Consider the following 72,089-nt stretch of genomic DNA (forward strand, 5'->3'; position numbering starts at 1 on the left):
GGGAGTTGGCAAGGGACTCTACCTGCATTATGGGGCACTATTTTCGGATACCTTTTTTCATTTTCACCCCTTTTCTATGGATCTCCAAAAAGTTAACTCAGACTTTTTCTGAGTCTGGGTTCGGATACTTTTTTTCCTTTTCACCCCTTTCCTATGGATCTCCAAAAAGTTATCTCAGACTTTTTTCTGATTTCTCACTGATCGAATGGCAAACGCGACCCGCCATCGGAGGGACTCCGCCGGCCCGGCCTCGTGCCGGTGCTCTGACGGTCGGTTCCTCCGAACTGCGGGTTCTACTCTGATGGCCGGGAGGGTGTGCTGCGTGGGAAACCCGCGTGTCTCTTACTTCCCGGGCCGACCGATATGAAGCGTTTCCAAGACGAACCGTCTGACTCAGGGGTCCCACCACGGGTTCCGCAGCGGGGTGGAAGTTCCACCTCCCCACTTCGCCGCGGAGTGCCAGGCAAACATCTGTTTCTCTAATCCTCCACTGTTGCATAGCGGCCTTAGTCGGCTGCGGCATTCAGCAATTGGCCTTGGTCCGGGCACCAGTTCCCTCGGGGACCACGGCTCGGTGGCTTCACATGATATAGGGTCGACCCTACTTCATCACAGGCTACCTGTTCGATCCTGCGTAACAACCACATATGCTTGTCTGCAAAGAGGGAACTGCCTGGTCCCGCCCGGGTGTTCCTCTACGGCTAGTGTCCAGACGTCAGCTGCGGTATCAGCAAATTTGACCCACCATCGGAGGGCCTCCTCCCCGGGTCCACGTGCCGGTGCTTGGCGGTCGGTTCCTCCAAACTGCGGGTTCGACTCTGCTCCTGGAGTGGACAAAGATATGTGTATTTGACTGAGTGATGAAAATAAATGAAGAATGATATTTTACCGGACATGACGGAGCTCAGGAGTCTGCACTTTGAAGCTCCTTCAGCAGACAAAGATATGTGTATTTGCCTGAATGATGGAAATAAACAAAGAATGATATTTTACAGGACATGACGGAGATAGATGTATTTTCCAGGCTTTTTGGAAATAAACCAAATGTGATATTGCAGGGCATTAAGGAGCTCATTTACCCATGTGATGTTGTGCAGTACATTACTGAGCTCATTTAACAATATGGAGTACCAGGGGCACTAAGGGGCAGTAAGGTGTTACCCGGATGTCCTTATGTGTTTAGTCAGAGTGAGAGTACTTAAGTTTGGGTACACAGCTTTGCCAGGCGCACCCACCCGTGGAAAGACAAATATAACAAACAAGTTAAAGTGTGAACCTCTAGCGCAGGGGGGGGGTGCCGTGAAGAAGGCCGAATATGGATGCTGATGGGCGGACCGTAAAGCACCGCAAAATCCACCCCCCCTTTAGGGTTAACAGGGGCATGAGGTTCTGTAGGGTTGGATCATCTGGGTTTAGTCCGTGGGGGAGTGCTTAAGTCCGGGGGCCCGGGGACTCACGGTGTTCAAGGTTATGGAGGTGCCCATGTCAGGGACACATGCTGGAGGTCATTAGTCCGTCCTCTGGGGGTCTCGGAGGGGCCACAGAGAGGAGATGTCCCCGGTCTCTGTCCTGGATGTGTGAAATAAACAGAGTCCCCATTTCAGGGACACATGCTGGAGGTCTGTAGTCCGTCCTTTGGTGGTCTGTGAGGGGCTACAGAGAGGTGCTTGGAGAGCCAACGGAGAAGCGGAGAGAAGGGGCTCGAAAAAGCTCAACCCTTCGGCGCTTCGAGCCGAAGCCCCGGACACTTTTCCACTCCCCCGTTACAACTTACAACGGAGAGGGGAATCCAAGCCTCCCCTTCTCCGTCCAAAAAATTCATTCATCAATTTCAGACTACTGTCTGCACGAAATCGGAAACCCGGTTTTTGTGAGGACTCAGAAAAAAAACGGGTGTCTGATTTCATGGAGGAATGTACACTGGCTCGGATACATTTTTTGCCTGGAGACCCCCCAGCCTGGTTCTTACCAAACTTTAAGTTTGCAAACTGGTCTCTGGAGGAATGTAAGGGGAGTTGGCAGGGGACTCTACCCGCATTATGAGGCACTATTTTCGGATACATTTTCTCACTTTCACCCCTTTTCTATGGATCTCCAAAAAGTGAACTCAGAGTTTTTCTGACTGTGGAGGAATGCGAGGGGAGTTTGAGGGGACTCTACCCGCATTATGAGACACTATTGTCGGATACATTTTCTCACTTTCACCCCTTTTCTATGGATGCATTGAAATACATTGCCTGGAGGATAGGACCGAGAGATGACAGACTCTCTGGCCGCCTCACAAGTCACTATTGTCGGACACTTTCTTTGCTTTACCCCGGTTCTATCACTCTTTCCTCCTTTGACCATAAAACATGTTTCCTGCTGGCGTACTGCCTGGTTCCGGGGTACCCCAAACCCTCTCATGGTCGGGGCACCATGCATTGATGCATCGGACCCAATGTTGCCATCACCAGCCCCGCGTTGGTGCGGAGGTGGGACCATTTAACCCGGTGGTAACCCAAGTCCTCCCTTGGTCCGTGTACCATGCATTGAAGCATCGGACCCATGGTTGCAATCACCGGTTACGCTAACGCATAGAAACAGAAAATAATTGTGTCTGTTTGATTAAGGATGTTGTCCGAATGCCCGGTGTGCAGACTCTTCTATCTGGCTTTGAACAAGCACCTTAAGCACAAACATGCAGTGCGGAACCTGGAGGAAAGAGGCATCATTCTTAAAATGGCCAGTGGCAGAATAAATGTTCAGACCAAACCCTGTCCCATCACAGGGTGTTCGTATGCTGGGAAGAGACTAGACCGTCATGTAACTTATGAACACCCCGAGTTCTCCCGAGATGAGGCCCATCAGGTCATGGCAAGGCTGAAGCATAGTGTGGCCCTGCAGTTGCTCCATGACCTCCGAGAGACTAATCCCATCATTGGAATGGCTACATCATTGGATATAGACAATGAGGAGGAATACCCGGTGCACCCTCCACCCTTCTCCCCACATACCGAGTGTGACGAAGAGGACTGCAGGCAGGTGAGGCTGGAAAATATGGCATTGGGTTCTCAGAAGGATGCCCTCATTGATGAGGTGAAGACCCTGCGCTCCAGGCTGAAAAAGGGGCTAAAACCCAGGAAGCAGAGTGGCACTGCTGCTGTGCTTGAGGAAGAGGAAGAATGTATACGATTTAAGGGCCTGGCAATCTCAAGTACCCCCGGCATGAACACAGTAGCCTCCGGCAGCAATACCCCTCTCAAGACCCTGGTGAAGACTGTCATGTGGTCCCCAGAAGCCTCCGGTAATGAAACCCCTCTCAAGGCCCCGGCCAAGACTGTCATGCGGTCCCCAGAAGCCTCCGGTAATGAAACCCCTCTCAAGGCCCCGGCCAAGACTGTCATGCGGTCCCCAGAAGCCTCCGGCAGCAATACCCCTCTCAAGACCCCGGCCAAGACTGTCATGCGGTCCGCAGAAGCCTCCGGTAGTGAGACCCCTCTGAAGGCCCCGGTCAAGACTGTCATGCGGTCCCCAGAAGCCTCCGGCAGCAATACCCCTCTCAAGACCCCGGCCAAGACTGTCATGCGGTCCGCAGAAGCCTCCGGTAGTGAGACCCCTGTATGCCAGAAGACGTGTGCGTCTGTCTACAATAAGCTGAAAGCTAATCTGGCTAAGGAATGGCCCTCTCCCCCAAATCACTGGTCCACTGGGAAGGGACGGGGGAATACCATGCGTGAAATCACGTTGCCTAAAAGACGTACATTCAGACATACAGAGGTCATTGTGAGGGTGTCGCACCGACAGTAAAACGGAAAGAGAATTGTCTGTCCAAGGTCAGCCGGATAAAGAACTTCCTTGTATTCATGGCCCATGGTGTTAAGCGGCTTTCAGACTGGCTGTTTCTAAAAGACACGAAGAGGCTCGGGTGGCTGGAGCGAGTATATTTCAAAGTCGGGCCGGGCAGTAATAATAATAATAAATGGGATTTATATAGCGCTTTTCTAGACCCAAAGACGCTTTACATTATGAGTAAGGTCGACCAACAAAACAAGAACAAAAACACAAACAAAAACAGAAAAGCAGTTAGGAGGATGTTGGTTCAGAGGGGGGAGGGGCGGGTTTAAGGATAAGCAGAGTTGAAGATGTGGGTTTTGAGACGGGACTGGAACAGGGTGAGGGAATCAGACTCAAGGAGGTCTTGGGGGAGGGAGTTCCAGAGCTTCGGGGCTGCCACAGAGAAGGCTCTGTCCCCGAAGCTCCGGAGTTTGGCCTTGGGGATTGAAAGCAAACCGGCTGAGGTGGATCTGAGGGACCGGGGTGGTTGGTAGAGGATGAGGAGGTCAGTGAGATAGTGGGGGGCCAGATGGTGGAGGGCTTTATAGGTGAGGACCAGGAGTTTATAGTGAATGCGGTGTGAGACGGGGAGCCAGTGGAGTTCTTTGAGGACCGGGGTGATGTGATGCCATGATTTGGTGTGGGTGAGGAGTCTGGCGGCTGCGTTCTGGACACGCTGGAGTCTGTTGAGGGATGTTGTGCTGATGCCGAAGAGGAGTGAGTTGCAATAGTCAAGGCGGGAGGAGATGAAGGCGTGAATGAGTCGCTCAGCTGCGGGGCGGGTGAGAGAGGGACGGAGTTTGGCGATATTGTGGAGGTGGAAAAATGAGGTTTTTACAACTTGGCGGATGTGGGGGTCGAGGGAGAGGGTGGGGTCGAATATCGCGCCAAGGTTGCGTGCCTGGATTGAGGGGGAAACAGGGGTGCCATCGATGGTGAGTGTCAGGTTGGGGGTTTTGCCGAGGGTGGATTTGGAGCCGATGAGGAGGAGTTCAGTTTTATTGCTGTTGAGTTTGAGGAAGTTGTGTTACATCCAGGATTTTATTGCAGTCAGACAGGATTCGATGTGTGTGAGAGGGGGGTTGTGGGGGGATTTGGTGCTGAGGTAGATCTGTGTGTCGTCAGCATAGCAGTGAAAGTCCAGGTTGTGATGGCGGAGAATCTGACCAAGGGGGAGGATGTAGATGATGAAGAGGAGGGGGCCGAGTACTGAACCTTGGGGAACACCTTGGGTGACTGAAGCTGTGGTAGAGGAGTGATTGTTGAGGGAGATGAAGTGGGATCTGTCGGAGAGGTAGGACTGGAGCCACCTGAGTGCAGTACCTTCGCTGCACTCAGGTCAAGGAGGATGAGGTGATGAGTGCCGTTTCTGTGCTGTGGTGAGGACAAAAACCAGACTAAAGGGGTTCAAAAAGGTCATTTTTTTGGAGATGGCGGTGGAGTTGTTTGGAGATGATGCATTCTATTGTTTTTGAGAGAAAGGGGAGGTTGGAGATGGGGCGGTAATTACTGAGGGAGGAGGGATCCAGACCGGGTTTCTTGAGGATGGGAGTGACAGCAGCAGTTTTGAAGGCAGAGGGAACGGTTCCTTGGGACAGGGAGGAGTTGAAAAGGTTGACAAGGTAGGGGCAGAGGACGGGGAGGCAGGACTTCAGAAGAGAGGTGGGTAGAGGGTCAAGCGAGCAGGTTGTGGGTTTGGAGGAGCTGATCAGTTGGAGTATTTCAGGGGGGGTAACCAGAGTGAACTGGGAGAGAATGCCGTGGGGAGGAGGGCTCGGGAGGTCAAGGGAGATGGAGGGAGGAATTGTGGCGGTGGATGTTGGGGGAGATGTTTGTGTGTCAGATGCAGCGGATAGGGAGTGATTAATGGCAGTGATTTTGTCAGAGAAAAACTGGAGGAATTAACTGCATAGAGTGGAAGTGGAGGAAAAGAGGGTGGCAACCCGGGGTTTGAGGAGCTTGTTGGCGGTGAAGAAGAGGGTCCTGGGGTTACGGGAGGGGTCGATGAAGATGGTGGAGAGGTAAGCAGATTTTGCGGCAGTGAGGGCGTCTCTGTAGGTAGTGAGATGGAGTTTGTAGGATTCATGGTGAACTGTGAGGGATGATTTCATGGTTAGGCGTTCAAGCTGGCGGCCGGTTTGCTTCAGTTTACGGAGTGCAGGGGTGAACCAGGGTGAGGAGGTTTTAAAAGTGACATTTTTCCTTTTGAGGGGGGCCAAGCTATTGAGGGAGGCGAGTAGGGTTGAATTAAGGTGGTTGAGTTGATCATCGGGTGAGCTGAGGTTCGAGTCCAGGGGGAGAGTAGAGGATAGCAGGTCGGAGAGGTGCTGGGGATCGACAGAGCGTAAATTACGGAAAGTGATGTTCCTGTATGGGGGGGGTGGCGGACGGGGGAGGCGGTGGTGAACTGTATGAGTTTGTGGTCAGAGAGGAGAAAGGGGAAGGGGTGGAGGCCGAGTACTGTGAGGTTGGTGGAGCAGACAGGGTCAAGGATGTGTCCTTTATCATGAGTGGGGAAGGTGACATGTTGTGTAAATGAGAAATTGTCCAGAAGGGAGGAAAATTCAGAAGCGTGTTTGCAGGTGGTGGAGTCCATGTGGATGTTAAGGTCGCCGAGGAGTAACAGACGTGGGGAGAGGGATGAAGCAATGGTTAGGAGTTCAGTGAGATCAGAAAGGAAGGAGGGGTGTGGTTTAGGGGGGCGGTAAATGAGGATAACTGTCAGTGAGGGAGGGGTTTTGATGGCGAGAAATTCGAAGGATGGTACTGAGGGGAGGGTGAGTTCTGTAGTCCGGATGTTCTGGTTGTAGATGACAGCCAGCCCACCACCACGGCGTGAGGGGCGGGGTTTAGTGATGTAATTAAAACCAGGGGGGGATGTTTGATTGAGCGAGAAGAAGTCATTGGGTTGTTGCCAGGTTTCAGTGGGCAGTCACAATATTGCTGTTGTTCGTGAAGAATGTGAACCATTTCCTGAGGTACTTGTCTGAGTCAAAGCTCCGGGGGTGCAGGCTCACCCAGTCTGATATGACCCACATCATCAGAGAGGTGACAGCCAACATGAACAACTTGAAAAAGTCTGTCACTGTCCACCAGTTTAAGGTGAAGAGGAACAAGCTGGATCGTCTGCCGAGCCAGGCGGAGCTTCTCGCCGCCATGGCGGCCGCTGAGAAGCGCATCCCTGATCTCCTTGACCTGATGGCTAGCAATCCGACCTCAATCACCCAGTACCTGCTATATGGCTATCTAACCCTCCATTGGAGCCTCCTGTATGGCCACCGTCCGGGTGTGTACGCAAACATGACCAACACGGAGGTCTTTGAGGCGGACAGAAGGGGCACTGCTGAGGGCTACATTATCCACGTGCAGGATCACAAGACTGCCAAGACATGGGGAGCGTGTATGTAATTACATTACAAATACTGACTTGAGCCCCTCCACTGTATGGGTTAGCCCTACCATAGATTACCCAACACAAATACTCTGGCGCCGCCACTGTTTGCGTTCTACAATGACAGAGAAGAGCCTGTCAAGTTTGGCTGCACTCAGCATTGAATCAAAACGCACCATGCTTTAAATCGTTTCTGAGGCGTTTTGCTGATCAAGATGGTAATCGCCATATTCAGCTGTTATAGGCATGCCAACTTGATGCTCTGCTCACGGATGACTCGATGAGCATAAAAAACTGTTAAGATGATGACCTTACGTGTGTATAATACTTTTCTTCTTTGAGGGGTTCTGCCCCCAAAAAACTGTTTCAAGTCCTGAGAAAGTCAAATAAGACGGTGTGTAAAACTTCACTGCCCAGCCAAAAAAAAGTAACCACTTTGATTTAACTAGGCCAGTAGGTTAGGACTTTCCACTGGATAATAACTGCAGTACTGCATGTATATGTTTTAGCTGAATACACGTTTTTTAACCCTAATTGATGCAGTTAGTCACTTCTTTAATGTTTGTTCTTTCTGATGTAAAGTCAAGGTTGTAACTGTTTGCAATAAAGTTGTGGGGCGCTGAACTGTTCTTTTGATTAATGATAGTAATTACTTGTCTTTCAAATTTGAAGGAGGGTGAGCAAGCATCTTGAGGAACATTCATCATTAACTCCTCCAAAAAATATAGTTTATTTAATAATAACACTGAATATGTGAATCATAACAGTGATTGACAGCTGATAGGAATGATATGATTGTTAATATTATCATATTCATACAGACACACATCGATGAGACAGTTAATTAATGTACTTATTGCAGCAGTCTGCATAGATTTGGTTCCCCTGCTGGTCTAAGAGTGAAACCAACTCATTCAGTTAAAATTCACTACATTATGTCTGCCACCTTATATATTTATATGTATGGCTTTACTGATGTGCCACAATAATGTCACCTTATGTTATTAAGTTAAAAATTAAAGTTAAAATATCAATATTGTGGCTTTCCAAGTTAACATTGATTGATATGACTGCGATTAAATCAGCATATACTTCTGCCAGGGGATGCCACCCCTCAAATTCTCCTGCCACCCTCTTGCCACCCCATGAATATTTTTCTAGATCCGCCCCTGCTCTAGAGAGGCCTAGAATACATGTACTACACAGGCAAACAAATACATCGTAACAGTCAAAGCTTAATTGTATTCTAGTATTAAGTGAGGCAGTTTTAGGCTGCAGCACTTCCAGATGGATGAAGACAAATGTAAGTTTGGCGACAGCAGTTCAGGGGGAATTCTCATGTGACAATGGACTGAACAACTTCAAGTAATAAAAACAAGAGCAACAGGGCAGATGACAAAGTGTTTCTGTGACCCTATTACATTTTACATTTCCTAATTTGTCAGGTGCTTTTGTCCAAAGTGAAGTACAAATTAGGCGCACTCCAAGCCATGGCAGAATCAGAAAAAGGCTTAAATAATAAGTGCCACAAGGTTGCAGGTGCTTGAAAGAGGTTCAAGCTTGCATGCACATCATCCATTGCTATGAAAAATAGAAAGAGACATTGATAAAGATGCAAAGAGTATAACATGGGAAAACGTGCACAATCAAATTCCAGAATTACATTTTATGTTGTTTTGGGCACAAAGTAAATAACAAGTGAGCTGAGGTACTATCATGAATTAAAGTGATATTCACTGTTGATTGTTTCTGTTGACACTTTTCCACCCCGCAGCCTTTTTTCAGCTGCTTTGTACTACAGAACGTGAAATGCCTATTGTGTTTCCACTTTTTGCAGGTAAGCAGAAACATTTGCTGTTGTAGGCAAAGTTGATATGTGTATAAGTGGGTTTTGTAGATTTGAAGTTTAGCCATGTGGACTCTAGGGAGGGACGCCATAGGCCCAGGTCAACCAAACCTGAACCAGAGGTCTGGTGGGATTCAGTGTCTTGCTCAAGGGCACCTAGAAATAAAACTCAAATCCTGCTCACATTTTTCACAAGCTACCTCTGCATATTTAATTTAGTTTGTTTGTTTTAGTTAATTATGCCCGATCACATTTTTTCCATATAAGCATAGTTTTACTTGAACAGGTGGAGAATTTGTTACAGTTAATTTGCATCATTTGTCAAATCATTGAGGAGAAGCAAAGGCAAATTAGGACACACCAAATGTATGAGCACGAGTATAAGAATACGCAGGCATTTCAGCACTGTGATTTGTTAACTTATATCGAACAGGAGAGGAGCATATGGTGCCTCGAAGCATCTGTTCCAATGGACCTTTTGTTGATATACTGCCAACACTTTAGTCTTCACTTAAAATGTAATTAAAAGGTAGATTGTAAGGCATTTACCTCTTGCAGCATTATGCACTTCTCTATTGTGTTTCTATATGCTCACCACTGAAACTTTTGCGAAATACACATACACATAATTTCCTCAGCTGAATAAAGTGGTGCTTAAACCTGGAAATTACTTAGCATTTTACCAATTCATGTCAACGTCATGTCAACGCTTTGTAAAATGTGTTTTTGGTGATAAAGCCTGAAATAAAGTCTCTGGTTAAAACAAGTTTACGACATATTCATGTTTTGTTCTGCGACATAAATTACATCAGTAAATACTCCACTTCTTTATGTCGTAAAAATTGAGATTGCTAATAAGTGGCTAGATAAACTATTAAACGTTTTCACACCAACATGAGTCTGCCTTTAGCTTAGCAGTGGTGACGCGCAGCCGTGCTTCAGTTATGTAGTTCATTTATAGCATTACGCTTTTTATCTCTGCCAATTGCATTTAGCCTTAAAAAAATCACTGAGTGGTCTACTGTATATGTATGGAGGCCACAAAGCTTATTTTCTGCAATATACCGAAAAACCAATGAAGAAATCCCATCGCTTTTTGTCAAGGGAGCCCTTGCGATGCTAGCTTCCGGGTCGGCCTACAAAAATATATCATCACTGCAACACAATCATTTGGTTAAACTTGCAAAGATGAGGCAAAACAGCATCAGACAGAGAAACACTTAACGGTTAGAAACTCAGCTAACTCAGGATGTGAATCATGTTTACCGAAACAAAGCACAAGTCTCACAAGAAGCGTCTAAATTATCCCTGAGCGAAAAAATGCTAACGCACTTTGCACAGAACTCAAGGTAAAAATACCCTTATTACTTATCGTAACTGCACATACAAGATATCTGATTAAAGCTGAGATTCCACAGATTATACAGGTATTGGTATCATCACTGAGCGATCAGAATCTGCGACAGGGGAAGCAAACACAGACATCACAACACGTAGCTTCACGGAGCATTCACGGGACATCTCTTACCTTGGCTGTTGGTTTCTGATCAGGGTTAAGGATCCGGATGAATCAGGACTCACCATCTCTAGACCCACCTGCTACGTTTAAATCAGCTGTTTGGGAACATTTCAGGTTCCCTGTGGACTACAATAACGATGGAGTGTGAGTGGTGGATCGGACGAGGAGTCGGTTTTGTTCGATAGCGGTGCGGTATGCTAATGGAAACACACGCCAAACATGCTAAATCATATTAGAAGACATCACCCAGATTTGCCAATCACCGGAGCCCGGCAAAAGACAACAGCAGTTCAACAGCTTATCCCCGCTGTTTTTAAGAAGCCAATAGACAAGAAAGCCGAGAGACCAAAATAAATAATGGAAGCTATAGAGAACCGCAGTGACGCGTCCAAAAACCCGGAAGTAAGTTAGCATTTTTAGCACTTCCGGTTCCTTCCTCAAAAAGCAATGCATTTTTTCCATAGGGTTTTGAAAAATAGCTCGAAATATGGTCTGTAGTTGACACAAATGTAAGAGATAAATCACGTTTTGTTCTACGACATTAAATACATTAGCAGTGACCCCACTGGTGATTTTGAAGAGTTTACGTGTCTGAAAAACGATGGTTGTTAACGAGTGGCTGAATAGGACTACAGAAATTGTCGAGGCCGTTGTACGTCATTACGCCGAACACGTAAACACTCCAGCTAAGTTTGTTTTCCCCTGTGCTCTGCTTGAAAGCAAGTACATGCCTATCTTTACTATCTGTATATCTATATCTGACCATTAGAATCTGTATTTTTGAAATTGTCGTTTTTAACACCGTAGTTTTACAAATGATAGAATAATTAATTACCAGTGTTTTCCAATTTTACTCGGCAGTTCATTTCGTTAGCTAACGTTAGCTAAAGCTAGCGCTACTAGTTACCTACGCAATGGTTTGTTGCTTTACTCCGGGTTGCAGCCACAGGTCTTCGCATGAAACATGCTTGTTCTATCGTTTCCCGGCCAATGTTTTCCAAAGGAGAGTCTGGATTCGTGTCATGACGTAAGCTGACGTTACATTTTTGTCCATGTCACGGTGAAATGTAAATGATGGGTAGTGACTTTATCGCCGTTTTAGAGATGGCGCTGCTGAAAAGACCGCAACATAAGTAAAGATAATGAATACATCCTATTAAAACCTGTGTGGCTTATATGATAAGTCTAATTAGTACAAGCAGCATAACGTTTCACCATGTAACTAAAGATTGTAGTCAGGGAAATCAGTTTGACATATTGAACTAATAACAAATCCCCTCTGGCTGGCAGAGAACTCTCTGCTCCATAGCTTCTCTTGGATGTAAAATCACATGTACATTTTACATTTATATTCAATTTAATATCCCATCCCTCACATACTTTTGTATATATAATAACTTATATTTTCTTTTTCTTGTTATGCTGCTCTGCAACACAAACATTTCCCAAATTGGGATCAATACAGTAATATCTTATCTTAATTAATTAAGAAATATAACTATTATAATTAGTGTAGCAGCTGACGCCTATTTTCAATATGGATTAATCTACCATTTATTTCTTTAGTTCAATTTTCATCTATAAAAATGTCAAAATAGTGAAAATGTTCACGAGACTTATCAAAGTGCAAGGTTATATCTTTAGATGTTTTGTTTTAGCCTATGTACTGTATGTCTTAATGCTCTTATATGTGACGGGGTGACTTCCATGAAACTAATATTTTATATCTTCACAACAGACGAGCTGACAGGAAACCTAACACTCTAACAACCACAACATTGCAACATCCTCCACTGAATGCATACGTTTGGCTTCTTCCACTGACAGGGGCTGTCAGTGCAGCTGAAATTGTGGATGGCAAAGATGGCTCATGCAGCCGCATGACTGCATTTCCATTCTCCATGTGGGCATTCAAATTTTGTGGAGAGAATTCCCTCTTCTCCTGTAGATACCTGTGGTGGCGGGATTGTTTTATTATTTAAAATATATTTACATTTGTAATGCCTTCCCAATTATCCCTTTAATTGTTTATAGCCTAATGTATGTTTATTTCATGGATATTTGTGTTTTCTGGTGTGTAATATTTGTAATCTTGGGGCCTCTTCTCTTTAACGTCTACATGCTACCACTGGCTCAGATAATGAAGAACAACAAAATAAGTTACCATAGCTATGCGGATGACACACAAATTTACGTAACCATTTCACCAGGAGACTATGCTCCAATTCAAACACTGAGTAAGTGCATTGAACAAATTAATGACTGGATGTGTCAGAACTTTCTCCAATTAAACAAAGATAAAACTGAGGTAATGGTTTTTGGAGCCAAGGCAGGACGTTTAAAAGTTAGCGCTGAGCTTCAGTCTGCAATGTTCAAAACAACAGATAAAGCCAGAAATCTAGGTGTAGTCATGGACTCTGACCTGAGTTTCAACAGTCACATTAAAACAGTTACTAAATCAGCTTACTATCACCTAAAGAACATATCTAGGATTAAAAGACTAATGTCACAGCAGGATTTGGAAAAACTTGTCCATGCTTTTATCTTCAGTAGACTGGACTACTGCAATGGTGTCTTCATAGGTCCCACTAAAAAATCTATTAGAAAGCTTTAGCTGATTCAGAACGCCGCTGCTCGAGTCCTCACTGACACTAAGAAAGTGGATCACATCACTCCTGTTCTGAAGTCTTTACACTGGCTTCCTGTATGTCAAAGAATAGATTTCAAAATACTGCTGCTGTTTATAAAGCTTTGAATGGTTTAGGCCCAAAATACATCTCTGACCTCCTGCTAAATGATGAACCATCCAGATCTCTCAGGTCTTCAGGGACTGGTCAGCTTTCTGTCCCCAGAGTCAGAACTAAACATGGAGAAGCAGCGTTCAGTTATTATGCTCCAAATATCTGGAACAAACTCCCAGAAACCTGCAGGTCCGCTGCAACTCTTACTACTTTTAAATCCAGGCTGAAGACTTTTCTTTTTGTCGCCGCTTTTAATTGAACTATTCATATCTTAGACTGCACTGTAACTTTTATCCATGTGTTTTTTCTTTTAATGTTTATTTTATTAGCTTTTCTTTTTAATGACTGATTTTAAATGCCATTTTCTTAATGTCTTTCATTTTTTGTAAAGCACTTTGAATTGCCTTGTGTTGAAAAGTGCTATATAAATAAACTTGCCTTGCCTAATAAGGATTTCATGTGACACATAAAATTGATTTGTTGATGGGAATGTATGTGAATAAATTAACTCTAGGTTAACGGTACTCTTGCTATCACTACTCACCGACACTATAAACCTTGTCCCTCATGCTAGGCCTGACAACACCGGTAAGCACACCTTCATCTAGGCTTCACTGTTTTACGTGTCCTGACTTGTAGTGGTTCTCTCCCATCTACACTCTTCTTGTCATCTTTGTAAAACGATATCAGACTGGTAATTGACACAGCCATGACTTCTAGTTAAATTCAGTGTGGCTAAAATGAAAAGCTTTGTTAAAATATGCAAGCGCGCGAAAGTCAAAGTCAGCTTCACTGTCAAAAATTCTACATGTGTTATACATCCAGAAATATCGAAATATCGTTTCCCACAGTGTGACATGTAAAGATAAAACAAAAAGGGTCTAGATAAACGTGTTATACATGAAACAAAACAAAAAGGGCCAAGATAACCGGGGTATACAGTTTAAAATGTTAATATATTTAAAGTAATCAAAGTGCAGTTTCAGTGCAAGTCAGTTGAAACGATCTTAAGTTGGCATGACGTTGAAGTCGTGCGACCCTGCTGCTGTACTGGCTTGTAGTTCGTTTATAGCATAACGTTAGCATTTTGCTTCTGGCGACTAGATTTATGATTCAAAAATTATAAAAGTAGGGTTGACATGTGGAGATTATCCGGCTGAACAAAACGTGATCCCTCTCTTAAATGTGTGTCAACCACAGACCTTATTTCGAGCTATTTTCCAAAATCCTATGGAGAAATTGCATTGGTTTTTGACAAAGGAACCGGAAGAAGTTTACTTCCAGGTTTTATGACGCGTCACTGCGGTTCTCTATTGGCATATATCAGTTGCTATGCGCCCTAGAAACACTTTCTTATGATTTATTTTGTAATATTTTCAAGACATTCTTTTTTGTTTTGCAGCTTGATGAAACCTTTTTGTTTGAAATCAGCCATTATAGATAATATGGCTACCTGAGTGTGTGTGGTACTGTTTGTGCTTTGTTTTTAACTTTGTACTACAGTTAATTATTCAAAATGTTAGAGTTCATTATTTGTAAACTGAAACTTGCACTACTGTAATAAATAAATAACAACCTGGAATTATGCATTTGGGACTTTTTTTTGCTTTTTCTTGTTGTACCGAACCCGTACCGAACCGTGACCCCCACACCGAGGTACATACCAAACCGTGAATTCTGTGAACCGCTACACCCCTAAAAGTAACAGACACCGAATCAGCACTTTGATCTGTTTGATATTTGGAGCCAAACTCTTCAGAGACATGTTTTGTATATATCTCAGACCTATAATATATTGATGAAAAACAGTATAATAGGGGACCTTTAAAACTATATTATTTTCCATTGCAGGTGAGGAGCAGCAGTGTTACACAGGTTTGACCTGCGGATAGTCGCAGCAGCCGTCAGCTTCTGAAATATTCCCATGTTCCGGGTGTCTGCATGTTTCTTACAAGCTTAACTCTCTTCTGTTCCCTCCATCCGGAGAATGTGAACGACATGCCCGTCAGATGGGACATGGACTGGACCCCTTTTTCTACTCCGCTGGACAGAGTCATGTTGACAAGCCGCTGCAGAAAGGCAAAGGAGTGCCTGTCCTTTTGAGGTGCAGCGGACCTTGAAAGAACAACACAAACAAATTTGAGTGCGACAGCAAGGTCCCTCATGCAATTACTGAAGATGTAGCGTGCTCCTCATAATGATTCCAGACTGAAGAGTTTTCCTTCTTCATGGCGTCTTACTAAGGTTGGAAACACCAATCTGCTGCACCGTCAACTTGTCCGTACATACCTAATGAGACACAAGTGTAAATTAACAATGGCATTTTCAAATAAATACATGTCAATGATTCAGCATAGCCAGTTTGTGAGTGCGTTTGCATACGCTGTTCCAAACACCCAAGGCCAATAATCTTCTCAGCACACCATAAAAACCTAATATGTCTCCATAGATTTGCATATAATAACATTTGCATGCACTCAAATATTTATTCTTGCATGAGTAATGTTTTAAAAACGGTAATGAACCCTGGATTATTAATTATGCATTCTCTTGTGATGAATCAATCAGATATGACGGTTTACAAAAACATGTCATGAAATTGCTCTATGACAACTGTTAAAAAACCTCGGCTCATCAAAGATAATGTTACATTGATATTCACCTAAAGTGTGATCTATGGGAGGTTATAAAACATGGCAGTAAAGAAGACATAAAGATGTAAAAATCACAAGAATAGCGGTTGAATAATGCACATCATTCTACAGGTTTATTCGACATACACCAAGTAATTTCACACAGTGCTCAAGGCGAGGCCATTAAGGGTTGGGTTTGTTAACTAGTGATATCGACCTACCAACTTCACATGAGTTGTGGTGATGCTAAAGTAAGCTCAATAGTGCCAGGTCAATAGAAAGACATTGGTTTTCAACACCACACCATGGACACTTTAGGATTTACTGACCTGTTTGCATGTGGAATGGAGCCTGTGGAGAATGTTTCAATTACAAAATCTGTGTCCTGTCCACACCCTCTCAGCTGTTTGGATCAAAACACCAACTTGGGAAATTGAATATGGTGCCATTCGAGAAATTCAGCCTATTTTCTGGCCTGTCGAATTCCGAACTGTTGGCGCTGATAGCCCAATAAGAAAAAAAAGACAAACCCTGCAGACAGAGGATAGATACTGAGCCAGTTTTATTTAGTTTCCAACAAAGACGCTTCCATTGTTGTTGTTTCTTATTGTTCTGCAGAAACTGTGGAGTGTTTGTTTTTGATTAGGAATATTTAATGGCCTCTACACATTCAATTATCAGCAGCCTGCTCCACCAGTCGATAGTCATCCTCTCATTAATGGCCCAGAACTGATTACCAAGGACAGAGAGAGAAATGGGTGAAATGTTATTCATTCAAAGCACTAATTAAATCCTCCTAGGTGGGACTTTCAATCCCTATAGAAACTTTGCCAGCGCTTTACTAAGTACCACTTCTAGGAATTGTAAGCCTGAAAATAACTGAAGGTGAAAAACGTTCTATTTTCTCTTCTCTATGGACTATATGCTGCTTTTGACTGAGTTGAAATATCGTATCATTGTAAATTGGGTTCTGTTTATCACAGGTGTTTCTTTCATCTTCAGATATAAATTAGCACCTTGTCAGACTTCTGCCAAAACGTTCTATCAAAAGAAATTACCTGAATCATAGCCTTGTAGTGGAAAATATTCCGTGATGGATATCGGTGTCAAGTCAGAACCTTTGCCTGCTTCTTTGTTTCCTTTATTTTAACCCAGAATAGAGTATACTGAATGCCTGAAAAACATTTGTCTGATACATGCTGAGTGGAATTAATGAATCGGCTGCCAAAGAAACTGAAGGAAATTCTCTTGATGAAACACTTTCCTCATAGTATACTGAATCAAACACTAGCCTTCACTTCCCCATAGAGCACATCGTCAGTGCTGAGAGGGACCGTGCAGTTAAAGACTCTCAAAGGCTGAACTGGGCTCGCTGCCAAGCATCCATTGTTCCTGTCCTGGGCCTCGTGCTGTAGGCTCTTCCACCAACACTGGGAGGACAGGATTCACAAGGGTATGGGTTAAAAGTTTTTGTGTCAGAATTAATTGTGCTGGAAATTTCAGCCAGGAACATGGAGTGTTCCTTTTAGCTCAGTGCACATAGGCAGCATCAACTCATATATGGCAGGCATTTTTCCCTTATTCATTCCGTCTCAATTTAACAGATGCAAAATGTTTCTTTTGGATTAGTTAGACATATTGTATTCTGCTTTTACATTGCAGTCTTGTGCCAAATGTTCATTATATGCTTCGTTTTTTTGTAGAACGCTCTTGAAAAACAAAGGTACAAATAGGTTCACAATCACATAAGGCAATAATCAAAGCAAAAGGTTAACCCTATAGGTAGATAGAAGTCACTAAACTGTGACAAATTGAGTAAGAAAAAAGGTTAAAAAAAATTGAATACAAAAAAAAGAGCCATACTTCTAAGTAAACGCAAGACAATAATTGTTTTGTGTTTTTTAACAAATAATTTAAGGGTTTTTCTGCCTTCACCACAATGAACAATCTCAGAATAATGGCACATTGGTCAAACTTATTTCCCAAGACTGTCTTGAATTAGTTGCTTAAAGACATCGGCACATACTTGACTGGCGCTAGAAGTAAGCCACAGATAGATAGAGATTCTGAATGTATAGTCTATGTTTGCAAACAGAACACCATGCATTGCGTGCTACTCTCTTAAAAAAAATGTTAAAGAGTGTGGATAAAGGGCCCAAAATGTGAACCAGAGCCTCAAACACAGATTGATTTTGCAGTTGGACAATTGTTAGCTCTCATTGGCCTAACCTACCCTATCAACAACAGGACCATTAGCATTGGATTGATTTTGTTTGATCCTTCTTACAAAAATCTTGTTTACCACCTTTGCATTTACAGTCACCAAACTACATATAGGGCACATTTTCTCCTCGGCTAGCTCTGAACGTTGGCATTGGACGTTAATTGTGAGGTGTCCAAATTGGATGTCGTTCCCGGGGATACTGGAATGACATTGAAGCACACATCAAGGTCTGTGACTTCATAACTGGGGACATTGGAACTGGGCCTACATGTCTAGACTCAACGGCTGTGTTCCTGGGAAATCCTCAAATAGGAAGGGCTGTTCAAATCCACAATGAAGCCAAGTGGGTAGGCTTCAAATTAACTGCTCGCCGACTTCTAAAGAGGCCCATTTTGTTGGACACTGCAATATTTTACTCAGATGAATACCCATAACTCATAGCAATAGCGTTTAGGGAATGGAATACCATCAAGAAGAAAGACAAAGGTTAGTTTTAAGCCAACAAAGAAAGAATATTGAAAACACATTGCTCAATATGGACATATATTAATATAACGGCCTGTCCACCTACAAAAAACGACCATATAGGTCGATAGAGAGGCAAAGTCCCTCCCTTTCCGGGGGAGCTCCATGGGACCTTATTTCGGAAAAAGTATGTATTGAAGTCAATGGAGAGCAGGCCCGGACTGGCCATCGGGAAACCTCCCGGTGCTCCCGATGGCCAGTCCGGGCCTGCTAAGTCGTCTGCTGGCCTGAGGATTCTTTTTTTTATGTATGTATTGTGAACGCAATGCTGCGCAAATGTGGGTCTTACTCTGCCTCACAGAGGGTGACTGGCTGTCTACATGATGTGGCCTGCCGACATGGCCACTTTCATACAGATCATACACTAAAGCCCTCGATTGGTCTCTGTGTCATTCAAGCTCGGGAGGGTGTGTGTGTATGTGTGGCGCGAGCGAGAGAGGTAGAGCGCGCGCACCGGTTACGTGTATTGTTGCTGTTAGCATCTGGTGCTAGCTAGCTGCGCTAACGGATATAAGGAGCTGTTTCAACAACAAAGTGGCAACCCAGTCTCACAGCATTTCGTGTTCACCAACAGGATTTTTAATCTATTGATTCGTGTTCACCAACACGATTTTCCCCTTTTTTTCGTGTTGCACAGCACGATTTTAAAAGCAATGTATTTCTATTAGTAGTCTTTCCCCTTTTTTTTCGTGTTGCACAGCACGATTTTAAAAGCAATGTATTTATGTTGGTAGTCTCACGGCATTACGTGTTATAGGAAGACCGGAAGCTGTGTGGTTCATAAAAACATGTTCTCACTCAACATCAAGCCACGATTATTGCTTTTATTTAAAATCGTATCATTTCTGACTTTTGTTGCTGTCTGTGAGGAAAATAAATTGGGCTCATTTTTCCTTCTAATTTGTTATTCTTTTCAAAATAACACACTGTTATTTAGTCAACAATAACACACAATTATCCTTGTTTTTATTTATTTGTTTAATTCTATAATCTCGGGCCCTTTCTCATTTCTCCAACTCCCCTCCTCGACTCCTATCCTCGATACTTAGTCCCGCCCACAGGAGATGCGAGCCGAGGAGGGGAACCGAGGAGAGAGGAGGGGAAGCAGCAGGCGGTTAGAGAAATGAGAACTCCTCTCCTCTGCGCGGTCATATTAAAGCGACGTCCGTTAATTATGACGTGGCAACAGCTGCATCAGCTGTGAGTGTTTTGTTAGAGCGCTGTATTTTGTAATCTCTGTTAGATCAGCTGAACATTGTTCCCCCACATATTTACTTTTAATTCCATTTGCAAAAAGTATGACACAAATGTATGAGTATTTTCGACACATAGTAGCATCTCTTCTGTATTGGGCAGCACTAAAACATTATTATAAAAAGTACCCTACAAATAAAGGGAGACATATAGGAGGCTTATGTACGTTTCATATATTCACACATGCACACATACAAACACACAGAAAAACCCAATGACTGTCTATACACTATACTATAGGCTATGTTAACCTTTTTAAACTAGTATCTAAATGACATCATAAATCATCAACTCACACCTCTTTCACAAAACACCTGCAACGAATTTCTAATCCAAGTAATTAACGAATCATGAGGGACCTGACAGGCTATATAAGGTCCAGGCACACCTGTGATTTAAATCTCAACAACGAAAAACATATTCAGTGACCACATGAAACAAATTGAGTCATGAAACCCGCTGTAGCATGTGCCTTACGGCAGTGGCAAAAACTTCTGACCAACAACAGGAATCAGGAGAGACGCCGATCCCAGCGCTGGAAAGCGAGAATATGCGCAAAGCCATCCTGCTTCATCTTGAGGTATTTGAGTGTTCGATTACAATTGTTTTAAATAGTTGAAAAATAGCTGGCTTTTTACATTGGAATACAACAATGGATTAATTTGTTATGACAGAATATGTAGGTGCAGTTTAGTTTGATGGATAAAGGTATTGACCTGTACATTTTATTCTTCCTGCAGGTTCAACACCCACACTCATACAAAAGTTTGAACAGCAGTGTCCCGGTGCTGGAGCTGTACTTCGGAGATGGGTGCCTGCTGAAGGACTTCAGGATGAGCCGAGACTCCCTGGAGGCCTTGATGCGGTGTCTGGGGCCTGAGAGGAGACAGGCCTGGGGACACCACATGACTGTATTGACAACTGTGTACTGGCTGGCACACGGTTTGTCATACAGTGTGGTATCCCGGGCCTTTCAGGTACCCCTCTCCACGGTCCACAGACTGGTCCACCAGGGAGTGGAGGACATCGCTGCTCTCAGGCTGCTTGCTGGTCCAGAGCTGGAGGAGGTCGGGCAGGGCTTCCAGCAGTTGGCCGATAGCCCGGCCTTTAGTTCATGTGTGGGTGCCATTGATGGGTGCCACATTAGAATAAAGACCCCACCCGGACCCAGTGGCCAGGACTACATAAATCGGAAGCTCTTTCCTTCCATACAGCTGCAGGCTGTATGCGATGGGAAGGGTAAATTCCTACAAACATTCATAGGATTTCCGGGCTCAGTGCACGACACCCGTGTCCGAAAAAACAGTACCTTACACAAAGAGGCTCTGTACCCTCCACCAGGGTACTTTATTGTGGGAGATGGTGGCTATCCGTGCATTGTACACCCCATAACGATCGTAACCCCGTATCGGGAGCCACTACAGGGGAGGGTACAGAGCCGCTTCAACGGCTGCCATGCCAAAGCGCGCAGCATCATTGAGCACGCTTTTGGGATACTGAAGGGGCGATGGAGGTGCCTCCTGTCGTAGGCCTTGGAGGTGAACCACACCTTTGTCCCTGCTGTGGTAACTGCCACTGTGTACTGCACAATCTCAGCATTACCGCAGAAATGACTGAACTGTTGGAGGAGGAGGATGAGGAGGAGGAGGAGCAGCAGCAGCAGCAGCAGCAGCAGCAGGAGGGGGTAGAGAGGTCTCCACCTCGTCCTGTGAGGGGGGAGCGAGGTGGACAGGGCCGGAGAGACAGACTGGCAGACCAAATCTCGGCTCCTGACCACAACCCGCTCCAGCTGAACGACCACGATTATTGTTGAGAAGATTTTTATTTATGGCCAGTTTTTTTGTTACCCGTTTGTTTTCTTCACCGATGAAAAATGCATTTACTGGCCAGATGCATTACTCAGTTATTTTGTTCGTCCATTTATATGCCTTATTTCCAATTTCACCTTGCTCTAGTTTATTTAGAGCAAAGGACTTTAGACCCATATCTTTATTACAAATTGTATGTGAAATAGGCCATCACACAATCTCTTAAGAAAGTGTTAGAAAAATAAAAATAATGTAATGGTTTGACTGAACTTTAAAAGAAAGAAGAGACATGTGTTAGCAATTTTACTTATGTAGGGTTTGAGCTACATGCAGTAACTTGCCTCAATGTTAATGTATATATTATTTATAATAAAACATCCCTGATATTGCATTTGGATACTTTGCACACGGTTGGTTTATTCGCAGAATTATTTAAGGTGGAGATTTAAAAAGCGGAAATCAGTGGCCATGACTTTCTGTATGACTATAGACAGTTATGCCTTGGGTTGCAAAAATACTTTAAAAACATTGGCTTTTCAGTCAAGTCACAATCATAAAATGTATATTCAGCTTTGTATAAAATAAAGATCTCCTTGTATCTTCAGTAAAAGTGTTTGTTTTTGTATGTCTAATTTTAAAGAAGTCTTCATGCTTGATGTAACCCTTGTATGGTGTTCGGGTCTGTGGGACCCGTTTATTATTTTTCTAAAGAAAATTGATAATTTATTTTCTCTAACTCACTCAATGGCCTTGGCTCTGCATGTCTCCCTTGAAAAAGAGATCAATGATCTCAATGGGATTTCACCTGGATAAATAAAGGATTTGAATTGAATTTTCTGTGAAGAACAGACATCAGAACACATTTTCAGTGACCACCCACTGTACCCCCCCCCCTACACATTTATATTACATACAGGGTGTTCGGGTCCACCAGACCCACGAACACTGGCTGAATAACAGAAATATGAACACACAACACAAGAGTTAAGGTCAAACTTAAATATGTTTACTAAATGTTGTAACATATATAAATAAAGAATAAATGAACACATCCAAAGTACAGAAAAAAGAAGAGAAAAAAGACACTATTCCTTCCTAACTAGTTCCTCGAAGAGCTTGAGGAATTTGGCGGAGGCTTCCTCCAAGGCTTCCTGCTGGCGGTTGAAGCGGTCCTCCTCCTTGTCCCCTTCTGCCTCCAGGAACTGTAGCAAAGCGCTTTTTCTTTTTTTTCGGGGAGGGGGACCGGCAGAGGTGGATGGCTCAACACACTCCTGGCTGTCCGAGCCAGACTCTGTGGCCTCCTCATCCTCCACTGTGGCCTGGCTCTGGACAGCCTCAGTGGATGTTGAGCCACTGCCAGAAGCCACAGCAGCAGTGGCCGAGTCCATCAGGGATCAGGGTGGGAGGGTCGATGGATGGCCTCCCACCGATGGCCTCATGCATGGCCGTAAAATACGGATCTATTATGTTCCCAATCCAGGAAAATGTCACTCACTCCCAGGCTTTCTTGGCAGTGTGCCTTCGGCCAGTAAAAAGGTTATCGTACTCGACCCTCACTTTGATGAGGGTCAGTGTCTTGCTCTGTCCCTGTGAAAAGACAAAGTAAAAGGTGTAGCTTAAAACTGTTGGAAGATTTACAGACTGTAATGAGCGATGGATTCTAGTGTACAACATAGCCCAAACCAAATGATGGTGCTGAATGCTAAACAAACTTCTGGTTGATTTAACACTCTTACAACAAAATTAACGTTTGCACTTTTAAACATCATGGCATGCTGTAGCAGGATTGGGTGTAGTTAAAATGTGGATAAAAACATAAAGAATATCAGGTGAAATGTCAATAAGGAATGCGGTTAGAGGGCTCTAACTGCATACAGACGGGCGGAGTTGGATCGCGCATTTCACTTAAATAACTAATGCAACGTATCATTATCAACACTTACATTTGTGCATCACTCGCGCCATGGTTTTGAAATGATTCCAGCGGTGTGTCACGCCTATTTTATACCCAACGTTCCTGGAAATGCATCCGCCAAGGAGCCGCGAAGAACCGTGGAGGACCCATCAGTGTATCCTCGGTTATAGCTCCTCCAGAGAGTCTCCTGGGTCCTCGAAGTGCATTTAGAGAAATGAGATGTCCTTCAACATGGCGCGCTGAAATTCATTTCCGGGTCACTACCGGAGGACAGAAGAGTCGAGGAGTCGAGGAGGCTGATTTGACGAAATGAGAAAGGGCCTCGGGCTTTTTTGCCATCCTTCAGGAACTGAATTTCAAAATAAAAATAACCGGAAACAGACGTAGGCCTATAAGGGACATTTCGAGCATCATCGAGTTTAGGATGGCCGAAGACACTACACTACCCATAATCCCCAGCTATGGTTTAGGACTACAGTCCCCGTGATTAAACTTCAAGTCGGGATTGGATGTTGGAGTGGCAGTGCGCCAAGGTTACGGAATCGAAACTGGATCGAACGCCGCCCCCCCCCCCAACAATTAGAAGTTGCCAGTATTAAACACCAATTATTAACCAATTAAAATGAACCGATTAAACATCTCTCTGACACAGTTTAAACGCATTTCAAGTGGAAGAATTGTTCGTGTCTCCTCTTCGTTTCTCGGGAAGCTGGAAGCTGTATTATTTTCAAAAAATAAAAATATATATTTTCTTTTTTTAACCATAAAGGGTACTTTACACAACATTGAGTCAAACTTATCCTTGTTTTAATCCTTGTTTTATTTATGTTAAATTGTTGTTGTCGGTTAATTTTCCATTTTATTTATTTAGGTTTAAGATATCATTATTTTGTATTTATTATTATCATGTTAGATGTTTAAACTTTTCTGCATTTTATAAGGCAATATATACTTTTTTGTTTTTGTCCGTAGGCTACTTAGGTTATTAAAGAGTTATCGTGTCAAAATATAGGAAATGTATTAATATTTTATTGTATAATCGGTACAGGAAATTACATCATTCAGAGCACCACCTATTGGCCAAAGACGCTGCCACCGGCATTGCGATCCATCCTCTGACAAAGTAAGTTGGGTCACTAAAGTCTGATACACGTTTTGCTTAGATTTAATAATTGGGGCTTTTTTTAAGCCTTTACTCGCATGGTTCATCATACATACTGAACTGTTCTAAGTCTGAGAAATGCTTTCGCCATAATCAGCAAAGCAACATTAATGTGAAATTATTCTTGCGGGCGGCTAGCTAGCTAACTCACGTTCAACATAAGCTTAAACTAGTTTAGCTACATTTATATCAGCTCATAAGTGGTGTGTGAAAAATATTTGTCTTAATTACGGCTACAAACGTCGGTGTTAAAGTGTGAGTTATACGTTATCTTAATCGCTTTTGTTTTACACATGACAGTACTAACGCTGGCCGACATTTTAATATATGTTTGGGGGGGAGGGGCATAGTCCACGTCCATGTGCTTGTTACGCGTATGAAACAGGAAACACGTAAATGAACTCAGTCTGTCTAAAGTAGTTAAACCGTCACAATGTGCATTTAAAAAAACTAGTTTCACTACATAATTCACTTTTTCTGTTCTCTCCTGCAGCTCCCGTACCCACACCACAAACCCATACACTGATCTACACCATCATAAAACCAACGGCACTTTTAAGAGCCAAACTCAACCTATCTCTCTGTCTATCTACCTACCTTTCTTATAGTTATTGTCTCTATCTTTTTCTATCATTCATTATCTATTTCTTCATCTATCCATCTCAATCTTACAATCTGTCTCTCTATCTCTGTTTGTCTCATACAGCAGCTGTTGCATATCTGTTGTGGCTGGCTGGCTGGCTGGCTGGCTGGCTGGCTGGCAACAAAACACAACCCAGACCCCAATAATCCCACATCCAAAGAAGGGAAACGCATGGCTCTTGAGCTGAAGCATGAACACATCCTAGCTGAAGCTAAGGTTGGTGTTTTAACCCATATGACCTCATTCATTTCCCACTTGTATTTGGCACTATCTGTTATCCAAAAAATACTGAACAGGCCAAGAGTAACTGGATTTTAGATCAATGTATAGGGCCTTTGCAAAACGGTCCATCATTACAACATGGGGGGCAGAGGCTTACTAAATAAAGCTTGTTCAACTTGTTTTACTTCATTAGTTGTATATGGTAGGAAAAACTTGAAGCAAAAATGTTCTTCAAGTGAATGAATTTACTTTTATTTGTCCACTGTCATATGGTATCAGTTTATCAGCAACATCAACCTTACATGAGTTGTTACTTGGTCACAGAAAGCAGCTGAGGAGAGGAAACGGGCACGCTCTGTAGGAGATACTTTACAATCCCCTAAAAGGGGCTGTGTAGGACGTGGCAAGCCGAGAGGGAGGCGTGGAGGGCGACGCCAAGGCTCAGCTACAGGTTGAAACCCCAATTATTTTACATTTTTATGAATTTACTGAGTAAATTGTTGGAAAATCGAATTAAAACACAGTAATTGCTTGTTGAGGGTTTACAATAATTCCAATATATAAACGCATAGTGACACTACAGTCGGAGACATTCCCACTGTGGTGTCATAAGAACTATGCTTTATTTAATTTCACAAGCTTTTAAACAATAGGTAGATAATAAAAATCATCAGTTATCTGTTGTTAACCCTCTGTGTGATGTTTTACAGTCACATCCCCCCCGACTGAGGGCTTCCAGTCTTCCAGTGTGGAGGTTCTGCGTACTGAACCTTCAGCACAACACGAATTTGGTAAATCACAAAAATGGCTTTAAGTTTAAAACTAAAATCAATTTTTAAATAAATTGTGTTAGTGAGAGAAAATAACCTTATACACAACTGACAGTTCAGGACTCGAACGAGGAATGTAATTCAGTAAAGATATTGGCCAGTTCCATACTGAGCAAAGAAATGATCCTCGATTTTTAGTGTTCATCTTAAATATAGTCATTTACAGTTAAAGTTTCCCATTCTGTTCACAGAAAAGAATATGGAGAGACTCTCTGACATTCTTTCCTCATGTCCTCCTCCTGAGCCTCAAAGAAGCTCTGCCTCATCCTGGTCTTTTCGGCAGCAGAAAGCCTCAGAGCGCTGGAAAGAAGCGAGACCACACCACCTACAATGCCTTCTAGAAAAAGAGGCTGTTGGCCATCCCCTGTGTGGCCTCTGCCACGAGCCGGCTGTTATTCGGTGAGATAACATTTACCTTTATTTAAATTACTTTACCTAATTGTAATTTTTCAGTATTAATGCTCAGTGCCCTGCTATTTCAGCTAACATGCATGACTTTTGGGATCTTAGAAAACTGGATACCTAGAGAAAACCCACATGAAAATGAAAGTAATTCTAGGATATTAGAATAATTTTGTATTTCCTCCCAAGGTGTAGAGAGTGTCTCCCCGAGGAGTGGTTCTGTGGAGACTGTGATGTACTTCATCACAAGAACCAGCCACTCCACAACAGGGACAGTTTAATGAATGTTTTTTTTAAACCAATTAGTCCAACAACGTGTGTTGTTAGAGTGGAAGGTGGATATGACACCCATGACCAAGGTATGCTCTCTCAAACTTGCATTTTGATGTTCACATGTCTCTTCGGCCAGCATATAATGGTAATTAGTGCTTTTCTTTTTTTTTTGACAGCTTGCATATTGCCAACTGTGAAGGCACCCAACTGCTCCTGTAAAGGCACAAACTTCACTGTGGTACCAGGCAAATGAGTGATTTTAATTACCATCAATGGTAAACAAATATATATATATATATATATATATATATATATTTGGATTTCTATTGAATTGTTGTTATATGTTTACTGTTGTGGGCGGAGGCATTGTGCTTCCACTTGGAATAAAACCTTCATGTAATATCTGTTCATCTTTGACTATTTGTAGATGGAACTGTTGTAAAATGTGTCTTAATTATGTGTATTTACTTGTTCCAAGGGCGTTATGACTTGCATCTGCCACTATATGTCTGTCAAACTTGCCAGCAGCAGTGGACCCCCGACTTGAAAGTCCTCCTTAAGAGTGGATACTGGCCAGCTTCGGTCAGTATTTCCACACTTTACACCTTGGACCTCCTGAGCTCCTTTGAAGAGCTCAAGGTCATCTCTCCAGGATTCTCCAGACAGGCCTTTGCAAAGTTGCTGGAGCATCGCACAAAGTGTGGAGGAAGAGTAAGTGTAAATATTATTTACCATATTATACATTATAACATTTCCGTAAATAGACAAAATCACAGCAATATATGTAATTATCTTCCAATCTGGACCTGTCAACGGAGATGCACTGCAGCGGAGCTTTCTGGAGTTCTCCTATGCCTCATATGAGGAAGACCAGCTCTGCTGTGGTGCTCCTTTCATCTGCCCTGCCTGCACGCCGGAGATGTTGGCTGTTTCTGCCGATGGAAACAGGAAGCTGTATCGCTTTCGGCGAAGTGGAAGGTGCTGTTTTTACAATGTTGTTATTTAACTTTTTTGATTACTGTTTATATTTCATGGATATATTTGCTAATCTTTTTTTCCTCGGTTCTGATGGCAGCGCCTTTTTTAATGGGCTCTTTGTAGCAGAAGACAGCGCGGTGGCTGCATTTGTCGACAAAATACAGAGATCACTGAAAAATGCAAGTTTTTATTCGTCATTTTACCTTACAGATATATCACAAAAATAGCCATGTATATCCGACCCTGACTTTCTTAAAATTCAGCTACTTCTCCTTACCATCTAATCCAAAATCAGATAATTAGAACAAATGGTGTAGATCGTGATTCCATTGCTTTTAACTGATTTGTCATGATGTAATGTGTGTCTTAGACCCAGGGAAGAGGCACATGTGGGGACTCCCAGTGGACAGCAGCGAGGGAGACGTCAAGGAGGGCTTCGAAGCTGGATGAAGAAGGGATGGAGGTGGCGGTATGTCGCCATGGGTTTCTTTTGAAGGCCTTAAATATGTACAGGGGGGAGATATTCGCCTACCCCCTGTATCTTCAAAAGGAACTCATGCCAGCCAAAGCCAAGTTCTTCGCCATGGATGTGGCTTGCAAGTACTGGCCGTACATGGAGAAAGCTGCAAGTTTCCTTCCTGCTCTCCAGGAGCTGAGCACCATGAAGCCATTCCTCAGTGTAATGCATGCTCGAGCCCATGCTACCAAATGCGAGGTATGTGAAATATTTTTGTATCACGTACATTTATATTTTTTATATTTATAATACTGAAGTAGTAAATATCTAAGCTCTACTGTTTAGTATAGTAGTATGTAGCCTCTTTGCACAACAATTCCAGCAACCTTTTACCATCAGATTATATGGAGTGGGAAGAACCAGGAGGGAGCAGGGATGACCGCTGGGGAAGAGGTGGAGCAGGTCAACAGCTGCCTGTCCCGTTGTGCCCTGACAACAAAATACATATCCAAAGCAGGTGAGTGGAAGGTTTTTGCCCTATTATTGCATACTTTTTTAGATGACACATCATAACCTCATTATTGCTTTCAAAAGCACGACTGGACATGCTCACAGTGCATGCAATGGGATGGAACAGGAAAAAAGGTGACTCCCTTCATCAGGCACTTTCCACAAGATATGTGAAGGTGAGCCTCCTATTAAAGGTGTTGTTGTGTCCTTTGTCATTTGCACATGGCTTGTTGTTAATCATAGCAAGTTTTAATCTTGATAAATGTCCATCGTCTACTGTTTATCAGACTAGTAAGAGGCTCCTGGAAGAGACTGCAAGTCTTGAGAAACTCAAAACGGAGCTACATTGTGTCTCAGATGACATGGTGTCGACGTGGATTTCCGACGTGAAGGAATGGGCATCTGGTAAGCACGACGAGATAACACCAGCTACATATCATTGTCCATGACTGTTTGAATTTACAGATTTGATCCTAAAGAGCAGCCAATTTTAAGGCAATAAGGCTGATTTTTCATGCCACGTAATGGGACCCTCACTGGATTTCAGTAGACAGGGACATAATCTTCAAGCAATAGCAAGCCAACTATGTGTCCATGTTTATCTCTGATATGTTCCAGTTTCCATAGTTGTACCATCAATTTGTGTTAAAAGGTGTTAAATATGTTGTACAACTTTGTTTCTCAAAACCGTTACGTGTTGTGTAACAGTACATCTTACTGCCAATATTATTTCTACAGGAACATCAGAAACATCGGGTACTTCTGAAGACAACCTTCAAACCGCACTGCAGCAAAGCATTGAGGGGCTTTACCTAAGTGTGAGGCAGCGGAAGCAATCCCTTTACCGACAGAATGGTATAACAATATAATGTTTTAGGTTGCAGATTCAACCTACTGAATTATATATTTTTTTTGCACTTGCAAATATAGTTTGTCACATATCCCTATCCCACTACTTCATGTCTTTTTCAGACAGCAGCAAGCTCCGCCATCGACTTCGAAAGAAGCTTGCAGACGACAAAAAGCGCCTTAATCAGGAGGTACTGAAGTACAACCAGCTGGTACACGACTCTGCCAGAGGCATAGATGTTGCTGCGGTGGAGCATCATGTCCGCGCTGTGGCCGTGGGAAGTTCATGGCATGGGTCAGTTTTCAGATATTTCAAAATAATTAATTTGAAGTTCTGTTATATGAAGGTATACCTTGCTGAGTTATGCACATATCATGTAGAGTGTTAGAACGTTCATTTAGTTTAAGGGTATATCTTGAGTTTTCTTATTGTGTATACATTTGATTATTTTGAAAGTACATGTTTGGAGTTTTAAACATATTGTTATGTTATAATGAAAATGTTATTCATGTATATACATAACTGTGATTGGATTTTACCTAACTTTACAGCCAAGAAAAAGATACTTGATCAAGTCATACTTACACGGAGACTGCAAGAGGAGAAAGGCATCCTATTGTGGGAGATGGCGCAGCATTGCACATGGTTGCAGAACATGGCAGTTGCTCTAAAAAATAAGGTGGCTGAGGAAGGTAAGTTGAAAGCAAAACTTAACCTACCTTGTAAAGTATGAGTTTTAAAGGAAAAAAAGTCAGCCCAAATCTTTCTTGGTCACAGAAATTGGATGGAATATAATGGACTTTGCCCATTCGACCCGGCCATTTTACATAATGAAGTCCCTTGACAGTGACAATCATCTTTATATGTACATGGGAGAGAATACACTCCATTGAAGTGCTCTGGCCTCGCGAAGCAATCTTACTTTATAGTATGTCCATATAACAATATTTTGTGTATTTTCAGATGTAGATAAGGGGAATGGAGGACTTGGGTGCACCCTAAGAAGGAAGCATGCTGAGGTGTTGGAGAGGTTGCAGGTGGTACTGCAGCAGTACAAGACTGCTTTAGGTCCTGATGCTTGTTTCGTTCAACATGAAGAGGAAAGTCAAAGTGGCCTAAGCAGTCCAGACACCAGTGAAGATGAAGAAGGAAACATAATTTAGGTAATTTACTTATGAATTAATGTACAGTATCTTTGTTGATTTAGCCTCAACCTAGACTTGTTGCTGTTACTTTTGTATTCATTAATGCTAAACATACATTGTGTATTCAAAAACCTCAAATTTGGTTTCTGATCTGCCCCTCTTTTTTGTTTCTCTGTATTTCCCCAGATTGCTGCTGCTCTCAAGCACGAATATCCGCCAAGACTTGATGTGCTATTAGAAATGTAAATACTTTACTGACTTTATATTTAGAGATTGTATTCATACTCCTCAATGGAATATCACCCTTGAATATGTTCACCATATGACTTTTCCCTATGCCGCAGCATTAGGCCAAACATTTCACTTGTACACAACTTAAATTGTATTGAAGAAAATGCTCAGCGTCCCTGGAATGCATCCTGAGCAATGAACCATTCACTTGTTATCCTTTTTGAAACACTACAATGTAAATTCCTAAATCTCCAAGTATATCTTGCTGGTTACCATACAACTTGGTGAGCACATCATTGCAGGAGGTCTTTCCCTTTTTCTTTCCCTTTTTCCCCAGAACGGGATGCCTATGCATTATTATTTTCGATCTCTTATAGGATTTACCTGTCATTAACTTTATATGACTGCACCTGTTACACCGCAGGCCAATAACAGCTTTCCTCTAATTGTTCATTTTTGTTTCTTTTGCGTTACTTGCTTTAATTGCTTTGTCAGTTATATTTCCTTTTTGGTCTCCAGCGATTAACCTGATTGATTGAAGTACTTCAATCAACATGTACAATGCACAGTCTTTTAGGATGTATAATTAGGGACATTGAGATAAACAACAAATAGTTTATTTGGTGAATCACCTCATTGTTGTTCTCAAAACCAAATAATACATTGTTATAAATTGTTATATTTGATTTACACATAGAATGTACATGTTTAATATACATAGTTAAATCATAAAAAAATGGTCGTGTTGTATGATTTCTTAATACTGTATGTTATAACCGTTTGCATAACTTGATTTTATGTTCTGTTGTCCATGCTTTTCATGTTAGACTAACCCCAGCGCTCTAGAGTCAAGACATACACCCTTATGGTGGCCTTTTACTTGTATTGTGGTGAAACACATAAGTAAACCATTGCCAGAGAGGACCATTTTATTGTTTTAAAAACAATGTTATTGATGTGGTTGGTTGATGAATAAATATAAATTAAGCATACGTTTGTGGTACTTTTTGTTGTTTACATCACACTGCATTATAATGTGTTTGGAAATAAATTCATTTAAAAGTAACAATATGGGTTAGCACTTGAATATTTTTGTAAAGAGATGATCCTCATCCGGAACACTGGTTGTTGGTTTAAGATAAGATAGAACTTTATTGATCCCAATTTGGGAAATCTTTGCGTTGCAGCAGCATTAAAACACATGGCATTATACAATACAAATAAAAAGACAATAAATAAAGAAGAAAATATACATGTTGAATTTACAAATGAGCAATAACAAGATATGCAAGGTATTATATTTACATAACTATGTGACAGATGGAATATTAAATATTACACTGAATATGTCAAATGTACAGTGAAGAGAGAAACTATGGAGCAGAGAGTTCTCTTCCAGCCAAAGGTGATTTGTTGTACAGCTACACGTTCTCACTCCCAACCCGTCACATGTTGACGACGGACGGTCAGGGCCCCTCCCCGTCACCGACTTGCATAGAGCTCCCTGAACGTTGGTAATAGACACGTTGGGATCGCGGCGAAATGCTCTCCGCAGATCTATTCTCACCACGTTTATCAACCTTTTTCTTACTCAATATCAAGCCACACTTATTGTTTTTACTTCTTTATTTTATTTGAATAATGTAGGACTTTTGTTGCCGTCAGTTATGGGGAGAGTAGGGGCTCAGAATACTGAAATCTGTATTGTTTCATCGTTTTTTCCTTCTAATTTTGTATTATTTTCTCAACCACACACTGTTATTTACTCAACAACACATAAGTATCATTGTGTGTATTTATTTGTTTGATTAATAAACACAAGTTGGAGTCCGTCACGACCGAGGGTCGGAGCAGCTCATTTTTTTTTTAGAGAATTTTACACCCGGAAGTAAATATTCTCTCCGCTTCGCTTGACAAACCCATCCATGGACAAACCCCGATATTCCTCAAGGTCTGATTGGATGTTTGAGTGTGCGCCGAGGGTTACGTCGAGCTTCGAACAGCACTTTGAGATGGGATGGAACCACGGCAGACTGTCCAAAACTGGATTTGAACGGGTCCACCCCCTCCCCCACCCCGTCCCCAGAACTACAAATGTAGTAACTGTGTAGTAACTACACACTATAGAGCTCCTGCGGATGATGTCACATATGCTGGTCACGTGACGAGAAACGAAGGGGGCAGCCATTTTGGCAGTAATCGCGTCAGTAAATTCATTGGCAGGCACTGGCAGACTGTCGAGGATGGTGGATAACTGCTGTGCACCAGGTTGCACAAATAGGCGTGGGAAGAAGAAAGGTGTATCTTATTATCGCATTCCAAAAGACGCGGAGAGGAGGGAAAAGTGGATCGCAGCGATTAAAAGAGCCAGGAGCCGTCTGAACAAGACTGAAAGATGGGACCCCCCGGCCGTTTGCTTTCGCTTATGCAGTGATCACTTCATATCAGGTGGGTGAAGGAATACAGTACAATGCTACAAAAAGTTTTCAAAAAGCAAAAATACAAACTAGTTTCAGACGCACTGCAGTAGCTATCCAAGCTAATAAACAAACATGCTAACGTGACACTGCCGTAGCTAGACAAGCTAATAAACAAACAATGCTAACGTGACACTGTGACACAGCTCTATTGTGTGTTTCGCAACATGTTCTATGGCACGTCTCTGCTGGGAATTGTAGTTTTAAAAGACGTTTTCATATTTCCCATAATAAGAAGTTGCCAGTATTAAACTTTGTACATCCCTGGAGGTTTAGGGTATAGGAAACACTCACATTTAAAACATATCATTAATAAATGGGGGAAAATTGCTTGTGCCCATAATGGGCAGCATTAATATATAATAAAATAATAAATATAATATATATAATATAATATAAATAATAAAGCTCTTCATGTGTGTATATATACCCACATGCCAGCTAAGGTCAGAAGAGCTTTATTTAACAGCTCGTCTTATGTCTGTGACCCCTCCTGTTGTAAATTGATAAGCCTGAAACATGCACTTGTCAAGGTTCAGAGGCAAATTTTGCAAATCTGGCAGTAGCCATCGATCATCTTAAGATAAGATATACTTTATTGATCCCAAGTTGGAAACATTTGCGTTACATCAGAATGTGTAACAGTTGTAAATATGCAGTGGTGTTTATTTGTAAATCATTTAGTATAATCACACAAATTCTGTGTTTTATATTTAATAATTCTGTGTTCTTTATTTATTGAATGTTCAATACCTGACAAGGTCGGAGATGAACAACTTGGGTCGCAGGTTCCTCAACAGTGCATTATAAGACATCTATCAATATGTGTGTATACCTCCACCATTAAACTGTCATATTCTGCACATTTCTTATACTATCTACATACATCTTATAAGAGTATAATATTATGTATAATATCAGTTAAAATAAGTGCTTAAACATACAGTAGTTAACATTGCAGGAGAGCAATATATTAGTACTTTGTCAGGCTTAATATTTATACCCCCAAATCTTTTTTCTTATTCAAAATAAGACCTTAACCTAAAGTATTCTTTAATGTTTAAATAAAGCCTTATTAGTTTGTCTGTCTGTGTCTCCTATTAATATCTAATAATAAAAATAATAAATTTCAATAACGTGCTTTAACCACTAGGTGTCCCTTTCTATCAGCTGTGCACCGTTATGGTGTAAATATACCAATATACCGATTGGATCAAATATAAAAGTCAGCCGAATTAGTATTGATACTGCGAGGAGTTGACCGTCCGTCCGTACCATGTGACCGGTTGGGAGTGAGAACATGTTGTGTACAGAGTTATTTCAGTGGGCAGGAATGTTTTCCTGTATCGGTTCCTGTGACAGCGGAGCTGCAGCAGTCTGTTGGAGAAGGAGCTCCTGTCTGTCCAGGGGGGGGGGGTTATCTGTCTGTCCAGCTGCAGGTGGAGAGGATGGGTGGGGTTACCCATGATTGAACCAGAATACGTTTTTTTTGGCTTACACGCCTTTCATCGTAGTGGAAAATGTTGTCATATGCAATATGTTTGGATAGTTTCACCATTGAAATGCGTTTGATAACACTAGGTGCTCTAGTGCCAAAGTTGTGGCCCTAAAAAAATATGAACTATTCATTTGTATGGCATCCAGAGCTTCCACATTTTAGGGAATATGTTTTTTGATTTAAAATATCATCAATGTCATAAGCAGTGGTTACATTAAAACCCTCCTATTGTATTCGTTTGCCCCCCTTACTTTGGTGTTCGCGGTCAAATTTGACCGGTCCTGTTTTAACTGCTATTAAATTAACACAAAAAACCATGAATCATCACCAAATTTCATCAACATTGTATGTTGAGTTGGCACCTCAGCTCAAAACATACAAAAACACAGAAGAATAGAAAGTTAACCCATTGAAATGATATGAGAGCAGTGCTACAAACTACAATTCCCATTAGATACACGCCCAACAATCGTTACGAAGTACACAGAGCTGACATATTTGTAGTTCTTCCGGCGTGTGTGCGTGGACTCGTTCGACTTGTCTTGCGTTGACGGCCGTATAGGCTCCATTCCCTTTCAGAAATCCGTCAATCGGGCGCGATCCGAAACCAAACCCTGTGTTTAAAAAAATATAAAATACAAATTTGCACTTTTGCCTCCTTAGCAACGGCAGTATCGTTTGGGTGGCGATCTGAGTTTGGGTACCGTATCTGTGACATGACAAAGGGTCGCCGTGACAACGTGGTGATGAGATGTGGATAACTTTCCAGATAAAGACCATCCTAATACTCGAGTTGTGGTTTTCAATAAGTGAAAAAGAAAATTCAAAGTAATCACTACCATTTTAATATCTCAAGCATTTGTCCCCAAAAGCTTTCTAAATGTAGTAGCAAAACCAGTGATCCAGATCAGGATCATTTTAATTAGGCCTATAATTAAATGATATAATAATAATACATTTTATTTTTAGAGCACTTTTCTGAAACCCAAAGACGCTTTATATGCAAGCCTACCTCCAAAGCGTTATACTTCGGAAGTTAAACAAATTAGATAAGGCAGTGGATGGCAAAGTACCAGATTTCACACATGAATATGCTTAAAATAGGTTATGGTGTTCCTATCACTGACAATGAAAACATTTCAACTGTAATTTCCTAAAATGTCAAATGCATTTTGGTGGAGGTTTTCATCTTATTTCTAATAGAAACATATTAAATATGACACAAATGGAGCATATAAACAAGAGAACAAATGTCCAAAAACAAAACTGGTGTTCAAATAACAGATTTTATTTTTATGCATTATCCTGGAGAATTCTTCGGCTGCCAGGAATGAGCCCACTCCTTGCCACTTAAAACAGAATGGAATAATGTTAGTTACAGTTACTGGTTTCGTCTTTCCGAAAAGCATAAACCATGTGTGAAGCAAACATCTTATAACTCAATTTATATAAGTAAATGTTTCATTTACCATTTAGAAAAAGTGAATATAGAAATGAAAACAAATGTTCTAACAAACAATAAAAACAAACAAAAACACATACATTAACAACAATGAAGTTAAACAATAATTTGTTCCTACACTACTTCAGCTGCTTCAGAATAACAGCAGTGAAATATATAAGAGGACTGGTGGTAGATTTGGATGTTTTGCATTTGTTAAATATCATGTGTTTGTTCTCCAACATGAGACTACATCAGATGACATGAAGCCAAGTAACTGGAAGATATATACCATACTGGACAGGGCTCCCACTCCACCAACATTTCCGCTTTTCCCTATCAAGAGAAGAAAACAAATCTCTAATTTCGGAAAGACCAAACGCATATTAGCTATTTAGCAAACAATTGTGTTGGAAGTTTGTAAATCATAAAGCACACCCTATGCATTACTTTTATTCCCGTCTAACCTTTCTCATTCTTTCTTTTATTACACTCCTGATGGGGAAAGTTTATAGGCGAGTGTGGTAGGAGCAATCTGTGAACATCAAAGCAGGTTCCACATACAGTATTAGTCATATTAGAAATAAAAACTATGAACACTTAAGTAGCAACCAGACTTGCACGATGAAAAGTGACCACACTGTTATCACTGGTCAAAAGTTACTGTATACATCATTGTAATGGAACCAAGCTGCTCTAAGTCCTAACATGGGATGCTTGTTTGAATGGCCATACCACTGCTGAGCCTGAGATGACCAAAGAAAATACTGTACTGCTGCTTCCTTTACTGCCTAGCATTCTCATCACCACCTTATCAACTATGACTGTATGTATTTTAGTCTAATTAGACAATTAAAGCCCTTTGGATTTTTGGATAATGTATCAGTTATAGTTATTAGTCACAATATAGCATTGTTAACTCACTGAAGAAGCATCAATCACTGCGTTTACATGCACTTTGCTAAAGTACATGTCGATAGATTTATTAGAATACCAATCAATTCGACTCATGCAAATGTTTATAATCAGTCAAAATACTTAATACTGTTAATTAATATACCTGACTTTTTCTTTTTGAGTCTAGGACCAAGTACTGTGTCCCTCACGGACCCTGTCCTGACAGCTGTGGGTTGAACAAGAAATATTACTATATACATACAGTACACCAAGTTAAGCTTAAACTTAAGTTTCAAAATACATCCCACAAATGCAGCATCACATGATGCAATAGGTGTTAGGTACAGATATGTTTTTGTCATTGCGATTTAATTGAGGTTGATCTATGAAATCTAGGTGTTTTGTTGTCTTGCCTATAATTGACTCCATACTTTATGTGTAACGAATAGTTTAATAACATGTTGTGCTGTAACGTTAAATGAATTTAACTTTGATTCAAAAACCTAAGTTTATTCCCCGTATGTTCATTATGGGACAGTGTCGTATCTAAATGCAGTTCTTGAGTATAAAGTTTAAATATGCTGCATGACGTTGTTGCATGAGTTGCTTCGAAGTTTACACCTATGGTCAGGGATTGCTTTAGGTAGAACACAATATTAATGATATCAACCTCTCGTACAATATATGGGCATGAGCCAAATCATTTTGATGTTATCGACCTGCTGCCCTAACGTTACAATGTAAGACCCTTTCTGTGTGTAAAGTAATCACATAGGAATTTTATTTTGTGATTTATCAAATGTTAAGTAAGCCTGCTGTTGCTTTGCATTTTTGTGTGAAAAAGGTATAACCATATAGTAACCACATGTCTGTTCAGGAATGAAAGACTGTATTTTTCTAAACGTTTAATATTTATTTATATCCGAGGACCTAAGGATATACACATACCCAAGTATCCCATTTTCCTTTCATATTTATGAAGCTGTAGGTGAAATTGTTATTTAGATTAAGCTATTGTTGTTATTATTATTTACCTATTGGAACAATCATTATTCCCAAAAATGCAAGAAGTGCAATTAGGTGTTTTGAGATATTGTAGAAGCATGACTTGTCAACAAGTTACCTACAATAATCTTTTAGGAAAATATCGGAAAACACTCTTGACTTTTATAAATATAAAAGCTGCAAATCTCAGAGAACAAATGTCACTGTGTGTGCAGTGTGCTCTGCATGTGTGACCATTAAAGAGGGTTTCATCCCTCCGATTCTATCTATCTATTTTATTACCTGGTCCCTCCGTGGTGGCAGCCTGTCTCACATCATCCCGCTGCGGCTGCTCCTCCTGCCCCACCTCTATGATGGTGCACTGCTTCACGGGGGGGGGGGGGTCTTCAGCACCTCCACCTGCACGGTGCTTGTCTCTGGCACCTGGCTCTCTGTGGTCCCTGCCTCCTGCCAGTTGTTTTCTGGTTCAGATGGGTCACAGGGTGTGAGGTTCAGCGTGACTGTCTCTTCCTCAGGATCTTCCGCAACCCCCTGGCCAGTGGAGTCCTGTGTCCAACCTGTGCAAGTTAAACAAATGTTGGTCTTGACTTGCTTAAGACAAAGAGGTTAACTCATATATCTAGAAATAAGAAATACAGCGTGCTTAAGGTATGTTTCCAGACAGGGTCAAAAATATACTCGTCATGTCATAGGACTGTGTGCAATCAAAGTTAATAGCAGAGAAATTGTGGTATTTATCCAGTCAACCATTTATGGTTTTGCGATATTATTCTTCGATTTGTGTCTACATTCCATGAGATGTGACACATCAATTTGTCGGTAGACAACATATAGACATGTGCATGTATGTTCCCTTACATTATTTACATCCACACATTTTGTTCCGAATTTATTAGGGATGCACCGAATATTCGGCCGCTGAAAATTATCGGCCGAAAATGGTTAAAAAGGCTCTTTCGGTTTTTGGCCGAAAGGGTTTTAGCACCGAAAAAATATCACCGAATGTCAGGGAACAGGGTTACGTTGGTAAGCTAACGTGTTGTTATGATGACGTAATCAAAACGCGGCGACAAGCACGGTGCGCGACCATGCTCGCGGCTGGCTCACAGCCAACATGTCTGCCGCTTGGAGATATTTAAAAATATCAGAGAAAGAGGCGTGGATTGCGATTTGTAAAACGTTTTCAGCTGACATTTCTCGAAGGGGTGTAACTGCAAAGACTTTCACCACTTCGGGATTACTCCACCACTTGAAATCAAAACAGCCGGACAAATATCCGGAGTAAGATCAAATCACAAGCACTGACAGCGAGAGACTGTTCAGCGCTGCCTCTCATGTGCTTGATGAGAAGAGGAGCAGACTTATGGCTGATAAAGCAGAGAAGCTAATGGTCATTAAAAATAACCTCCCACTTTTCCTTCATAAGTAGACAAGGCTGGATTATCATAAGCTTATCTAGTTCTACATGTCTACTCTATACCCACTTTCCTGAACAATTTTCATTGTGAGTTATAATTCACCATCTCAGGTTATCATTAGGGGGAAATGACAGCAGCACAGTGTTCAATATATTGTACTTTCGGTATCTAAATTATACAATGTTGTTTACATTGCTCATGAGGACAGACCACCTTATTTGCAGATTCTTGAAATTGTAATTTAATTTATAATTGATTGTGGATTTTGTATCCAGTTTTCACTTTATGTATCTTTATACAATGTTTACTACTTTGCTTATGAGGACAGACAGCCTTGTTTAGATTCTTGAAATTGAATTGTAATTGAATTTGTAAATAGTTACATTCATGTGGATTTATCCAGTTTGCACATTTGTATGCATGCACTTATAGGTGCATTTGTTGTTGTTGAAGGCCTGGCTGTTACAGTCTTTATTTACACTATTTTGTTGCAGGCCTACTGGCCTAGATGTTTATGCACCTTGGCTTTGTTCTGAATGCACTTTGTTGTAGTTATCCTACAGAGAAAATGCACTTGACTTGGAATTAATGTACTGTATGCATTCAAAAGTGCTGAATAAATGTTTTTTGGACCCATAATAGTGATTATTATTTAAGTTAAGTTTTGCCATAATCATGTCTTTTTCCATAATCAGGTAGCTGAACAACATCGGGAAATTTTTTATAAATTATATATATATATATATTTCTATTAATCATTTTCGGCCTTTCGGCATTCGGTTTTCGGCCAACTGTTTCCTATTTTCGGTATCGGTTTCGGCCAAGAATTTCCCATTCGGTGCACCCCTAGAATTTATGAGACTGACGCAAACGTGTTTTACATAAGTGCAATCAAATAAGTAGCAAGTCGCTTTGGATAAAAACATAAATGTAATGTAAAGGGACCTCTGGATGCACTGGATAACTGCTTTTGTTTACAACCCGAGAAACATGACCTTAATACAGAACTGCCAAACTGAATATGTGGTCAACTGGGATCGTCTTCATGTATTGTGCTCTTACCATTAACCTCAAAATATTTCTCCCTTTTGGGCGTTGATAAAATAAACCTTTTAGGAACGGTTTGCTAAAAGGAAATTGCTTAAGGGATGGCTCAAGCCTAAACATACATTTCAGTCATCAAACCTAACTACCTTGACATTAACAACTTTACAACTTTCAATTTGTATACAATGAATGCGCAAGTGGTAGCACAATACCCCAAAATGGTTTTTCAAATTCACGTAAACTTGGCTAACTATTTCCTGATAAATAACAGTTAAATGTCTACAAGTCCCCTCTGCAGAGTAAGCCATGTCTCATTAAGCTACATACTCAGTGTTTAAAAATGTATTTATTGTATGTAGTTTGCTAAAATAATAAACAGTCGAACGTTGTCCATAACCCTAAGTATTTTGCAATTACTTTCAACTTTTGTAATACTTTGCAGCTAAAAATAGTGACAGTTAACAGGTAGAAAGGATGTGTGTTAGTTGTCTCACAAAAATATAGTTTACCAAACCCAAATAAATGGCTAGAATGACTGCTTTCTGTCTGTATCAAAGGATAGATACTGGATCAAGTTGTTGTCCCACAAGATTTAGATGGATTGAAAACAGTCGCTGTAAGTTGTTGTTAACTTAACTGACTTTATTAAATGAGTTGATCCAAACTCATTCCATATAACTGTGTTGGTTATAAGGAAATGTGAAGCTCTCCATTGATACAAACATTTTGTGTACACAATACTGTGAAGATATAGTGCAAGCATCTCACCTTCACAAAGGTACTCATAAAAAGTGCCTATCTTGTCAAGGTAATCCTGGGCATAGGCGGTCAGTGTGCAGCGAGGGGTTAGGATTTCACATTTGACGTCCTTCGTCCTGGTCTCCTTGTCAAGAAGCAGCACTGGTTTAAAGCCAACGGCATGGAGTTTCTCAAGTTGTAATGACAAAATAATATATTTACTGTTTAAAGAAATGGAAAGGAAACAACAACAACAACTATATAACTACAACTATAACATTACTGATGACAGCATCTAGTTGTATGCCATTCATAAACCTAGATGCTGAGTTAAGCTTTTGCAGAATCATGTATTTACCAGGAAGGGTTACACAGTAGAAGCAGAAAATATTTTATTGACAAATACAAATAAATCAGTATCCTGAGTCCCAGTTCAAACCCTGATAATCTTAAAGTTAAAGTACAATAAGAAACAAATGTGGGACCACTCAACTATTAACAGTTAACACTTACAATGACTATTGCATAATTAAAAATGTAACACAATCCAAGCATAGCTTGACACTGTTGAAATTGAAATTGCCTGCTACGATGTAAAACGTTCCCGTATGTTGTGGCTGCAGTCGTAAGAGTAATATAGAGTAGTAACATACAATTATGTAGTCTTATTAAAGGTGGGGTAGGTAAGTATGAAAAACCGGCTCGAGATACACTTTTTGTTCTATTCCATGGAATGCTCTTAACATCCCGATAGCAATGAATATCTTAAGTGCTTTGACAAAAAATCCATAAAAAAATGTCATCTGTGGAAGCCGTAATACTGTAAAAAGCACGACCAATCATCTGAGCCGGCCCGGCTAAAGTAACTGGATGGCTTACCTGCCTGTCAGCCTTCCATCTGTGCACAAACTTATCTCGTGCCCTCATCGGTCATGTGTGTGTTCGTGTGTGTTAGAGGAGGGGCTCTGTAAGGAAGTGGCAGATTTTCTCCGGTTGTGTATTTTCAAATTCTAGCGATCTCGAGCCGGTTTGTCAAACTTACATACCCTACCTTTAAGGTCTAAAAGTGTGTACATAAGCAAGAATGGAACACAACATGGAAGTGAAGGAAGTGCTCTGTTTATTTAAATGTGTTTAAATTAAAATAGTGTCCCTTGGCTGTGAAAGTTAAGATAAGAGTAGTTTTAAAATTGAAAGAAAAGAGAATATTAAATAATACCTTTGCAATAATATCTATATTTGAAGTTGATATCAAAGTGTATATTGGTTAATAAGATACAAACATCTTTAAGAAATAAATGTATATAAAAACAACTTTCAACTTGATCCTGGCCCAATATATTGGCAAACAGTCAGGGTCCGTCTGTGTCAGTTCTTTGGTGTCAGCTTGGTGTGTCCGGGCCTTAACATACAGTAAAAAGTGTACATACCAAGACAATGGCTTCATCCTTCATGGAAGCAATGTTGTGGTTCTTCTTCCGCCCTGACACCCAACCCCCTCGCTTCTCATCAAACCTCTTGAGCTTCTTCTCAAGGCGCGGCTTTTTTGGCTGCTCCTTAAGGCAATGTACACAGATCTTCTTTGCACAAAATAAAATGTTCTGACAGAAGGGACATGTCTTTTTTGTAGACCCACCTGGCATGATTAACACGGGATTACAAACAAACAGACTGACAAACACAGGAAAGTAGAGAAGTACACAGCATAGATAGAAGGGTGAATAAAGAAATAGATGATAGATATAAGAGAGCTAGATAGGGAGATAGGGACATAGGTTGAGTTTGGCTCTTAAAAGTGCCGTTGGTTTTATGATGGTGTAGATCAGTGTATGGGTTTGTGGTGTGGGTACAGGAGCTGCAGGAGAGAACAGAAAAAGTGAATTATGTAGTGAAACTAGCTTTTTTAAATGCACATTGTGAAGGTTTAACTACTTTAGACAGACTTGAGTTCATTTACGTGTTTCCTGTTTCATACGCGTAACAAGCACATGGACGTGGACTATGCCCCTCCCCCCCAAACATATATTAAAATGTCGGCCAGCGTTAGTACTGTCATGTGTAAAACAAAAGCGATTAAGATAACGTATAACTCACACTTTAACACCGACGTATGTAGCCGTAATTAAGACAAATATTTTTCACACACCACTTATGAGCTGATATAAATGTAGCTAAACTAGTTTAAGCTTATGTTGAACGTGAGCTAGCTAGCTAGCCGCCCGCAAGAATAATTCACATTAATGTTGCTTTGCTGATTATGGTGAAAGCATTTCTCAGACTTAGAACAGTTCAGTATGTATGATGAACCATGCGAGTAAAGGCTTAAAAAAAATCCCCAATTATTAAATCTAAGCAAAAAATGTATCAGACTTTAGTGACCCGACTTACTTTGTCAGAGGATGGATCGCAATGCCGGTGGCAGCGTCTTTGGCCAATAGGTGGTGCTCTGAATGATGTAATTTCCTGTACCGATTATACAATAAAATATTAATAGATTTCCTATATTTTGACACGATAACTCTTTAATAACCTAAGTAGCATACGGAGAAAAACAAAAAAGTATATATTGCCTTATAAAATGCAGAAAAGTTTAAACATCTAACATGATAACAATAAATAAAAAATAATGATATCTTAAACCTAAATAAATAAAATGGAAAATTAACCGACAACAACAATTTAACATAAATAAAACAAGGATTAAAACAAGGATAAGTTTGACTCAATGTTGTGTAAAGTACCCTTTATGGTTAAAAAAAGAAAATATATATTTTTATTTTTTGAAAATAATACAGCTTCCAGCTTCCCGAGACACGAAGAGGAGACACGAACAATTCTTCCACTTGAAATGCTTTTAAACTGTGTCAGAGAGATGTTTAATCGGTTAATTTTAATTGGTTAATAATTGGTGTTTAATACTGGCAACTTCTAATTGTTGGGGGGGGGCGGCGTTCGATCCAGTTTTGATTCCGTAACCTTGGCGCACTGCCACTCCAACATCCAATCCCGACTTGAAGTTTAATCACGGGGACTGTAGTCCTAAACGATAGCTGGGGATTATGGGTAGTGTAGTGTCTTCGGCCATCCTAAACTCGATGATGCTCGAAATGTCCCTTATAGGCCTAGGTCTGTTTCCGGTTATTTTTATTTTGAAATTCAGTTCCTGAAGGATGGCAAAAAAGCCAGAGATTATAGAATTAAACAAATAAATAAAAACAAGGATAATTGTGTGTTATTGTTGACTAAATAACAGTGTGTTATTTTGAAAAGAATAACAAATTAGAAGGAAAAATGAGCCCCTTTTATTTTCCTCACAGACAGCAACAAAAGTCCGAAATGATACGATTTTAAATAAAAGCAATAATCGTGGCTTGATATTGAGTAAGAACATGTTTTTATGAACCACACAGCTTCCGGTCTTCCTATAACACGTAATGCCGTGAGACTACCAACAGAAATACATTGCTTTTAAAATCGTGCTGTGCAACACGAAAAAAAAGGAGAAAGACTACCAATTGAAATACATTGCTTTTAAAATCGTGCTGTGCAACACGAAAAAAAGGGGGAAATCGTGTTGGTGAACACGAATCAATAGATTAAAAATCGTGTTGGTGAACACGAATCAATAGATAAAAAATCGTGTTGGTGAACACGAAATGCCGTGAGACTGGGTTGAAGGTGGAGGAGAGTCCTCTCCTGTCAGACTGAGAGGCTGATAACTCAGCTCAGGTGAGGTAAAGGACTCTGAGTGTTTAGATAGTTAACTTAGTCTAAGTTATCTCAGTAGGTCTCAAACGGTTCGGTCTCCATTTATTTAAACACATATTTCCATTTGAGGAGGGAGTGAGATTAGTGAAATATGCATGAATAATTAAAAACAAATGTTAACTAGGTGAAAAAAGGTAAAATAAACTTTTAAAACTTATTGAGAGCTAAATCTAGTCTTTGCTTGTGCCTCAAAGAGGAACAGGGGGGAGAGGGGGGGGGAGACAGGTGAGGCTGGTTCAGGAGCCCAGACACACTCACAACTATAAATGAACCAAAAACAAATAAATAAACAAGTTCAAATGTTTTTAAATATTGGATATGGTATGTTATTGGTTATGGCCATGTTCTTATGATTTTATGATTATTGAAATGTTTACAGTTCTGTTTCATATGGGTGTTTCCATAGATCTAGTCTCTTTATTTTCCCCTCAAAGTGCACCAGATTGATGCATTTAACTACAACATTTAACAAACAAATCTTACCGGGGGTCAGTGTTGGGAAAGTTCACTTTCTACATGAACTAGTTCAGTTCACAGTTCACACATTTTAAAATGAACTAGTTCAGTTCATAGTTCATAATTCAAAATGTTTAACTAAAGTTCATGGTTTCAAAAATGAACTAATTTATAGTTTATAGTTATTTTTTCAATACGTTGCTGCGAGCTATTATTTGTCAAAATGATTGCCACAACCCATATAGAACCACAGACAGCAATCAGAATACTGGCATTTCTATAACGCTTTGCTGCCGCCCATTCAGTCCACACGAGTAGCAGCTGCAGCTTTCATCTCTACAGTATATTTTCAAAAACATGAGGAAAAACGTGCTGCTTGAATGGTCTTTATTAAGTATAATAATCTAAATATACTTAAAGTACCAAAACTGAAAGTTGTCATTGTGCAAACATATAACATATAAACATGTGCCGACATAACTCTGTACTAACACAACACGAGGTAGGAACCAGGCTGAGGTATGAAACTAAGTTTGTACCTCAAAGTTCAATATTCAAAGTGCAAAACATTTAAACATTAATTCTCTTTTCATTGAGTCAGTCGCATTCTTTTTTTTTCCTGACTTGATTGCCCAAAGAACAAAAAGTTATATAACTTGGGTGCAATATTCAGCCCAAATGAATGAGGTAAAAAAGGTAAAAAAATAGGTAAAAAAAACCCAATAACTTAAAGAGTCAGTCAGAGTCCAAGGCCCATGGACAGTACTGCTATTACTTTCTGTCCAGTGTGAGTGAAAATACTGAGTGAAGATCTGTCACCACTGGTTACAGTTCAAATAAATAACTAAAATAACTAAATCACAAATAATAATTTGTGAAAATAAAAAAAGAGTCCAAAAGTGTGCAGGGGCAAGGACATTGTTACTTTCTGCCCATCCTGAAAATGCCTTATCTGAATGAAGATCCTCTGTCACTGGTCAAAGTGGTCTGGTCTCTCCCTGGTGGATCTGCTGTTTCGGTCACAGTGGTCTGGTCAATCCCTGGTGGATCTGCTGTTTCTTGCTTCCTGTAAAAACAAAAACAAGATATGCTCTGACTGTTATTTTTATGCAGCTCACCTCTGCACACCAATATACTCATCTCCATTAGCAATACATTGTACTTCTATAGCCCAAAAAACAGGTCACAACAATAATATATATACCTTCAAATATTTTTGTTGGCATTCAAGATCAGCTGCTTCTCAAAGTTGTCATCTCCTAGCCGGTTTCTCCTGGGCCTGAATGAGATGAAAGAAGAAGAAGAAAGAAGAAGAAGAGAAGGCATTTTAACATCATGATTATTGTGGCAAACATTGTAACAGTAATCTGTATTAAAGGAATTGTGTACTGAGGCAAATGGCAATTACTGAAATAATTAGATTAGGAATATAATCACAGCTCATTCCTACCTGAATATTTGACCACAGATGCTGAAAAGCCTCTCTACCGGAGCGCTTGAGGGCAGTGCTTTGTTGTGTTTTATGAACAGCCTTTTGAGTTTTGGAAAACTGCATGTACTCATCAAACCCATCTGTACTAGGGCATCCAAATAAGTGTCCACTTCAGATTTTTGAGGAACCTGAGGGTTTCTGTTATATCTGAAGAATGAAGCTGCAGGATCTTTCTTGTTACTTTTGCGACTGGACTGGGTTTGACCTGAGTCTCTTGCATCCGAGTCGTCAGAGTTGGTTTGCAATTCTCTTTTCAGCATCAATCTGTACTGCACATGTTTCTCCTCATCTTGGACCCAGTCAAGCTTGAATCTTGGCACCAGTATAGCGGACAGTATGTGCTCCCTCTTCTCCAGAAGACCTGCCATTCTTGTGCTGGGTGACTGCAAGATGCTCTTTATGAGGGGACGGCATGTAATGAGACCCTCTGCAGCAGTGGGTTTTGTGCTCTCATCCAACAGGTCATTCATATGACATTGCAGTTGCACAATGGTTGGAGCCAGTTACCCAAGAAAGATGTTCTTCTCTGCTTGGAGGATGTTTAGTGCAAGGGCCAAAGGCCTCATCACATCCACAAACTTGTGTATGAAGTTGACTTCATCTCGTGAGAATCAACGAAAGCCAAACTCATCACTCACATCTTGCAGGAGCAGCTTGTCATGTAGGGGAGTGGCATCATTTGCAGAGGTGACACATTCATTTCTGCCTTGGTAGTTAGTGTTGCAATGCGAGACAGTCGCTCCATGGAAAGAAATACAGAGTTCCATCTTGTGTCATTTGGCACAACAAAGCTAATCCCAAGCTTTTCCTCCACAGTATCAGAAGCCTTTGAACTCCGCTTAACCTTGTTCCACAGAGCAGATCCTTTTGCAAAAACAGCCCTCGACATTGCTTTGTAGCATTTTTCAGTTACCTTTTCTGTATCTTTGGCCACTAGATTCAAGGTGTGAGCCATGCACCTTCTGTGAGGGGGGAGAGAGGGATGATCCAAATCTGACAGAGGCTCAGGCTCCATCTGGTCATCTTCATCTGAGCTCTCACTGGCGTCAGCAAAGGCTGCATCTGGTTCATTGGCATCTTTACTTTCAGTTTCATCAAAGTTGACCACTGTCTCTGGCTCTTCGGCATCAAAAGCCATGTCCATCCCAAAACAGTTGAATGCCTTTACAAAATTTGAAGCGTTGTCTGTTACTGTACACACAACCTTGCGGTGGATCTTGAATTCTTTGTTCACATCTGACAATACTTTTGCCAATACATCGTGTGTATGTGCTCCTTTAATCCGCCGGCATGCCAGTACTGCAGAGTGTCTCTCAGAAACATCAGTTTTGTTTAGCCAGTGTATAGTGATGCCTATAAAGGACTTATTCACAGCTGTCCAGCAATCTGCTGTTGTGCACACAGCATCGACGTCAGAGAGTACAGATTTAAGTTCACATATGTTTTCTTGAAATTGCTTGTTTAGCAGTGTCTGTACTCTTTTTCTTGATGGCACCTTTTTGGATGGCTGCAACCCTTTAATTAGGTTTATGAAAGCTGGCCTTTCCAATTTACTCAAAGGCTGCAGGTCTCCAGTGATATACTGCAAAACCAGGTTGTCTAGCTGCGGCTGGGAGACAGTGAAAACAGGGCCGCTCCTGTACGATGTTAATGGGATTTGGGTGGTAGAGGATCTGTTTTGGCTCTCTTTTTTATTCGCCACTCGCACATACCTTGACAGGCTAGTCGTGTGCTTATTCTCAATGTGCCGTTTAAGGTTTGCTGTCGACGTCGTCGATGTACGTACTTGCTTTTTCAAACCGGGCGGACACAGTTTACAGGCAAACGTTAGATTTTTTCCGTCTGAGTCAGTACTGACTTTAACGTAAAACTATTTTAAATGCTCATACGCCGAAGCCGTAGAGTCTGACTCTGAGCGAGTGCTGCTGCAGCTGCTCTCGGCTTCGTCCATACTAATTCATTCATTCATTCAATGCTCGCCGGTTCCGCGGTTCCACATTGTTTGTTGTGAGGAGTCTGATGACGTATATTTTAGTGCGACAGCCAGGGGTGACAGGCGCGTACGCGTCACAGGCAGCTTGCTATTGCCAGATTGGGTGGTTTTCCGCATTATTTTGAAGCCTGTTTACGGTGTGTTTTAACTGGGTCTTCGGCTGAAAGGCATATGAAATCTGGCACACTTTTGAACGCCGTTATAATACAGTGCTGAGAATGAACGCACTTTTGAACGCCGTTATACAGCGCGGAGAATGAACGCGTTCTCAATTACGTTCATCTAGCGGAAATACTGTACGTCAAGTGTAGCACCTCTAGTGGTCGTTTAAGAAACAACATGCTCCCGTTGATAGAGTGGCGAAGTCCCTCCCCTTCCGGTGGACCTCCATGGGACCTTATATCGGAAAAACAATGTATAGAGCTCCTGCGGATGATGTCACATATGCTGGTCACGTGACGAGAAACGAAGGGGGCAGCCATTTTGGCAGTAATCGCGTCAGTAAATTCATTGGCAGGCACTGGCAGACTGTCGAGGATGGTGGATAACTGCTGTGCACCAGGTTGCACAAATAGGCGTGGGAAGAAGAAAGGTGTATCTTATTATCGCATTCCAAAAGACGCGGAGAGGAGGGAAAAGTGGATCGCAGCCATTAAAAGAGCCAGGAGCCGTCTGAACAAGACTGAAAGATGGGACCCCCCGGCCGTTTGCTTTCGCTTATGCAGTGATCACTTCATATCAGGTGGGTGAAGGAATACAGTACAATGCTACAAAAAGTTTTCAAAAAGCAAAAATACAAACTAGTTTCAGACGCACTGCAGTAGCTATCCAAGCTAATAAACAAACATGCTAACGTGACACTGCCGTAGCTAGACAAGCTAATAAACAAACAATGCTAACGTGACACTGCCTATCAAACTGGAATAATTTAATACTTACCCTTGCAGTGATGATGCCGAAGTTTTTGGATGTAAGACTCCACAGTTGAATGTTGTTTACGAAGCCGGACTGACACCATTTGTAAGCCTCCAAGCTTTTGTAAGCTCTGAGGGAGTCTCCTGAGTACACTGATGGAAAGCTTACAAGATAGCTGTGAATGTCCGCGTAGCGCAAGTCGGGTACATCGTCTTCAGAGCAGGAGGTTATGCTCTTGAAAAGCACACCGGTGCATTATATGGGTCGCTTATATTTAATCTTTCTAATTTTGTACTATAAAGCCGAATTTCACTTGAATTAAAATGAGATGTATACTCGCACGGTAGGAAAACGCTGGCGCCGGTCGTCATGTTTACTGCCAAAATGGTGGCTGATAACCAAAAGTCACGTGACCGCAGGAGCTCTATTGAAGTCAATGGGGAGAGAAAGATTATCTTTCGATCCCGTTAGAATTGTGCCACGAATTACACATGTTTGTCAATTTAAAAGATAATTTTGCAAGTCAAATTCTTTTAAATGTGTCGTAAAACTGTGAAGTTACACATTTCTTTGTGTGAAGTGCTCAATGAACTACAACTCTGGTCTTGCACACGTCACCAAGACCAAGATGGCCGTCACGTTGGTACATTCCACCTCTTTCTTTCAGAATGAGGCGAAAAGTATTAAAAGAGGTGAAAATCACTACAAGTCTGGGCATGTTGAGAGCTGTACATACGAAAAAGGGGAGTTAGTCGGTTCCGTAAGAGTCAGCATGCGGGACCGGCTTTACAAGGTTTCGGTGAGTAACACGAGTGTAATGTGTAACGTTAATGTCAGCTAGCTAACATTAGCTAACAAGGTACACTCTCGTGTTTTGTTTTAGTTGAGAACGAGCAAAAGGTACTATTACTGGTATGATAACAACCTGGTACAAAGCACACAGGCATCTTGTTAAAGTAAGTAAGTACAGTAAGTAAGTAAGTAAATGTATTTTTAGCTATCTGGAGGGAATACATCAGTTATGACAGCACTTACGCGACTCTGGGATTTGTAATCTTTCTAGTTGCGTATTTTTCATAGTCTTATATTTCAACAGTTTTAAGACAAACTTTGAATTTTTTGACATGGAAATTATTTTTTAAGATTGACAAACAACATATGTGTAATTCATGGCACAATTCAAACGGGATCAAAAGATACGTTTTCTCTCTCCATTGACTTCAATGTATTATTTTTTCGGAATAAGGTCCCATGATGCGGAAGTAAGTGGGCGTGACTTCGCCACTCGCAAACCTTCCGGAGGGTCGTTTATTCACAAATAACCCTCTCTGTAAAATCCTAAATTGTGGAATAGTTTGGCCATTAAAATGCTTTTTGATTAGATTTCTAGCGAGAAGTGTATACTGTACTTTTATAATCCACGTCCAGTCGAAATGTAGGATCTATAGTTTGATAGATATTATGAAGATGATTTGAGGTTTCGCCATAGAGAACGTGTATATGCGGCAGCTTCCATGTAAAGTTAGCGTCAACCCTCACGGGCTGAAAACAGTATTTCCGGTCTCCAAGGTTTCATAATAAAACCGGAAGTATTCCCCTCACTGTCAAATGATTACACAGTGATATCTGCATTACTCATCCACTAAAAAACATCAGTTTATCCTTGTTAATTAAACAATATTGATTGGTTTAAATTGTGTACAATGCTTTTGACCAAACAAATTTGGTCGTATGAGTTGGAGGACTATAGGCTGTGTTAATGATCATTTACAGGGGATGTTTTACAGATCAACCATTATCTGTCTCTTAAACCGTGTAAAGCAGCTGACCCTGAACTTATCTTCAATGTATTGCTCATTTCAGTACAGTAAAGAACTGTTCAGAGAAACACATGAGGTGGAAGAGGGTTGTCAACTCACGTTTGAATAACTGTAGATGGAAATAAAAAGAACAAGTTCATTTTTTAATGCTTATGAAGAAGCTTTTCATTCATAGAGAGAAGATTGTGCTCATCTTTGAAGAGGCCTCCCTTTAAGTATGTCTGAGTAATATTAGGCCATATCTGCTTATAGCAAAGGAGGCAAAGTATCGAGACATCATATTTATTCTTGTTGGAAAAAGTAGGTTTCCTTTGTGCCCTGGAATCTCCAAGGACTGAGTAAAGAAAGTGCCCATAATTAACACAAGCTAACGTTCATCCTACCAACTCCATTTTGTTCTGGTATGCTGTTTGGTATGGAGGAGCTGTTGTGACAGTAAACAGTCTTGCTACTCTATATGCCCCACTATCACTGACACTCAACGCTTCAAAATGTTCTGTCTTACGTATACAAGGCGACCGTGAACGCATCTTTCGCTAGTCTCTTCCCCATGGAGACGTGCCGCTTTGGATTTCCGTCAAGGCTGCTTTTAATGGGAGATGTTGTAATCACAGCCTGTAGGTCTACAGGCGTCTCTGGTTTAATCTTAGTCCCCAACTCTCCAGGCCCCCGGCTCTCTTATGTGTCAGCCCTGCTTTCATCAAAACTCAACATGGAGGAATACCTTCAAACCACTGAAATATGCAGGTGCACCCTGAAACCGACCAAAGAAGTCAGTTTTTGCCGGTTGAGTGGGTGACTTGGATGCCTTGAATTTCAACTGAGCGCAAGGGCAGCAACACACTGTGTTCCTCTTTGGTTTTCCCCTCCAACAGAGGGGGTAAAATGTGTGACAGGGTTTCACCGTCACCACCCAGAGAAGCTACAGTACAGTACCAAAGTATCTCTGGGTTGTTGTTTCACCCCCCTCCTGCTTTCTCTTCGGCTTCTGTCTATCTTTCAGCCTCCTTTGATGCGTTTCCATGAGAACTGTGAGACAGAGCAGGTAGGTGTTGTTGCCCCTGGTGTAGGAATAACCAAACAGACAGGGAGCAGCGCTGGAAGATTTTTGCTATCTGTATCTCTCCAGCCCAAGCACTGCAAGGCAAGGCTTACTTTCTGTACTCATGTGGCCTTGCGCAGATGGGTTCAGAACACACCTTTTACTATCACACACAAGAGTGAATTTAGCCTGGTTTGTTACAAAAAAAGCGTGAGGTTTAAGTGCCTGCTGTGTTGCAAGCACCCACAAGGGATTTGATATCTCTAGGGAATGTGTGAGACTTTAAAGAATCAGGCTGTTCCGTACAAGGTTAGACAGAGCTGCAGAGATCCCATTTGTGAGAGCCTGAGAGTCTCTCAATGCCATTTGGAGCCTTCTTGCACACCATGACAAATTGGAGTTGTGCAGCACTATTCATCTTCCAGCTGTGGCCAGGAGCCTGTGACACCTCAGTAGACAGAGGGAAATGAAAAGAGGGTGCAGCAGCCAATGGCGCCATACTTTATCTGCAGAGAGACTTGGCTTATCCTCCAGCTGTGTGGGCACTGGCTTTGAATGCAAACAATATGGCTGCAGAATGTAGGGCAGGGCAAGGAAAGAGGCTTGCACGGTTAAGTTGCGGTTACAAAAGCTGTCAACTGTCTCCGCAGAGGATTTAGAAGATGTGACGTTTAACTGAACAGCATTTTCCATATATAAATATGTGTTATTACAACTTGAGTCTTATGTTTGTAATTATTAAGTAATTGCTCAGATCTGGGAACATGTAGACATCGTGACAAGTTCATGAGCAAGAAACACAAGCTGTGGGTATAACAGTGTGGTTGTTAAGGGAAGATTATCTCAATGAAATTATTTCTATTTCCATTGTTTTTATAATGATTAATTGTACTCAAATGTCAAAGGTCGTTTTTGTATATTGAAACTGCCTTGCCTAAATCTATGCGTTAAGGGTAAGAAAATATACATCATTATGATTTAAGTTGTTGTAAAGAATGACATGTTTACACAAAAACATAAGCTACATGGCTAATTCCAGGGTTTTGAATTACACTTTGACTATGTTTTGGGCGTGGGAGGGGCACCGTAGATATGCGCCTACATGAGTGAGCCTATATAAGCAGTATTTTAAACATATACAATTTAAAATCATATAAACTAAAATTAGTATGCAATGTTAATTACAGTGAAAAAACGTTAAACAACGTTACTGCTAATATCTTTATACTTCAATTGCCAACGTCTTTTTTTTCCTACTATCTCCAAGGTCAAACATAATCTCAAGGGAAAATGTGTAATAAACCAGAATTACTCTTAAAAGTGGCTGTATTGAGCACAAATGACAATGCTTGTGTCATCGCTGTTCAAAAGTCACTCAGTATGCTAAAGTCACCTCTGTCGCACAGAAATTCAATTTAAGTATCCTTCAGCCAAAGACAAGCCCATATTTCCTCCACAGGGGGAGCGGCCAGCAGGTAGGCTCTCGCTCCTTCAGACTTCTGGTAACAAGAACAATTTATTGGCTACACTGAATCATTTCTCCAGTAAAAGTGTGAATTACAGGGAACTCTTTTGATGATCTTTCTGATTTTCCACAGCAATTTAAAAGCTATCTATCTATGTAAGAGCTGTGGAAATGATAGGCTGTAATTTAATCGGAGCTCCTGAAACTGCACTTATAGAGACCGACAGAGAGAGAGAGAGATATAGAGCAAAATCGCTTCATGTATAATTTTTTTTCCATGTGAATGAAGCCTGCCAAACCCATAACTCTAGTTTGTTGTAGTCAAATATTGATTTAATAAAATAAGGAAGGAGGGAACCTGCACTTTTCAACACCCAATAGACTCAGTATGCTAGCTCTGCACTGCAAAGCTAAAGCATGTGCACAAAACAGTGGAGAGAGAAAAGTTAAAGCAGTTTTGTAGCCTTAAAAGGTGGGATCACCCAAATAATAAAAAAACCATTATTTCCCTAATATGTTATCTAGCCACCGCCCCAATACAATTGAAGTCAGGGGATTATGCTCAGAGCATTGAAAAAAAAGAAGTTACATTTTAAAAATTGAACAGCAACATGGCTCTCCAGAGGCAGCGCTCTGGTTACTATGGATAATCCAGACCTCGTATGCAGTTTGAAAAGCGACAAGAAGCTCCAGACCAGTAGTTCCATTAAAGATACAAAATAAAAATAAAAGCTAACCTTCTTCCAAACAGGATATCGTAATTGTCACTCATATAATTTTTTTTTTATAACTACAGGATAAATTGATTATAAGCAACATTTTAGTTTCTGTATTATAGTTCTACTATCAACACATTTCTGTGGCTTAGTTGCCATGAGTAAAATATGTTTTAACAATGTCTGTCCAAGTAGCCTTATTAAAACATACTTTTCAGTTTGAACTGAAAATGAAGTTGTTACTGAAATATATGCATTGTGACAATTTTTATATTGAAAACTAAAAGACCATTTCAAAATGAATATGAATCGGCCTATGCATACTCTCTCTTCATCTGTGCTTTCAGGAGCTAACACGAACAAATGCTTGCGAGAAAGAAAAAAAAGGTTTCTTCTCCGTATTAACTTAAGTATGTTTTGTGGTTCAATCTATTATTGTATTTGTAGTTTATATATTACAATTGAATTAAACATGTTATATTTATTATTATTGCACAACCTCATTCTAAACATGCTAGCAGTCTCAGGGTAGAAAGCATGCTAGCTGGCTAACACCAGCAATCAAGCTAGCAGCTTAGCTTGTCTATGGTAATTCTAGTTATTTCCTTTGCGAGTCTCCCTCTGGAGTGATCGCTCTTCATTGATTTGAATAGTTTTTCAAATGACTTACCTCTGTGCACAAATTATGTATGTATTTCTTTAAAATAGGCTCCTCACACCTGTCAGGCTCCATACTAAAAAACAATTTTCTGTTGAATATGTATCTGCATTAGCAGCGTGGCTCTAGGGATGGCAGTGTTCCGGTTTGGGTGGACATACCCCCCTTTAAAAATATGGAATTTTAGATATCTTAAGGTGATGATAATGAAACAAACATATAAGTCCACCTCTAGCCCAGTGAAGTTATTTATTTATTTCCAGGCATGGAGTTAAACTGTAGTGTGGCAGCCAGCCAGGCATACAGCCACAGGAGGAAGTTTGTGTTTGCTTGTCAAGCAGTTGGAGGCAAAGTAATTCCACGGTCCTGGAACAGCAGTCTTGTCTCTGCAGCTTCCCCTCATGTCGTCTCGCTCTCAGCAGCGCCCATTAACATTTTATGGAGTAGCAGGCAATGCTAAAAAGGAAAACATTTAATTGGAATTTTCTCTGAAAGATTTGGCCATCCTGACATTTGCCATTCATGCTCATTTCACGTCCCTCATGAGCTCCTGCTCTATTGTTGCTGGAATCACAGCGCTGTGCACTTAAATGTCGAATGGCTGCTCCTTTTACTTTGCATAGTGATTATAATGACTCATCCTCTAACAGAGGAGCTAATCTTAGCATCCATTTAGCAAAGAAGTGTTCCACCATTATGACAAGTGACCCCTATTTATTTTCATGGAAACGACTGCTTCCTGCTGGAATCAGAGAATGGCCAGCAGGCACATCATACAAATACTGTCCAGAAAAGTGCTGTGCCTGCAGATTACAAAGAAGGCCTTGAACTGCATGAAATATTAAAGCATTACGACCAGATGAGGAAGTAAGCCACAAGATTATGCTGCTGTCTAGACACAGATGAGAGGATGGAAATTGCTAGTTGGGGACATGGCGACAAATGTCTGGCCTTCATTCCACATCTGAGGCGATGAAGGAACAGAAAGTGGACAATCCATTCACAGTTTGGGGAAATGATGAAAGAAAGCTGCCACAATGCAGAAATGCACTGTAGGCAGTAGAAGGGAAAAAAGTAATATTTCACTATAAGAAAATAAAAATAAATAGAAGATGGAAGTTTGTTTAAATAATAACATTCTAAAAAATGGTGATACATTATTCCCTATTATTATTTTATTTAAATAATTACATATAAAAATATAGTGATCTGAGAAATTAAAGTGAATGGAAATGAAAAAAAAAGAAGTGCAAAAATAGCCAGAGCAAGAGCAGCCAGGAGAAAAGAGAGTACATAAGTAAATCAGACACAATGAAAGGAGGCACAAAGAGCAGCGATGACAAAGGGAGAGAGACCACTCAGATCCGGGATAATCAAGCATGAAGCAGTTGTGCAAAATGTACAGCCGTAATTTGGAATCCCACAGCCCTGGCATCTGGATGAAGAGGGAGGCACAACAGATTCTCATTTGCCAGAAACAGTCCATGCTTGGTGGGCGTTTCTGTCACTGCTTCTCTCCCCCTCCTCTCTCTCCAGAGTGCTTATCCATCCTGCACAGCGCACAAATGAAACCTGCGTCACAGGACAGGCAGCATATCTCCACTATACCTGAGCAGCCAGCCTTGAAGACAACGCCGTGAGGGATCATTTCAATTGTGGAGGGCAAAAAAGGGAAATGTGAATTGATAGACTCAGCAGACAAAGACAAGGACGTTTTTTTCTTCCAAACCGCTGTTTTAGATTTTCTAACAATTTGTGACATCTTCATATCCACCTTATATGCAAATGTTCTCAAGGAGTTATTTTTTTACCAATTTCCAGGGGCAGCACATGTGTACGGGGTGGCCAGGGATAATACATATGCACTATATTACAGCCCCAAGAGAGCAGTTTTCATATGACCCAGACTTACTAGCAGCAGCCCTGTAGGGAGGAACCACAAGGCAGAGACCAAGGTGGCAATTTATTCTCCGATTTAATTTCCCAGAAGGGCAGTGGAGAAAGCAAAAAGGAATAAAGTCCATCCACTCTACATGTATTTACTAATGTAATTGGCTAATGAACTCTCTTGGCTGATGACATTTAGCTGCACTCCATCAAAATGATCCAAGCACATTTTCAGCCGCTTGCACAGGTCTACAGGTCATCTCGGGACATCCTGAAAGCTTTTCAGGTAAAATAGGATGAATGTATTCCTCCAGAGAGTTCTGCATCTGAGCTCTTCTTCCAGGTTGTGTGAGTAATTCCCAGAATACTAACAAAAGGAAGCATCCATGGAGGCACCTTTAGCTCTGGTTTTTCCGCAATCCAATCTGTAGAAAAACATTTGAAACTTCTAAAACTGCAACCTTTACCTTGTGATTGATTTCATGTACGTACAGTATGATAGAACCTTACGTTATTCTGTCTATAAACCTCCGTTATGTTAATAGTCTTGTATGCACAATGCTCATATAGAGGAAAAAGTTCAGAAAAATACAGTTCAAAGTAGACATGTTGAAACATCCTGAATCCTTTTCAGATCAAATGGGGAGAATGGATTCCTCTGGAGAGTTCTGCACGTTAGCTCTTCTTCCAGGTGGATATTCTCAGAATACTCACAAAAGGAGGCGTCCATGGAGGCCGCAATCCAATGTGCTGAAACCCAGCATTGAAAGTCTATAAAAGTCTGGACACCTTTGCCATTTGAAAGAGTTCAGGAACTTCTGGCAGAAGCTCAAGAACTCGATTGAATGAAAAAGGTTTAGGTCCTGCTCTCTCTTCACCTTGATAATCCGGGAAACAAAAATCTAACTTCACTTTTTTAGTGCTGAATGCAAAGAATGCCTTGAGATACTTAACATCTTTCAAGAATAAGGATCTGACCAGGTCTCCAGTTGAAGAGGCCAAGACCTCCATCATCAGCAAAAATCAATTACATTCTGTCTACATTATGTAGATTGTCCATTATGTTAATTGTCTTGTATGCATGACGGTTACATACAGACATGTAGGTCTAAAATAAAGGACAAGGGACGTTTTTTAATTAATCAGTAATTCGCCTAACCATACTTACATGGATGCAGACAGTTGTAGTTTCATCATAACACCAAAGGTATCTTTTCTTGCAATTGAAATGCGTTTTGGTTTTATGTCTGACTTTCCAGACACATTGACACAACAGAACAGAAATACAATAATCACTCCCTAATCTTTTTTTTTCTTTTTGTTTTACAGCTGTAAATTGAAAATACAATTATAAACATCTGAGCTACACAAGGCTTATTAATGTGTCAAGACAATTTTCTCTTGCAACCTGCAACAAGGTAATTTTTCACTGAGCTAATTTTCGCACTGGACAATACAATCATCAAACCCTTTCAGGTCTAATCCGGCTGAGTGTTTCATCGTGGCCCATTACTCCAATGACACTTTTCTCTTGTACTGCATGAACATAGGAGCCAGGTCATTTATAAAGTACAACAATCTGCACAGGGACAAATTTGGCTATCAATACGCTTAGAAAAACGAAACTAAAAAGCTGAACTAGGGGCAGGTTTCAGCCTCATTCAGTGATATTCATTTAAATTAACGGGCAAGTGGTGCATATTCACTTCACGGCTTTCAAACTCTGGTTACCCAGAAGAACAGCCTGCTGTTTAATTAGAAAGCTCTTGGCTGCATTGTGAGGCGGGGAAGAAGGAGGAGGAGGTGTAGCAGGCCCTGATTGAGCACTCTGTCTTTAAACCCATTTAGTAGACAAGAACAAACAGAGAAACCTTAAGGAGGAGGGGGAAGGAGAAACGCAGAGGCGGCGAGTGAGAAAGTATAGATGGTGCGATTTCATCACAATCCCAACACAGAGAAGATAAGAACACCTCCTATGTGTGCAGTATACTTCAGGTCATTCCACAGAAGCGGCAGTTGGCTTCCCCAGGTGGAAGGAAAACCTTTGGCACGCCAGCACATTGTCAAAGCTTGGCCTGAAGCTAGCTAAACAAGCTAAATATGTTGGCTGCACACTAGCTTGAGTTGCCCCGTGGATAACAAGCCCACTGATGGCACCAACGCCACCTACGGCCTTACTGGACAGAATCGAGTAAATGCCATAATGCTCCCGTGACGTCTTCCTATGGGAGGATCGGGCCACCACTGCATGCCCGCCTGTGGTTTCGCTGTGTAATGAAATATGTCTCCCTTGATGTATGGCTGCAGGAGAAGCCCAAATCGAAAATTAAATCACACTAACTTAATTTGTGGTTGGGGCAATCAAATTACTTGTTTTGGCTGCAGTGCTGACGATGAATTCATCTTTGTGACAAAGCTGTCACGGCAGCGTAAAGGGGGCGGAGGAGACATACTGTATAGTGTGTGTGTGCGCTGCGTTGGTGAAAAGAAGTTAGCAAGGGAATATGATGTCACTGCTGTTGTAGTGTTGGAATTGTTCCGGGGTGGCAGCCACCTTTAGCAGTTAATTTGCTGTCAGTGAAGAGCAAGAAGTTTTCATGTGCTTCATAATACCAAGTATAAAGCAACCAATGAACAGCTACAAATGTAAGCGGCTTACTCAGGCTTGGGTTGCCCTGTGGAGCAGTTTGGAGGCAAAGTGTCAGAAAGTGTCGGCATCTACAGTATGTGTTCATCCCTACTGCAGCTGAACAGCTTGACATCAGCGCCTCAAGACCTAAAGCTTCATTTGGCTAAGGCTGAGCTGAATTGCTCATTAAAGGGTCAGTTCATTCAAATGGCAAAAAAACATTTTGTCACTTAGCCCTTCTTCTTATCTAGCTATACAGACAGCTTCAGTTTGTATTTACCCAGGCACATTAAGAAATGTCTTCCTTCATCTTTTTACATGGGGAAAAGGCTAATCTCAGAGTGGATAATGTATTAGTTTGAGATGCAAAAGGTGTTATTAGACAGCATTGCATGTATCACCTCTATACCTATGCTACCTATTAACTAGATATGACCAAGAATGTGGTCAAATTGGACACACTTTACCTGATGATGCTCATACTGAGAAGGTCAGGTGATCACTTAAACCTATTAAAGTTGTGCCAAATTGAATTGAGTCCTCTAAATTCTCTTAATATTTAAACAATATCTAGTGATTATAAGTTATGAAATTGTATTCCTGTGTAATTTGAGTGTGCCAACCTTTTAAATGGTACACTCTGAAAAACAAATGTTCAAAATAGTTGAACAAATTCTTAAAAACTGGCATTGGTTTGGGAATCATTTCCACCAAGATCTCACTGTAATAGTGTTGAAATGCACCTTTAGCAGGTCATGCCCTGGGCTTCTCCTTTGGGAGAGGGAGCGCAGCAGGGTCAAACTCAGCAGTGCACTACAGGAAGTGAGGCTGATAGGAGGAGACAGGGGGGGGGGGGGGGCAGCGTTCGTGTGTCACTCCTTCTCACTTCCCTTCACTTCACACGTTGTGAAGACCACAGCCGCGGGCATAGAATAGTTATGCACCAAATAAACCCCATGAAAGCAGAAATAACTGAGTTTTTATCACAGAGGTGAACACGCCAAGCAGAATGAACAAGTTCATTTCATTTCAAACCTTTATTTAGACAGATTGGTCCCTTGAGATCATCAAGTTGCACGATTTTCCTCTCTGCTCAACCAACATGCATACTTTACACCCATAGATGTTTCGGAGCTGTTGATGAAACACACATAAAGCCCATTTCAAAGAGCAGATAAACCTTCAATTTACTTTGGGGAGTAAATGACAGCCAAGCGGATAAGATCTAAAATAAATTACTCAGTGGCCAAAATTACAGGAAGAGATGAATAAACACCATGCACCCAAACAGCTCAAACTCAACAAATCAGTGGGCAAAAATAATGGTGTCTACAGAAAAAAACTAAGTTGGAATGGTGTTTGTGATATTGTGGGTGTGATCTGAATTATTTCAATATAATAGGATATAAAAGTCATACCACTCAGTGGTTTGTTGCTCTTCTGTTGGCCTTATTAAATTATTCATAGCTCAGAATACATGTAATGATGTCATATGACTCATGAGAAGAAAAGGTCACCTAAAAAGGCAAAATGCTTAAAGAACAATGCCAGTGTGCTCACTAGTTTGCAGTTTCTTGTCTCATTGCCAACCCTAGCATAACGAATGCGGCCCTCTGATATCTTGATTTCACAGTCACAACCACATTGCTTTTGGCTTCTTAAGGACAAGTGACAGCACCCTAAAAATAATCCTTGTTTACCCTCCTGTGCTTTGTTGGGCCTCTCTCCTGCTGAGACTCTGCGCCAGCTCACTGTTTTGCATCGCCGGTGTCACATTCCATCGCCTTAAGGAGAGAGACAGCAGATGAGTTGTTGCCGGAGAGAAAAAGGTGGACACGGAGCATGGGAGATATTCAAAGATCTAAAAAGAAAAGAAAAGAAAAAAAGACAAGAGGGAAGGGAAAGGAGGCTGCAGCAGAGTCAAACATGAAAAAAAAGAGACGTTGGAAGGGGTGAGGGGAGGACTTTGGAGCTTTAGAAAGAGACAGCTTTTAAGAAAGTGAGGGGCGTTGGAGGGAGAGATTGAGAGGGAAAAGGGCTCCAGGGAGAGGAGAGGGATGGAGTTTTAAAAAAAAAAAGACACAAAAGAGAGAGAGAAGGACGATTGAATAAAAAACAGCTGGAGAGGGAAGGAAAGGAGTATAGATGCAGAGGGGGAAAAAAGTGTGTCAAAGAGAGGGACTTCTCTTTGGAGAGCTCTGTTCATATCCTGGCGGGGCACCACTCTGCTGTCAGGTCCACCTTCCCTGGACAACCACTGCTTGTCACGTTAATGGCCTAGAAGGAAGACCATGTCACTTTATCACCTCTCCGCGACGCCAACATGGCCGTGGCTTTTGTCTCCTCAGCTCCCTCTCCGCTCCACAACTCCCTGAAAGTGACTAATTGATCCTGGGAGACTGGCTTTTTTTGTGTCTCGGGGGCTGATGAACAATGTGAGAAAAAGCCGCTGATAAAGGGGAAAAAAGAGAGCAGGATGTGCGCCCGGCCCGAGATAATGTAGCCCACTGTCTGCTGCAGTGCTATCTAATTTCCCCACACAAAAGTAACATCGCCACTTTGTAAATGAAAGGCAGTCAGGCGAAAGATGCCCCTCACGCTCTGGCGGCCCCTTCTTGAGATAATGGGCCCATGCACATTATTTCTGTAGACACAAGATCGACAAAAAAATAAGCAGTGTGTGGGTAGTGAGTGAAATTCATTCAAGTGTGTGTGTGTGTGTGTGTGTGTGTCTCCTGTATCCAAGCCTCAGAGCATTCCTAAGTATTCTCACAGGAGTGCAGAGAAGGATTTGCGGGCTTATATCCTGTAACATGCATCCAATTGCTTCACACTACTTCTCCATATCTGGACTCATCTCAGCTGGATCCAATCCCTTATTCACTGGAGCTATACTGGAAGAGTTATTTTGGAGGAGCCATTTTGTTTACTCATCTGCCTGTTGATACTAAACGCCCCGGGATGCAAATGAGAGGTGTAAAGCGAAAACGGCCAAGCAAACAATATGGAAACATAAATCAGCAACATTTCTAGGAGGAGGAGAGGAAGGAAGGAAGCGGTTCAGACCACAGAGCGCCGGTGGAAATAAGCCAAGAGAACAGAAGGGTGAAAAGCAAGCTAAAGGAGGCGAGAATCCACCCCCCACCCCCTCCTTCAATAGCTCTGGCCTTGTCAGATATGGTTATGCTTATTGGGGACACAGGCGAGGGGGGTCACTGCACCAGCATGCCTCGGAACATCCTCTCGCCTGTGCCACGATAAGAATAGTGCACTGAATCATAGCTCACAGTGCAGTTATGTGTATGGATGATGCGTGGTGAATGAGTTAGAGATAAGGCCAGGAAACTGGATGGGCTGCACATAGCTACACTCCTCCCCGACTCAGTGAGTGTGTGAGTGTGTGTGTGTGTGTGTGTGTGTGTGTGTGTGTGTGTGTGTGTGTGTGTGTGTGTGTGTGTGTGTGTGTGTGTGTGTGTGTGTGTGTGTGTGTGTGTGTGTGTGTGTGTGTGTGTGTGTGTGTGTGTGTGTGTGTGTGTGTGTGGGGCCCATTTGGCTTGCAAATCACAATCTTTGAGGCTAAAGGATCTTGGAAACCTGAATTACACGTTAGAGGGGTTTAAGTTTCCTTCATTTGCTTCCTCCTCTTATTACCCCTGTTCAAGGCTTCTGGAAGAAAATGGCAGATAATGAAACATGTTTCAAAAGCTGTAGATGCTAATTCAACTACAAAAAAATACTGCAGACGCTCAAATGGCCACATAAGGCTTGTTCCAAAAGCGAGACAATCAGCATAGACCTCCATTTTATGATGCCCAACTTGACCGGGTCGCCTAGTTTTAGTCCCTTCAATTAATATACTCGCTCATAACAACTGTACAGGCCGTGCATTTTGTGTAATCCACCTGTTTAAATCATTAAAGGTACGCATGTGCACTTTGCTCTGTGTCGTCACCGAGATACAGTACACAACAATACTTTAGTAGGTTCTTTTTGTAGGAATTGACATTAAGAAAATACAGTCTATCCTTTAAATGACCTACACAACTATCAAATAAAGTACAATCCACAAACACTAAAACCATGTTGTAATATGTCTTGTAGTTTGCCTCTCTGAAGGCCATAATAAACTTTTGTTACCTTCTGACTTGCCATGGCAGTAAAAGCACAGGTGTAAGTCATGCCAGTGATCCAGTATACCCAATAAAAAGGACCTTGGGAATGGAGCACTTAACTGACATGAAACCTTTATTAAGGTTATTAATTACACCTGTGCTCTTCCTGATAGGACGTAAAAATGTCTGCCGTGAAAAAGGTCTCGTCATTGACTCCAATCTTGGTTGTTGAAGGTTTGAGTAAAACATTTCAAGCGAGAAGGATTTGGCTTTTGAGAGATGCTGACTGGGACAGGACCCAAAAAACATCAACCTTAATTTGAGTTTCAGAAAAACAAGCTAAGGGCAGATCAACAGTTATGAAACATTAGCTTTTCCTCCATTTTTTCCTTCAGTGTCCCATCCTATCTCATCCCATTCCTCCCCTCGCTCCCTTTTTCACACCCTAATCGTTGAGACTTACAGGAAAATCAATTTCCACTACCCAGTGGAGAGGCCCAATGTTTCACCACTGTGTCTGATTGATGACATGCAGACGCCATCTCACACCCTGCAGCTTTTTATAGCACCTCAGAGTTGGTCGCCATTCAGTGCATTTTTATGGCAAATAATAACAGGAGATGTAATAGCTATTTCCCCTGGTGAGTAAATTTGAGCAGGGAGACAAGAGGATGGCCCGCCCAGACAGCTGGAGGACAGTTCCACGTCAACAAGTTACTTAGGCTGAATGATTGGGTACATGGCTCTGAAGGGCTCGGGGCAATTCAACAATCAGACGTGATGGCCATTCCTGAGATTGCTGGCATCCAACCGGAGCCTCAGTTCTTTTAAAAGGTACAACAATGTCCAACACTTTAATACTACAGAGTGGCCAGCTACTAATCTACACTCAGGGTCTTACTTTATCAGGTACACCTCTGCTCCACAAACACACATGACTGCAATGGACTCTTCAAGTTGACCACACATGGGTAAGACACATGATCCAGGTGCGCGCATGTGGGCGGGCATTGTTGTCGAGACATCCAGAGATTTTCACACATCCTCAGAAAATGTTGTGAACAAGAAAAGCATGCAACCAGTACACTGGCCGAGGATGACCCAGGACTTGTTTTTGTTGGCCATAACTACAGTATGGAAACTTAGAGCTCATTGCAAAACTGGCAGGCAGCGGAATTGGTAAAAGATAAATCAGTCACACATTTACTGCAGGGAAGACGAAAAAGGCTGTAAAGGACTAGATAGCTGAAAAGAAGCAAACGAAGAAGAGGCTACTGTGGTTTCATGATGAATCTAAAGGTTAGAGCTTGGTTACACCAGCCTAGAAACAGTCCATTTAAGTAGAAATGCTCTGGATTCACATATTAAGGCTTAGGTAAACCATACCTATATTTTCTGAAAAATGATTGCATTGCAGGTTGCATTTGGTCACAGAGGCTAATGGACCATAGGGTAGCATATACGTGGCTCTCAATAGAACTCCTCTCATATTTATATCCATTTTGTCGCAAACTAATCCAGCTGCAGTCGAAGAACCCAGCACCCCCCAGGAAGCTGGGGTTGAGCTCGAGGATAAGATATCACATTGGGCCCCACCACCTAAGCCTTAGGCAACTTCCACTTGGGGCAATGGCTGTATCCACAAATCAATTACCCAATGGAACCCTTCAAAGTCATAAACCTTAGCATACCTTTGGATGGTTGAAATCCTCTCGTAGTCCAATAATTAGTGTAAGATATTTCCTGACTGAGCAGTGAAAGTATAACGCTGTGTAGACATGCAACATTCTGCACACCTATAACAAATGTCTTAAAGGCCATCTATTACTGTCTGCATTTAATTTTAATGGTAAAATTCATGAAAATTCTCTAGCGTTAATTAATTACTTGAAATAGATTGAAGATTTACTTTATGTAAATAAATAAACATTATCATCTTAAGAATAATATAATAATTTAATATTGTAATTAATCCCTAATGTTCTAATATTTGTTTAAGGCCCATGTCAGTTCAAGGCCCTTAGTATTGTCCTACATTTTCCTCCATATATGGCGCGATCTGTTTTGTAACTATGCAACCCGTTCATTCGAGTTTGCCCCATTGTGGTGTAGGTGGTTTGATCCCCTGAACATGCTAAGTGAATAAGGGTTGGGAGAGTAAAAGAGCAGACTTCCATCTTTCAGACATACTGTACCACTGCGCAAATGCCTGCGAGCCAAGGACTAAATTCCCAGCTGCCCTGTTGAAATGAAAAGAAAATCTCGGTGAAACTACCTGGGTTAGAAGAAAATGCAAAGAACCTGGATTCCCAGTGGATGAAAATGTTTTGCCCTACCTAACAGTTCTGTGTGTGGTGTCGCAGCAGCTGGTGGCTGTATGTCAGAGGTTCAGGCTGAGACAGACAGAGCGTAATGGTGTGGGCAGTGCTTTCTTGGCACACATGCCCTTTAATAGCATCGCTGGAACACCACAGTGTACCTGAGCTAGCTCCTGATGGGGTGCATCCACTTCTGTCCAGCAGCCTTGTCTCTATTAAATAGATATTTCCGGCAATTCGGGAAGCGTTCAAGGACTCTAGTCAACTCTGCTGACCTGCATAGTCGTTGAAAACAAGACATTTTAACACCTCAAACACAACATGTAGCATTTCAAAATATACAGTATTTATGCCTAATCGTTTAAGAACCTACAAGAGACAATTCTACAAGACTGAATTGCAGCTCTGTCTTTGCTAAATTATTCTTATTGTAGCTGTAAAGTACAAAGAAAAATCAAGAAGCCTTCCTAAACACACAAAGACATATGACATTATAGGTGAAGGTAAATTGTGAAAGTGCATTTGCTGTATGGTTAAGCTTTTCTGAGTCTCAGCTGCTTTTAGACTGTGTGTGGAAATGCTTCAGAGGCATCTGTCTACTATCTCCCTCTGCAATCCAATAAAGCTGAAATGCAATAGAAATGTCGAATTGAATAGCATCAGGTGCTGCGAAGTGCCACAACTGCATCTGAAGTAAGTACGGAGACAAACAACGTTTTTTCAATCTTTATTTATCCAGGGAAGGATTTTGATGAGCGTGCAAATTCCTACAGCCGCACACACTCACACCTGGGAGCCGTCACACACAACTGCAGCTCCAGCAGCACAGGTTGAGCAAATACACTGTTATGACCACTTTTGGTGAGACAGTCCAGTAAGTGCATCAGGTTTTGGATAATAATATCAGCCCCACAGTTTGATCCGTTCACTGCCCAACAACACTGTTACTGCTGTGTTAATGTAAATACAAGGCAGAATCAAATGACTCATGGTTAAAGAGTAGTGAAGGAATCAGTCCTACACCTAGAAAAGTGATTTAGCTCTATAGGATCCCTTGTTTTTGGATATATTCCCAAAATAAGGTCTGAGACTGAAAAACTTTCCTACTTTTGACATAAATACGTCAGTAAATACACCAGTGGTGAACTTATCAAGTTCTATCCATCCTAGTAACGGTTGTGGTTGGTGGTAAATTGCTAATTGAGAATGCTAAACGCCATCATGCTGCTCATAGCTTAGCCTTAGCAAGGTCGAGGCATGCAACTATGATGTAGTTCGTTAATAGATTTACGCATCAACTGTGATAGAAGTGTTCATTTGGGGAGATTATACTGCTGAACAAAATGTGAAAGTATAAAAATGTGTTTGCCACAGATCTTATTTTTCTGCAATATTTCAAAACCCAACACAATAATCCCATTGGGAGCCCCTGCGAAGTTTACTTCTGCGTCACTCTACAAAATACGTCATTACTGCACCACTCTAGGAAACCTTTACCCCCATGACTTGCCTCACATCGCTGGGAGGAAATGTTGACCTGGATTTGATCTTTTACAGAAACACTTTGCCTTTGGGGCGCTAACAAATACCAATGTAATTCAATGATTTTACAGTAAATCCATTGAAACATTGAACGTCATTTAAAGGTCCAGTGTGTGGGATTAAGTGGCCTCTAGCAATGTGTTTCCAGATTCCATCCAACGTATTTCTACTCACACACATCTTTGCCAAGAGTGCCGGTGAGCTACATACAGTGGCCTTTAGCTAACATTGACACGTTAAAGGCCATCTCTAGAGCCAGTTAGTTTGTCCTTTCTGGGTTACCGTAGAAAGAAACATGGCTGAAGAGGAGCCGCACTCTATTAAGATATTAGGGTTTAATTTTAAGCTAAAAGCACAATTTGTAGTTTAAGTGATTGTTTACTGATTAAAACATAGCATTAACTTATTCAATGTATGTTACCAGTCCCTTATATACTAACACACTTGACCTTTAAGAGCAATGGATGATTTTTATTTTGAATTTATAGCATGACTATCTGCAGAACATGAACAGAAAACTGTACTCCCCAGTTAGATCTGCTTCTTCACTTGCCCCTCTGTTGTTTTTTGTAGAAAACATTAGGAACCAGCAGGGTGAACACAAACACGAGCATACTGTGCACCATTTGCTGATGTCGCTGCGTATTAAAGAGGTCATTTTTCAGATGCTAAACTACTTCACAATGCTTTTTGGAGCCGCGACATGCAAGATGCCCGGTGCCGCTTTAAGTTAGAACTGGCCCAGTTATTCATCTTGTTCCTCCTTGGCCTGATTCTATTTGTGTTTAGAGCATGGTTAACACATGACATCCCAATGGGCTCTTGATTCTGTATTTTGTACTGATTATTTAAAAGGAAAAAACATATTCACCACACTATTCATATCACTTAATCCCACCACGTTAACTATAAATGTTCCGGATTTTTTTCCCCTGCGCTAATCCTCCACCAAAAACGAAGAAAAGTCAAAGTAAAGAAAAATGTGTCTAACACCACCAGCTACATCACTGTTATCCATTCATATGCCCATTACCTCCCCAAAACATGACATTTAGCTAAAATCATACTATCTAATACATTTGTTTGTTAGAGATAAAGGTTTCGTCACAAAGTAACACAGCATTAGTAATTGATCTACAAACTGTGGGTGAGGTATTTCTTGAAGTCCCCATGTAACTAAAGTGCTCCCACTATTTGGTGGCACTTGACAAACAGATGATTACATAAACAGAAAATCTTTCGAAGTACATTTCTGACGTCCAAGCTCCGGGGAACACTAACAGGCAGAGTAAACACAGCTAAAGCTGGCGGGAGAACGTGGTTGAAGCGTCCTTAGAGAGCAGCAGATCTCAGGCAGACTAAACTGCTGTCAAGTTCATCGATAGCGCCTTTACACTACAGTGCACAAAGACAGCCCGAGACCTGGCTGCAGGCCCTGCTTTAAACAACTGCAGAGCCTGCTATCGAACTTCTCTGGTTGGCCGTCAATATCGCCTCTGTCTCCATCTTTCTTTTCACAGCTGTTAGCCATGCCACAGAGAAAGAGTTGGAGGGGGGTGGTGTAGTTTGAGACAAAATGTTCTCATAGCCATAGGCAGGCACAGTAATATTTAGTTTATTGGAGAAACAGTCAGGAAGCAGACAGTATCCAGCTAGCACTGTGTGCACATGTTCTTAACTCGTGCTAACGGAACTTAACTCATGGTTCTAATGGTTCTGAAAGTTTCCCCTGCAGAACCACTTTCCAACTACACTTATTTACAAGAGCTTTACATTTTTCCTGACACCTTAATTAGATCCGATGTTTGGACGCGAAGGCCTTTGTCCCACATCACCTGTGATCCTGACAAAGGAAATTAATCGTGCTGTTATTCAGAGACTGTTACTTTGTATTTCCTTTAAACCCTCAGCCCAAAAGGCACTACATTGATGTATTGATTCAAGACGATATTGCTTGCCACCCCCCACTAGCATAGGCTACTTTTCTCCTTCCAAAACACATTTAAAGTTTAACATAAAGCAAAGTGAGCAATTTGAATTGTTCTTTATTTACGAGTAATGGTATAATCAGGGATGCAAACACACGTATGGTGAAAAAAGAGAGAACTATTCGAAGCAGAAAAAAAACAGCGTAATATACCATCTGACAAAGGCCTGTGCTATAATGCTTCAATTAACTGGCTATTCTTTATAATATACTCTGATCAATCGGAGACAGAGATGTTAAGTTATAAATCAAGGGTTTTTATTATTATTTACAGCAGGGGTGGGGAACCTTTTTCCTTTCAATTTTTACAACATCCTCCGAGGGCCGTACAAATTATTGAACTGCTTAAAAAAACTAAAATCACAGCCCATTAATTTGGCCTTTCTTTCATGCTGTGCAAAGAACAAGCAACCTCTGAATCCAGATATCTTGCCATGACTCGCGCATGCACGCACGCACGTGCATGGTTGTGGCAGAAAGATATGGACACAAGATGTGTGCAAATGTATTTAGTATCCTATCCATGTGAACATGATTTAAGTGGGGGGGACCTAACCTCCTCTAGTGGGGTCTTGGGAAGATTTTTTTTTAAATATTGAAGTTAAAAGCATCAATCTGGTGCACTTTGAGAGCAACATGAGATCTATGGATACATCTCTCAACACCCATTTGAAACAGAACTGTAAGCAGATTTTTTTTTGGGGATATTTTACAAATCACTCTCCTTTTAAACTCTATTCTTGTTATTTTTAACAACTTTTTTTTGTTACTGTCATATAGTATTTTATACCTGTTTTTCATTTAGTCTCTAATGTCTCATTAATAACTATAATGACCATATCAAGGTGTGCCTTAACCTCACTGAGCTGAGGTTATTTGAGCCTCTCAGGAGAGAGCTCTCTTCCACCTGGTTGGAGAAAAGCTCTTTAAATCCGTTAGCATAGCTAGCTAACCAGATGCTAACAACAACAGATCGCCACTGTGCTTACAACTAAAGACACAGCCTCGCAAACACTGCGGTGTGTACGGCTCCTTATGGGTACTGCAATATTTGAAGAGCTGGAGCGGCGTTCCGGTGCTCTCCGTCAGCACTCTAGTCTACACTCCTTTCCGACGAGACGTATACCACGTGAAGACACGTTACGCTCGTGTTGTGTTCAAGGAACCTGCCCTTGGCCAGGAAAAACAGGCACTCGCTTGTTTAATTATTTTGCGGTCTAGATTTCTTCTTCTTTTTTGAAGTGAAAAGTTGTCCGTTAGTCGGACTGACGGACGGACGGACCCCCCCCCACCCCCAAAACGAAAACTCTTCGGTTCTCCGCGAATTACACAAGTCACCCAAATCAGCGTTAAAAAAGCGGGAGGCGCCGAAAAGCGACTAATTTGCATCACT

At 41.3% G+C, this 72,089-nt stretch overlaps 2 protein-coding genes and 1 long non-coding RNA gene across 10 annotated transcripts; 1 reads left to right on the top strand and 2 right to left on the bottom strand.

Annotated features, from left to right (window-relative positions):
- Positions 1-22,741: 22,741 nt before the first annotated feature.
- LOC307038209 lies at positions 22,742-24,794 on the bottom strand. Its single transcript, XR_013807923.1, has 2 exons — positions 23,701-24,794; positions 22,742-23,344 (listed from the first exon to the last, which is right to left on the bottom strand). It is a non-coding gene; the product is annotated as an uncharacterized lncRNA (long non-coding RNA).
- A 2,409-nt stretch (positions 24,795-27,203) lies between these two features.
- On the top strand, positions 27,204-32,367 carry LOC307038208 (uncharacterized protein). Of its 5 annotated transcripts, XM_079679531.1 has the most exons (13): positions 27,204-27,290; positions 27,381-27,479; positions 27,683-28,182; positions 28,280-28,361; positions 28,553-28,897; positions 29,039-29,156; positions 29,234-29,325; positions 29,437-29,554; positions 29,888-30,004; positions 30,122-30,293; positions 30,551-30,691; positions 30,963-31,162; positions 31,331-32,367. In XM_079679531.1, the coding sequence occupies exons 3-11, from the start codon at positions 28,124-28,126 to the stop codon at positions 30,567-30,569; spliced, it is 1,122 nt and encodes a 373-aa protein (XP_079535657.1). In that variant the 5' UTR covers positions 27,204-27,290; positions 27,381-27,479; positions 27,683-28,123; the 3' UTR covers positions 30,570-30,691; positions 30,963-31,162; positions 31,331-32,367. The 5 variants fall into 5 exon arrangements, with proteins under 5 accessions (XP_079535657.1, XP_079535660.1, XP_079535661.1 ...); XM_079679534.1 differs by lacking the exon at positions 30,551-30,691; XM_079679535.1 differs by lacking the exon at positions 28,280-28,361.
- Positions 32,368-36,617: 4,250 nt separating this feature from the next.
- LOC307036944 (uncharacterized protein) lies at positions 36,618-56,249 on the bottom strand. 4 transcript variants are annotated; one of them, XM_079677614.1, is made up of 9 exons: positions 56,234-56,249; positions 44,285-44,359; positions 43,327-43,751; positions 41,927-42,086; positions 38,976-39,250; positions 37,852-37,914; positions 37,259-37,326; positions 37,084-37,127; positions 36,618-36,699 (listed from the first exon to the last, which is right to left on the bottom strand). In XM_079677614.1, exons 3-5 carry the CDS (start codon positions 43,537-43,539, stop codon positions 39,060-39,062), a joined length of 564 nt encoding a protein of 187 aa, XP_079533740.1. In that variant the 5' UTR covers positions 43,540-43,751; positions 44,285-44,359; positions 56,234-56,249; the 3' UTR covers positions 36,618-36,699; positions 37,084-37,127; positions 37,259-37,326; positions 37,852-37,914; positions 38,976-39,059. The 4 variants fall into 4 exon arrangements, with proteins under 4 accessions (XP_079533740.1, XP_079533741.1, XP_079533743.1 ...); XM_079677615.1 differs by lacking the exon at positions 37,852-37,914; XM_079677617.1 differs by lacking the exons at positions 37,259-37,326; positions 37,852-37,914.
- Between the last annotated feature and the right edge of the window lie 15,840 nt (positions 56,250-72,089).

This window comes from Notothenia rossii (genome assembly GCF_949606895.1).
Source record: "Notothenia rossii genome assembly, chromosome: 4".
NCBI lineage: Eukaryota > Metazoa > Chordata > Actinopteri > Perciformes > Nototheniidae > Notothenia > Notothenia rossii.

Excerpts from the sequence above, each read along its gene's own strand:
- LOC307038208 (XM_079679531.1), top strand. The coding sequence starts at position 28,124 with ATGTTGGCTGTTTCTGCCGATGGAAACAGGAAGCTGTATCGCTTTCGG. Across the intron at positions 29,157-29,233 it reads AAAATACATATCCAAAGCAG|CACGACTGGACATGCTCACA; the intron begins GTGAGTGGAAGG and ends TGCTTTCAAAAG. Across the intron at positions 30,005-30,121 it reads ATCCCTTTACCGACAGAATG|ACAGCAGCAAGCTCCGCCAT; the intron begins GTATAACAATAT and ends TGTCTTTTTCAG.
- LOC307036944 (XM_079677617.1), bottom strand. The coding sequence starts at position 43,539 with ATGCCAGGTGGGTCTACAAAAAAGACATGTCCCTTCTGTCAGAACATT. Across the intron at positions 42,087-43,326 it reads AGGATGAAGCCATTGTCTTG|AAACTCCATGCCGTTGGCTT; the intron begins GTATGTACACTT and ends TTACAACTTGAG. Across the intron at positions 39,251-41,926 it reads TTATGAGTACCTTTGTGAAG|GTTGGACACAGGACTCCACT; the intron begins GTGAGATGCTTG and ends TAACTTGCACAG.